Here is a 71709-nt window from a genome sequence, read left to right as displayed (position 1 = left end):
ACCCTAAAGACAAAGGTATCATCCAGAACTCGTCATCAAGTCATCGAAAAGAAAAATCACCTGGAATTCAAGGAAATGGCCCTGGACGAAGCGCAAGACGAGGCTTGACTTCCCAGCGCCCATATCTCCGAGAAAAACCTGCGATCGGAACCGGAAAATTACAAAATTGTGACAAAAAAAATCAGAAATTTGAACAGATGAAACCAAATTGATGCTCACCATCAAGAACATAAAGAAGAGAGAGAGATCTTCGAATTTAAGAGAACGAGGTATTCATCTAGGGTTTCCAAGAAATGAAGAAAAATAGCTTGCGAAGAGAGGGAAAATCTACAGAAATCGTTCCCTACCCAGTACCTAGCGCTCCAGATGAAAGCTTTGCTTAAACTTTCGCAGGGTTTGCTTCTTGATTTTGACCTTGAAATGGCTTGTGGAGCAGACGGTAGGGGGTTCCAAGGACGGTCGGTGGTGGGGGAGAGCAGTGGGGGTGGGAGTGGAGGTTGCGCAGCAGGGCTGTAGTGCCTGAAAATGAGGTGGGGGCCAAAGTTGAGGTGGAGGATGAGCTAGAGAGGGTATAATAGGAAAATTATTTGATTTAGTGAAGAAAAATAGTTCACAAAGATACATTAAACAATGGGCCCCTCAGGTGTAATTTATCCTTTCTGTTTTAGTGTAGAGGATATTTTAATCATTTGCATATCACATAGTTAATCCCGTTAGTTTTTTATCAGATTTGACATTATGATAGTTAATAGGCGTGTTTTAAAATATAGGCAAACATCAAGGGGTGGCATTGATAATTTTCCTATTTTAAATATGAGAAAAGGTTCTTTGAATCAATCGTAGATTAAACTAGCACCATCTCTCTCCTTCTCACATGAAATTACTTCTTTGCCCCTTTATGTATGAAATCATTTTGTCGTCCGCATTGATATGCTCTCCTATGCTGCTTGCTTAAAGAATCGTCTCTCTTTATATATTGTGGGAGGGTACCAGCCACTATTTTTGGTGTATATTATTGTAATTTTTTAAGTAAGAAAAGGGTGCAAAGCAGTAGGGAAGGTGTTAAGATCATAATCCAATTTTGACTTAGATTTGCCAAGTGGGGGAAAGGAGTTGACTATGTGATCTGAGAGAGGTTTCTTACAAGGGCAGTATAAGAAAGATTTCTGTACAGTACACCAATGAAGGATTGACAATGGTATCATTCATATGGGGTCTACATAGAGCCCACAAGATCAAAAAAGATGTGGAAAATTGGTTTTCCTATAGTTTAAGTAACTATAAGATAAATATTGGGGAGTGATAGTAATTTTCCCTTGTTTAAATCATCAAGATTAAGAGGATTTGACCTAGCACATTGACCCGCTGCCATACGAGTGGACTCCTTACATAATCAAATTACCAAGTAATTGGATCAAGGTTTAAAAACTTGGAATCAAACACAGGATGGCCTCAAGCCCTCCATCAATTTCGATTCAAAGCAAATCAAAATCAGAATCAATCTCGATAAGTCAAAAACCCTTTAAGTTGGAATTGAGAAGAAAAAAACAAGTTTTTAGAGTTTTTTTATTCAAAAGTCTTGTAGATCTGGCTACAAGAGGTAAGTTTTATTGATTTTGTCCTAGTTTATTGACTAAAAGAATATAAAACAAGTTAAAAAAAATGAAGATCAAAGTGCATTCATGATCGATTCCAAATAGTTGTAGGAATCAATAATAATCATAGTTCGAGTCAGCCAATTCTACCAATCCCAATTTGATTCTTGATACAATGAATTGGATGGCCTTTAGTTTCGGAATTTTCCTTCAGGTAAAATTGAAGTTGCTGATCTTAGTCATAGGCCTAATGGTTGTTCTGTTAGTTTTCTTTGCATGCCTTTTAAATCAGTTGAAGAGGACATGAACATCATATATCAAGTAGGGTTTTCTTCACTATCACTGTGTCTAGTGAAGTATAAGCTTCACTATTTGCCACATGACAAACATGCATTAGTCCATGTGATAGAGGACTAGGAAAGCATCTCACTAGTATAATTTCAGCTTCGAATGAGTAGAGGAAATAGATAAATTACAAAAGATGTCATTTTGTATTTTATATTCATCTCCATTTGATGACATTTTTTTTTTCTTTTGTAATTTTACTAAAACTTTGAATCAGAGTTTGAGCAACTTTCCTTATTATTGCATTAAATGAGTTTTAAAAGTCTTTTTAGCTTGTTTTTGAAATTTTGGTTTTCCCTCCCACAAGCTTGCATTTTGCTTTTGGATAATGCATCCTAGTGTGGAATGTCAAGTCCCACATTGGAAGTGAAAGAGACAGGATAGAGGTACATATATAGGATATAGTTCTATAGGGGTGTAAGCCCTTAAAGGAGAGATTCTCCCTTCACCCATGTGTCGGGGGGTCCAAGTGCTTTTTGTGAGGCGTGGTGGCCCAACCCATATAATATATTTTTGATTCACTGTTGTGGTTGGTTACATAATATTTTTTGGACTTCAATGGGCTTGGATTCGAGCCCATGTGGCAAGAAATTATTACTAGAACCATGCTTTACCGTTTGCATTGCATCTAGTGTGGCTTGAGCACAACTCTAAAGTACTCAAAAGGCAAACCACAACTCTAAAGTACTCAAAGGGGTGCATAAGACGAGTGTACGTTTGCTGCCGAAAGCCAAAGGTTGTTCTGTCGTAGAGCTAGTTCTTCTTGACTTTATGAGAGTCTCAACCTACTTCAACATCTTGAAATGTTAATTACAATTCAATACACTCTCTTACCTCATCAACACAATCGATAAGTCGTCTCATATAAAGTTTCTACCCTTTTATTACAAAACTTTGACTAAAATTTGTCTGGGGGTCTCTATCACGTGGATTAACCCATGTACTATCAAGTGAATAATAGCAAAGTGTTATACTTCACTAGGCATAGTGACACCGAGAAAGATCTATATATACGTACTTTTGTAATATCTCCCACATTACACTCACATTGGCAGCACTAAGGAGCCAAACGAGATGGGCTTGGCTCTGTTTAAGGACTAATCCTTTTTAGGCTCAAGTTTGGCCCAGGTTCTCAATGCTTATTCATGGGTTCGGACTCTCTCTAATAGCCCAATTATAAGTTGTCCTATGGCAGTGGCCCACTGTTTCACAATCTTCTAACAATAAAAGATTTTGAGACTATAACATTTTTAAAGTATAATTAAAATGTCAAAATTTATTTTGAGAAAATTATATAAAGGCATGTATATCTCCACGTATATGATATAAATCCCACGATCTCTACCCTCTCTAATATCAGAAAAAGTCACGGGTACCACGAGCAGTACTTCCGTGTGCCCCACATACAAGGCGGAAGTAGAGGAGTCGGATCCCCTCTAGTATAGCCTAACTTTAATGTCTGAAGCATAGTTAGTTAAAACGTGTTTTAAACACCATTTTTTTTTTATCGACCTATTTTTGCCCCTTTTTGTCATTTTCTATATTGAATTCAAAGATACGGCAGTAAGTTTTAAACGCGTTTAAAACATGTCTTACATTTAAAATAAATAAAAAAACCAAAATCTTGATTCCCCAAAAATTAAGTTAATATTTTATTAACTAATAAAATCTGAGTTGGTCCCATAATTTATATATGTTTATTGTCGTTTTTTCATATTTTTCAAAAATTTTTCCTATTTAATTTTACTGTTCTCAAAAATTTTGATTGTATTTTTAACTATTTCATTCAAATTCTAAGCCATTTTAAACATGTCGTACCAAAAAATACAAGTGTCATTTGACATTGATTTCTCTGCCAATAATGTGGAATTCTAGTGGATGTTGAATCATGCTGATCATATATTAGCAGCAATAATATGCAATAAAATTATTGGTTGCAATGGTGGCAATTCAGTAACATTCTTTAGTAAATTTCATAGCTTGGAACAAACTTTTGAATTATAAAATATGCTCATTTTGGGGGATCCGGATCCTCTCCAACTACTTGGACGTCCAAGTCCTCTCCAACCACCCATCTAACGGCTGAGAGGACTTGGACACACATCCCAACACCTGAGGATGTAGGGTTGCAACAGACTCGAGTTGGGTCAGGCTTTTTAAAACCCCAACCCAACTCGGAGTCTCCTTAGCTGGGCCCAGGCCTGACTTGGCCCTGTCCCAGGGTCAGAAAAATCCAACCCTGACCCGCCCTCAGGGACGGGCCTGGCCGACCCTAATTGGCCCTGATAATGGGTGGACGAAGATATGCAAGGGCTGGCCTAGCTAGGAAAGGGAGATGCATGGGCTGGGCAAGCTGGGAAAGGGAGATACATGGGTTAGCCAAGCTGGGAAGAAGAAAAAGAAGAGAAAGAAGAAAGAAGAAGAAGACAGGGTTGGGTTGGGCCGGGCCAAGCTTAGCTCGAGGCCTCAACCCTGACCTGACCCGACCCGACCTTAACGCAGGGTCAGAAATTCTCAACCCTAACCCGCCCTCAGGGCCAAGGTATCTCAACCCAGGCCCTGTTCAATCTCAAGGTGAGCCAGGGCGAATTCGGACCATCAGGACCAAACTTACACCCCTATAAGGATGCATGTCCAAGTCCTCTCAGTCGTTAAATGGGTGGTTGGAGAGGATCTGTTTTCCATTATAGATATAGAATCCACAATATATCAGATGAACTCAATAATGTCAGTAATTTGGCATTGATGGCAATTCAATAACAATGTAACATTTATAAGCAAGAACCCCTTTTTTACTTAAAAGGCAAAATTTCATTTAAATGAAGTAAATGAGTTTATTTTGATTGTGCAGATTTTGTTTTTTTGGGTAAAAGATTGTGCAGTTCATAATTAAGTAGAACTAACAACTCTTATTATGCACATTTAGGGTTCTTTGTACTCCTTTAACAATCAAATTTTATAATGATATATGAAGACAAAAGCTTGCCCTAGATAGGAAGTTGGAAGGTTAATTAATAAGAAGCATGTCGGTCTGATCTTCACAAAATTGAAATGCCTTGATGGAACCAGGGTTTATATATGACACACGTGAAGGATATGTAAAAGGATATGTGACTTATGTGAAAGTGATGGGTGATCAGGATCGATGGGACAGATCCAACTAAACATAGACCTGCTTTTTGAGTTCTATAGGGTACTAGACAGTCTAGAGAGAGAGAGAGAGAGAGAGAGAGCTAGAGGGAATAAGTCATTAGGGCAACAGGGTTGAACCCTGAACAGTATTTGAACGTAATCATGCATCGGTATGGGGACGGTGGTGATGATGATGATGATGATAATAATAGCAAATAATAATTTAGGGGTGTCAAAAGTAGACCGAACTGATGAAATTGATTCGAATTAAACCAATATGGTCTGAATCGAATCAAATCGATTCTTATTGGATCGGCTTTGGGTTAGGGTATTACACATCTAAAATCAATTGAATTAAACCAAAACTGATTTAATTTGAAATCGGGTGAAAAATCGGATCGAAACTAAAATAAATCGAAAATGATACGAGCCCAAAACTCATTAAAAAACATATGTTTTTTCTTAAGTTTTCAAAAATATATATGTCAAATCCAAACCAAATAGGACCAAAATTGAAACCAACCCAATAACAAACCAATAAGAACTTGTACTTAAACCAAAACAATGGTTTTAGTGCATGGTATCGGAATGGATATTGGCAACATGCAAAATCGATACGATATTGGTTGTATCAGACAAAATTACCCTTGAATTTTTTTAAAAATGAGTTTTCTAACCATTTTACCTCTTGTTCATACCGTGCTATTGATATGATATTGGTATTGACAACTACCAAAACCGATACATATCAGGCAAAACGATACCGATACTTAGAACCATGATCGAAACTGACTGAAATCTTCATCACATCAAAATCAGTTCAACCCGATAAAAATTGGCCCGAACCGACTGATTGACACCCTGTTGACAACTATGATGACCAGGGGGTGCTTGGGGAATCGGGGAAGTGTTAGAGGAGATAAGAGAGAGAGAGACAGAGAGGGAGGGGGGGGGGCAGGGGGTGCACAGACGCACAGTGTACTGTGGGCACTGAGGGAGGAGGGGCACGGAATAGAGAATCTGAGAAGGAGACTCAAATCCAAACACCAAGGCGTTGCCTCTCTGACATAAGGATTCCCACACTTGTTCCCTTCCAACCCAAAAAACGATAAGAACTTACCATTTTAAATCTTACAAGTTTTACTTTCCTTTTTACCATATTAGTCACCTATGTAAAAGGAAAGAACCAGTTGCAGCTTTTTCAAAACACACAAGATCGATCGATCGGCTCCCATCACTGATTAGTGATTACTGAGCTCTTTTAGGTGTTTGACTATCCTCCAACCCTCGATCCCTTGTTCCTTCACTCTCTCCCTGTCTCTCTCTCTCTCTCTCTGTCTTGGTGTGGGGGAGGACGCCTGTGGTGATCACGTGTAACACACAAATGAAGGGTGGGGAACCCATTACCCATGCCTCTATTCACCCCATTCAGGAACAATATCTTTTATTTTTGGTTTAGATCGATTTGATCGGATGGTACTGGTAAGGAAACCTTGAACCTGTCCGGGTTTACGATTTACGTCCATGGAAAAACCCCAGTTACACGAAGCCTCTCTCCACCTCGTGTAATGTTTCATTCGTAGGGACTCGAACCTGGGACCCCTAAACCAATTGAGCAAACCCACGAGGGATATGAACTTTGGTCCTAATTACTTGTAATTGTACTACAAAAAAAGTCTATGACAGCATTTTAAGTGCCGATGTAGATTAAAAAATATCACTATCTGTGCCCAAAGTACCGCCGTTGCACCATTTTCTTGTAGTGTTGAAAATGTTATATAATATTTGATTACACCTTTTAAAGTCGGAGTAGGTTTATATGTTGACTGATGTGACCCACATCGCCACATCAACATAAACTTTGGGTTATTGTTTCTAACCCTTGTTTTTTTTTTTTTTTGGGTGAAATTATTGTTTCTAACCCACAGTAACTGTCTTTGATGGTAACTAGAGAAGTTACAAAGTGGGTTACTTAGAATGATGGGGTTCTAGCTTGGGGTGATAGTCATTGTTAATCAATCTAAACCTTGTGATTTGGGGAGAGTATGGACAAGTTTGACACCAACCCCTTTTGGCCATTGATGAATCATGGAGAATTTCGTCGAAGCACACAATTGTCAGAGTAGGAAAACAACGTTTGGAGGCAACGATTTGGACAGAGGTATCTAGATCCTCCTCTGGTTAATTTCGATTGTATGATTAATTATTGCTTTCATTATACATATAAAATCTGAGCTAATATGGAACTTCTAAATGTTCTTAATCTATAAAATATGTTTTTTCTTTAATGATATTCTAAACCTTACTTATAAACACTATGATGATAAGATGAAAATTAAGGTAGCATTTAGTATGCATTCTTGGAATGCATTCTAAGATGATTTTGCATTCTAAGATAATAAAAATAGTTATTTTTATTGTTCGAAGAATGTGAAATCAACCTAAAATGCATTCGAAGAACGCATACCAAACACTGCTTAAAAATTTATATAAACAAAATCAGCAAAATCAGCAAATTTGTGTTGCTTGACTGGACAGTCATGAGGCAGAGATATGCAAGATGAATGAACTTTATGACAGGGAACACACTATATATATTTAGGGCTTGAAGCCACCAAACCCTAAATAATAAAATATAGGAAAGAAAGTAAGGAGAGAGAGAGGGAGAGAGATAATATTATTTTTGAAGAGGAATCCAAATCTTCCAAGCACTTCCAGACAAATTGGTTTCAGAGGAAAACAGCAACCTTTGCTTTTTACCACTCAGAAAAGGAGATTTCAAGAACCATAAGAGATCAAAGTCTCTTAGGAAATTGTGTGGTTAATAACCCAAACCAATCCCAACCCATCATCGATCACTCTTTCTTTTTCTTTTTTTTTTCCCCTTTCTTCTCAAATATTTTAAATATAGCAGCTTGAGCTTGAGATCATCAAACCCCACAAACACACTAACCCCACTAGATAGTAGAAGGTGATCTTCTCTAAGTTTAGTTATGGTTTCCCCCCCACAGAAAAGCAAAGAAGAAGAAGAAGAAAAAAAAAAAGAGTTAATGGTGGTTGAGGTGGGAGTAGTTTCTTGATTCATCAGCTGTGTTTGTTTTATGCCAACTCAAAAGGTGTTTGATTGGTTTCTCAAAGAAAGAAAAGGAGAAGAGTTTGTGGGTCATAGCTAGATGGAATACACATAGGACTTAAATTTTGATCTTTTTAGAGTAAGAGAAGAGTGAGAGAGAGAGACCGACCTTTGAGCTTTTCACAGAATAAATACTAAGTACTGCACTGTCCTTCTTCCCCCACCTTCCACGCCTTTCTCCTTTCTCCTTTCTCTTCAGTACTAATTGTTAAGTGGGGCTATTCTCTTTACTATCTCTTTTCTCCTCACCTTGTGCAAGCTAGACAAAGGGCGATCATGGGTAAATTAAGCCCGGTATATGCCTGGCTCCCTGTATGCCATTTGCAGAGTCCATCGGCACATCGGTGGCTTTCGTGAATGGCGTGCGAGGAGCCATGCATATTGCATGTCACATATGTTGTGCCATGGAATTTAGTCTCACATCGGTTTAGTTCAAACAGTATCTATCATTGATCTATGAGCTGTGCAACTGCTGTGCTAGGTTAGTTTCTCTCTCTCTCTCTATATATATATATGGAAATTATATTTGAAAGAGCAACACTAAATGCAGGTTCTGACATGTCTGAACCAGATGAGTATGTTCCTGATCATCATTTGCAGGAATTAGGGTTTTCATTTTATGTTGCAAAACACTGATTTCTAGGGTTTCCTTCATCATGTCTGAACCAGGTAAGCTTGTTTCTCATCACTTTCAGGATTTAGGGTTTTCATTTTTCCTTTTCAGAACATGAATTTTGAGGGTTCCTTCATCATGTGATGGTATATATTTCCAGATAGCTAGACATGATTGTATGTTTCATCAGAACGATTTTGTTTAATTTATAACCATCTAATTAGTTTATTTATTGCTCTTAAGTATGGATTTTAATTGCTGTAAGCTCCCCAAGCTTCCAAATCTGCACTCATCAGTCTTTTCTCTCTCTCTCTCTCTCTCTCTCTCACAGAGGAGGGTTCAGAGAAGAAAGTACCATAGGGAAATCCTTGTAAGTTTGGTTACCATCTTGAACTACCAAGGCTTATGGTCTATGTGTTCAGAGAGGGAGGGGGGGTCTCTTTATCATCAATTCATGACAGTTTCAGGTGAAACCACCATAGTCAAACATAGGTGCATGGATATACATATATATATATATATACATTTGAGGTGCTACTTAACCATTGTAATTGGCTGATCTTACCCACTTCCTTCCTTACTTCTTATTCAAGAATTCTTTCAGATGTTCATGAAGAAAGAAAAGAAGGTCCTTTTTATTTACTTAGGTGGTGACCCTACTGCCTGGATGTGAGATAGTGATTGGACTGATCTGTGTGGAGTACAAAACTGTATTTTATAATCTATTTTTGAGATCTTAATTTATTAAGGGTTCATACATATGGTCTCCTTCCTTTATTTATATATATATAAATGGAGTTACTTTCAAGAAAAGCTTGAACAGCAAACCTTTATAAGCTGGCAACTCAGTTTCAGAGAAGACTCCATTAATAAACAAATCGTACGTAAGATTCTGTTCTTTCTCTCTTATTCAATTTTTCCTCTTCCTCTACTTTCTCTCTTATTCATTGTTTCCTCTCTCTCTCTCTCTCTCACACACACACACACACACACACACACAGACTCACACTACCTCTTTCTCACCCACACAACCTGAGGATCGATGTGAAAGAACCTTGGGAGTTAGAGGTGGAGGTGGTGGTGTCAGATGTGTGTGAATTGAGTTCAGTGACAAACCCTAATATTGTGAAATGTGAGCTTTTCTTAGATATCTGATTTCAGTTTCATCTTTCACACATCATCTGTGCAGACAACCAAGCTCAGGACTGCTTCTCAGCCAACTCTACACTTCCTTGTAAAGTTCTACACTTCTCTACTGTCTGCATTGCTAGCTTTTGTGCATCTTCCCCTTGCAAACTTGTCCACAACAATACCAAGAATGTGAGAGATTGGTTGGGAACTGTTGAGGTATGATGCCTTGTATTCCGTCGTTTGCATAAGTGGGTTGATTCCTAAAAGACAATTAAGAGGCCGTTTATGGTTATATGGGTATTTTGATAAATTATCTGTATAGGGTTTCATTATAAATTTGTAACGTAACCCTATTCTCCATTGATAGTGAAGTAGATCTATCTCACCTTGGATGTAAGAAATCTTGCTGAACCTTGGTATGATGTCTTGTATCCTCTCATTTGCATAAGTGGGTTGATTCCGGAAGGGCAATTAAAAGGCCGTTTATGGTTATATGGGTATTTTGGTAAAATTATCTATATAGGATTTCATTATAAATTATTCTTCATTGAATCTCACCGTGAACATAGGAAATCTTGTTGAACCATGTAAATCTTTGTGCGTATTATATGATTGTTGTTTGTGATTTTCATTCATTTCTGCATCGCTTTAGGTTCTCATTTTTTCTTGCACCACTGGTAGGTGGGTGACCTTATGAATCCGAGGATTAAGAAATTCAATCATTGGCCACCAATCTAACATGTGTGTTAATGTAGAAACACAAATTGGTCCAAGTGTGATGTGTATAGCTAGCTAGTATAGGAATAACTTGTAATTAATATGAAACACCAGGTTAATTGGTGTGTAATGGTTAACAGATATGCATTGAGAGGTTCCAACTCCCAACCCACCTGGCCTGACACAAGTTATTAGCCTCTTCACATTGATTGAAAGTGGGAGAGAGACTGAAAATTATGCCCATTTAACTAAATTCAGATTAGTCTGAGAAGCACAACAGTAAATAGAAATATTATGCTCTCCATCAATCTCTCCTGGTTCCTAGAAGGTTAGAAGAGAATAAATTTAGAGAAGGATTAATGGAGGTTGTTGAGCAAAGGAGGCAAGATCTGCTTGACAAGTACTTACAATACTAATATATATACGATTCCAAGATTAGTTAACTCTCTCTTTTTCTTTGGGGTACTCAAGCTTCGTTAACTGGAGTCTATAGTTATTTTTAGAAAAAATTAAAGTGACTTCATGCAAAATTTTTGCCTACTTCGCCGATTTTTTGTTCTGCAAAGGGAGTGTGAAGTTATTTTCCACTGGAATGTTTGGTTGCATCTAATTGTTCTCACATCTCTCTTAAATAGCCTTGGCATTGATGTGGACAAACGGACAAAGTTCAAGTGCAAACCAAGCTCCCAAATGGCAAATTTAGTCCATCATGGAAGACTGGCTTCTATTTTTTATATTTTTTTATTTCCACAGCAGTGAATTAACCAAAGGTTATGATTGGACTTTGTCATCATTAACTTCCACCCCCTTATTGTAAATGGTTGAAAATACCCTTCTCCATGTTAGTCAAAGGGTTTAGATCTCTCTTCATCATGTAGAGTGTTAGAGGGTCCAACCCAAAACCTTAAGGTATTGGGTAGAAAGAGCACCTAAGTATATGAAGGCACTAAAGACTTAGACAAACCCATGTGAGATTATAGCTCTACTAGTCACTACAAGAAAAGTGTGCAACACCTGCGCTTAAACACATTTAGTGGCGGTAATTTTTTAATGGCAGACCACTAAATATTAACTTTTAGATGTGGTTTTTCAATTATCATCACTAAATCTTTACATTTAACAATGGTTTTATATAATTGCCACTCAACACCCTAATTATAACTAGGGCAAGGGAACGCTAACCGGTCACGTAGCCCCTGCACCAGCGCGATAGCCAATGGAAGTGCGCACAGAGGCATAGGTTTGGATGAGATTTTCGATTTCATTGGGGCTGAATGGTCTTTTTGCGCACAAAAGCATTGATTTGTGTCTGGGCTCAAGAATCACACTAACCATGCGACCTGTAAGCATTGTTTTTCCCTTATAATTAAATAACAATTTTTGGTGAAAACCTTTAGTGGTAGTGAGAACTACGACCATTATATGTATACTTTTGAAGTGGAAATATTTCACCACCTCTAATAAAAAAAATTTATTATTAAAAATCCTTAACATTTCACGATTGTAGAGATTAATGCCACGAATAATCATATATACTGATGGTTTATTGTTTTTGCTACTAAAAGCCTTGAATTTAGCAAAGGTTTAAATTATTGCCACCAAAAATATATTTTCATGGAGGTAAAATTACCGCCACTAATCTCTATCTCAACTTTAAAAACCTCGCTCTTCATTTTACCTTCTTGCTCAATCTCTATCTTTATTTCATTCTTCTCCTGCTCATTGAATACTGCCTTCACCAACAACTGGGGGATCAAGCTTGCCAAGTTGCTCATTTCTTTCGTGGGCTTATCCCGCAAAAGAAATGAGTGGTTGCACAATGGGTTTCTCCTTCTCATTGAATATTGTGTTCACCACCAAAAGGAGGACGAAGCTTATTGGGTATGTGTAGTGGTTGCATAGGGGTTGCAGAGTGGGGGAGGGTATGTTGAGGATTTGATGTCTTATATTCTATGGTTTGGGTTGTGGGCCACCTTTGAATGACCATTAAAAGCCCTTAGGGCTTGGGGATCGAAAATTGTATCTTTCTGTTTTCCCTTTAAATTTGTTGTGGTGAGGGTTATTAGGGTTAAGAAGGAATTCTTTGTAAACAGAGGGGTGAGAGAAAGACAACTTGTAACCCTATTCTCCATTACTAGTGAAGCCGCACTCATCTCACTGTGGACGTAGGCACCTTTTCAAACCACGTATATCCTTGCATTGTGGTTGTAGGTGGGAATTATAGTATCATGCAGGGTAGGGAGGGGAGGGGATGGTTCGGGGTGGTGTAGTGTGGAGAGATGGTGGGGGATTTAGGGAAGAGGGGGTGGGGAGTGGCGGAGGGTGGGATGGAAGTGGGGTAACAAAAGGGGCTAGGGTTAGGGGAGGATTGTAGTAGTAGGGTGGAACGATAGGGGGACGCAAGAGGGGGTTGGGGATGGGAGGGTCGCAGAAGGGGGTTGAAGGCAAGAGAGGGTTACAATGGAAGGGGGTTACAGAAAAGGATTATAGCTTGTGAAGGGGGGTTAGGGGAAGGGCGGAAGGGGGCCAAGGGAGCTAAGGATAGGGGAGGGTGGTAGCAGTAGCGAGGAAGGGAGGTTGCAGTGGCCGAGGGTGAGGTCAGGGGAGGGGTAGAGGGGTGGACAAGGGAGGGGAGTTGCAATGAGGGCGATGGAAGGGGAGATAAAGAGTGGGTTGGGGCGAGTTGGTAAGTAGGGGTGGGGGATGGGGGTGGGCACTTTAGGGAGAAGGGTTGGCCAGGTGGAGGCATTTCAAAGAGCAATCGTAATGAGGTTGTGAGTTTCAGGGAGTAGCGGTGGGGGCAGGGCGGGGTAGGGGGAGTTGTAGGGGACATGGGTGCAAGAGCATCATTTTTTAATAAAAATAAATACATTTAGTGATACTTTATTTATTGTTGCTGATTATATTACCTTTCTTGGTGATAAATATACCGCCACTAATAGCTCTAACTCTGTTGGATTTATTAATAAAATAAATACATTTAGTGGCAGTAGTTTCCACTATTAAATTCATACTTCTTAGTGGTGATAAAATTATCGCATTTAAATCTACAAATACACAAAACACTACAATTAATTAGCTGCAACAAACTTTACGGTGGATTTTCGATGAGGAAGAAGTCGTTAGTAATGATATATAAATGGTATTTCGGCATTTACCACCTCTAAATCTAAGTTTTATTTTAGTTACTCCCAACTCCTCAACATTTCTCCTCATGTGTAGTTTCGACATACCTAACTCTACACGTGGACAAACAACTTAACGAGGATAATAAAGGGATGTAAGCTCTGACACCATGTTAGATTCTATATCAAAAGTCTAGATTAGTATGAGGGACTAATGGGTAAACAAAGAAACCAAAGTCTCACTCCATAACCGAGGATGCGCAAAAGCATATTGAAACATGCTCTGATACCATATTGGAGGGTCCAACCCAAATCCTTAAGGCATCAAGTGGAGAGAGCTCCTCAAGTATATAAAGGCACTAAGGACCACGTTGAAGGGTCCAACCCAAAACCTTGACATTAGGTGGAGAGAGCTCCTCATATAATAGCATCATGGACCATGTTGGAGGTTCCAACCCAAAACATTCAAGCATTAGGTGGAGAGGGCTCCTCATTTATATAAATGCACAAAATACCTAAACAAACCAATGTAAGACTATAGCTCTATAACTCCCAACACCTCAATAAAAAAAAACTGGGTCCTTTTGCTTTTATTTCTCTTTCCAACATTTTTTCCAAGCCACCAAAAAAAAAAAAAAGAAAGGAAATGATCAAGAAGAATTGTTAGTAAGCTGTCAAATGATACAATTCTTAACTAAGACATTTCATATGGAATTCATCTAATCAAAATTGATAAAAAGACAAAGGTAGATGACAAAGCTATTCCAAATTGTAATCCAACAGACATAATTATGAACAAGACCTAAAGAGCTGGAGGCAATAAAATCCAAACGGCCAAGGAAAGCTATTAGTCTTAGTGTATTACAATTTACAAGTATGGGGCTTCATTTCTTAAATAAGGTATTATTAGCATATACGCAAACTGGCTTGCAATCTGGGTAAATCTTTTAAAGTTTACAGACAAAAAAAAAAAAAAACAAAACAAAACAAAAGTTTTCTTTGGTGTGTGGTCCAAAAATCCATTAGGAGTTCCTTTATTGGAAGTTTATGGAATATGCATATCATTCTTTCATAATAAGCGTTGCTCATTAGCTGGTCAGAGTAACAATTAAGTCTCTAACAATTTTGATGTTTAAAAGGAAAACTCAAAAACCCTATTGTGGGAAGGGGTTGCTGGTCAGCATTATTCTATTGTCAAAGGGAGATAATGGCTAGAAAGGGAATACGAGGAGAGGGCAAGATCCGGTTTTTCTTTGGTGAAAGCCATTGCAGCTGGAAATGAAAGATCAAAACCGGGCACCTAATCAGGTTTCGCTCACTCTAAGGTACTTAGTGGTAGTAGTTACCGCTACAAAGTTTTTCTTTTTTAGTGGTGGTAAAACTACCACCTCTAAATCTATATACATGTTCGACAGTTAATACTTTCATTAAGGGTATAAATCGATAAAGTTTCAGTGCAGTTTACATTTTGACAAGCAGAAATCAAACCCAAAATCAGAATCACTTTTTGCATTCAATCCGGTTTTACCAGTTTCTATTCGATTTTCGTTTTTAGTTCACAACTATTTTACATGTGGTTTATAACACCATTTTTGGGAGATGATAATAAAAACAACATAAGCTTTTCAAACCCTTTATATTTTCATGTTTCCCCATTCTCACTTGGTCTCCTCCACTCATCGTATTTCTCATGCCTATGTGATATAAGAAACCATCCCATCTTCAACCATCCTTCTTTTCCTTTCATGTTCCTTGTTTTTCCATTTTTTCTCCACTCTCACGTGATAAACAAACTATTTCTTCCATTTGCAGGTAGAGTTTTGTTAATTCATTTTAACATGACCCATCATTTTCATGTACGTATGATGCAACAATTGTTTCTTATTAAATTAATCAGTAGTTCATTGAAAATTGATGTGTGGGTTAGCATCAAGTGAGATGTACTGATCTGTATTAGGTTTTTTTTGTTCCTATCCGGTTTAGAACCGTCGATTTTGCGGTGCAAATCAAAACCAAACTGGGAAGAAAACCTGTGAAATCAAAATCAGATCTTTTTTTTTTATGGTGCAATTCGGTCCTGTCGTAAACGGTTGGTTTCAATTTTAGTATTCTGTTCTTGTTCCATTTTGACACGCTTAATTGCCATAATTCATTAGTTGTGGCAAAATTCACAATGGATTGTCGATGGGAAAAACTGTCAGCAAGGATTAGCCCTTTTTTTTTCTTTTTTTTTTACCACCAATAAATTCATGTTCTCTTATAATCACTCCCAACGTCTCAACATTTATCCTCACGTGTAGTTTCGGCATTATACCTACATATAGATAGACAACTTAGTGAGGATAATAAAGGGGCATGGACTCTGATACTAAGTTAAATTTCATTCATAAATTCTAAATTAGTATGAAAAGTAACTAACAGATAAACGAATAAACTTAAGTCTCACTCCCTAACTACGAATGTGCGAAAACAATTTTTCTGATACCACGAGGGTTCAAAACAAAACCTTATGGAATTAGGTAGAAAGGTTCCACAAGTTTATAAAGGCACAAATGACCATTTTGTAGGGTAGGTGGAGAAAGTTCCTCAAGTATATAAAGGCACCAAGAATCTAAATAAACCAATGTGAGACTATAGCTCTATAAGTCTGAACACCTCAAAAAATAGAAACTGGGTACTTTTACTTTTATTTAAATTTATGACATTTTTGAGCCACAAAAAAACACACACACACTAGCTGATTGGGAAGAATTGTTAGTAATATGTAAGATGTTACAATTCTTAATTAGGACCTTTCATATGGAACCTATTTTGTCAAAAAAAATTATATTAAAAAAAGATAGGTGACAAAGCAATTTCAAATTGTAATGTAATGATCACAGTAATGACGAATACCTAAAGAGATAGAAACAATAAAATCCAAACAGTCAAGACAAACTATTAGAATTAGTATACTGTAATTTGCAAGTTGTGGGCTTTCATTTCTTGAAAAGAGTCTTGCTATCACATATCATTCTTTCATAATCAGACTTATTAGCTAGTTAGAGTAACCAATAAGCCTCTAAGGATGCTGATGTTTAAAAGGAAAACCCAAAACCTATTGTGGGAACGGATTGTCATGTGGCATTAAGTTTGTAAAAAATGAGAACCTAAAATGATTCAGAAAATGAATGGAAATCACAAACAAACAATCACACAATGCACACAAGGATTTACGTGGATCAACAAGATCGCCTACGCCCAAGGTGAGATGAGATCCACTTCACTATCAATGGAGAATAGGGTTATAGCTGCTCGTCCCCACACCTCTCTCAGATTGCTTACAAAGAAAGAACACTCGCTACAAATTCATAACAAAATCCTATATAAGCAATTTACCGAAATACACATATACCCCTAAAAAATTTCCGTGGTTCCACAAATGACTTGATATACAAGAAGTTTATCATCTTCCCCTACAACCTCTTAACGAACCTATGGAATCAACCCACTACTACAAGCGACAAAATACAAGACATTGTACCCCCAACAATGTCAATGTCAGAGGGAGATAGTGGCCAATAATGGAGAGGTTTCTCACAGCAACCGACATAGGGGAGTGCACCAATTAGAAGCAACAAAATAATTTTATACATAGAGGTCGAGTGTTCATTTCATGTGAGAAGGAGACAAACAGAGAGAAAGGGTGCTAGTGTATCCTCTATGATTGACTCAGAGAACCTTTTTTTTTTTCTTCATATAATTATTCTCCACTAAGATCTAGATTGAGTTTACTCTACCTGATCTGCTCGTCAAACTCAACTCTTCTTTTGGGCCAATCGTTTGTTACATTTTAGGGAGTTTGGATGGCCCATCATGACCTGCACATCAACTGCCACATCTCCAAGAAAGAGTAACGGCTCATGAAAGAAACCCTCAAAACCGTATAGTTTTGTATATTATGAATTATCCATTGTTACCCTATTCCAGGTAGGTCCTGACTCTTCTAACTGGGCAAGTCACACTCTATGCTATAGTTGATCTTCTAGCTCAAAAATAACTCATGTGGGTGTGAGGGATACATAGCCCAACTGAGCTTACATTTTTCATCTAGTTATGAGTTCCTCAAAATTAAGGTTGGCAATGGGTAGGGTAAGGTAGGGTCGGATAGTGGCCTTACTTTACTAGGGATAGATTGGATCTTTACTCTTAGCTTACCCTACAGGGTATGGTAAAATTTCAAGGGAAAAAGAAGCTGACGATGTCGGAGTGCAGTCAGAGTGCAGATTCCAACATGTGCCCTCTCACATAATGAGATGTGGGGCTCACACTGATACACTCTCTCTTGTTCTAACCAATATATATCCCACGTCAATGAAATCATTCTCTGTACTGCCATTGGTATGGCGTGCAAATTCCTCTCTCCACACTAGCATTGTAAGGAACCCTCACCCAAATTTAATACGTGATATGTAAATAACTAGTAAGGTGGGTAAAGAAACATCAATGTACTTTAACCTACAAATATTAATGGTAAAGAATCAACAATAGTATTTGAGTTGGGGAAATAGGCCTTGGGTATGGTCGATGGGCTATGTGTGGATTCATTCGGATGCATGTTGGCTCGGCTTTTTTATTAATAAATGTGCATAGGTGAAAATTTTCCTTCACCCATAGAAAAAGAAGAATTCCTTCACCATTGGTGAACTGACCTTATGATTGGATTCTTGGGTCATTATTACACTACCACCCCTATTGACAAAGTTAAAACTACCTTGCCCAGTGGCCATATGAAAGTACTAATTGATAAACCCAAATTCACACCAACCAATTGGAGGTCGCCACGTGTCCCGGCCCAAGGAGGTGGACCATAACAGGACCAACCACGGGCGTGGACTACCACCCTTGGGCACTGACCGCATGGTCATCCACAGGCACGGACTACATGACCACCCTCGGGCGCCGATCCGCAGGACTACCCTCGGGCGCCGATCTGCATGACCACCCTCGGGCGCAGATCTGCATGACCACCCTCGGGCGCGGACCGCATGACTATCCTCGAGCGCGGACCACCCTTGGGCACGGATGGCCTACAGGCGTGACCTTGGACAAGCACGGGCGAAGACCAACCTGGGGTACAGATCAGACCCCGGGCGTAGACCCTGTTCTAAGATTACGTCACCATCGCCGCCATCAACAAGACATGCACTATCTCTAGGACTCTAGACCACCGCCTATCAGTTGAACAGTCCCAGACGGACACAGGCACCAGGCACCTTATCTGTCAACGTATCAGTGTCTATCCGCTAAATATATCAGCCCTACAGGGACTCTACCTCCTGTAGGGGACAACCAATCAAGGAAGAACCCTGCTACCCAGGGACTCTATGAAGTACAAGAACTACTCGCCATCGACTGAGACTCTCCACACCGCCACATTCCACTATAAAAGGAGAGGTATTCCACCCCATCAACCCATCTTGAATTCTATTCATTCGTCTGTTTGCTCAGAGAGATCTAACTTAGGCATCGGAGAGTCCTAGGCCGGAACCACATCGGTTCTCCTTTGTCACCCAGGTCATTTTGCAGGTTACGACACTCGAAGGGACCACCGGACGATTTCCTGACGCAACACTAATTCTTGCGGTGAAGGAATTCACCATGGGTGAAGTGAAACTCGGTCTATGTGTATGTCTGTATACAAAGTACATTCATAAACACACCTAATTGCCTCTCCCTATATTGGTAAATGGGTAAATTGAGAGGATAAGACTATCTTACCTTATCCTCTCCCTCCCTCTTAGCTAGGCAGTTAAGCCCCATTTACTCTTACCCTCCCCTTACATTTTGAATTTGATAATGAAATTGACACATGGTCAATCTAGATCATTCCCTGTGGACTAGGGTTTTAGTAATCAGTATTGGTATCGGTGTTGGTCTTTGTCGATATTGATTCGACACCGATCTGAATCGGTCAGGCTTATCATTGTTTTCTTCAAAAAATTAAAATTTTTATATTTTTACCCTTATCCGTATTGGTCCACCAATCTCCACCGATTCTGATATGAATCGACCGATTCGATTCCAATTCCTCAAACCATGCTATGGATTGGCACAACCAGGTGGCCACCCAAAGATATTCTATGGGACTGGCCCATTCATAAGAACTTTTTTCCTTCTTATTTTTTTTAAAAGCAAAAGGGAGTCTAATAACATTGACAAAGTATCAAGGGGACATGAAATTCTTCCCTCACTCATCTAAAATCTAAAGGTTTAGCTGTGTTTGGAAGGTAAGAAAAGAAAAGAAAAAAAATCCAAAAAAAAAACTGAAAATGAGGGGAAAAAATATAACAACTAATCATTATTCATCATGATTTTATCTTATTATTTTTCTCCTCTTCTTACCATCCGAACATAGCTTATTGTCCAGATTAAAAATTTATAAGAGAGCACTCAATAAAAGAAAAATCTAATAAGTTCAACTTTTGGTGGGTATTTTATTTTATTTTTTGGGTGTGTTAAAAAACTTCATTAAGATTAGGAATTACATTGAGGGATGCTCATTGATTTACAAAAAGAGTGCTTAGAAACCCTAGCTGCAGCCTCTATTTCAATTGTTGAACCTTTTTTTTTCCTTAAGGGGGGGAAGGTAACAACCAGGAGATTTGAACTTGAGACCTCCTGGTAAGCATGGGCATGAAGCGTACCACAGCTCACAAACTACACTAGGCAGCTGTTGTTAAATGCTATCAATGAGGCTTTACTTCAATTGTTGAACCTAAAGATCCATAATGACAACTGATGTTGATCACCATTGAGAAATAGACAACAAGCCCAACCCGGCTCTTTGGTAGACTAAAGGAAACTGACATCAGTGATAAGAAGAGTAAGACCCACCATCGCAATTAATTGGATTAGGGATGTTGGTGGAGAATCAGGACAAGTGTTATCATGATTGAAGGTATTAGTACGAGCAAACCACCGAGAAATTACAAATAACAAATGATGAGAATTTTGCTTCTTTTTATTGAAAATAAGCGAATTCCTTTTAGAACAAATGAAAAACATCACTATAGAACCAAGGGTTAAGAAAGGCTTAAAGTCTGATTTTGACAACTTAAGGTGGTAAAAAAGCATCAGAATTAGATCCTGAAAGGATGCACCGATCAAGAATTTCATCAAACTTTAGGCTAAATTAATCCATTTGGATTATTTATCTTAAAACTCTCAAGGTTCACAAGGTTGGGATATTCCAATCAAATATGTTTTAATATCTAAACAAAGGTTTTGTTAAAATCAAATCATCTTGAGACTTGCCCCCTCTTCAACTTTTAAATGAAAGGAAACATCAAAATGGCGTGTAGGTACAGGAAGTATCCCAATTGGGTAAGGCAGGTGAGGTTAATATGCTATCATTTTATTAGGTGAGTACCTTTTAATTATAATATGGTTTAGGTGCTACCACACTTGCCAAAATAAATAGTAGATAAATAAAGGGTGATAGAGAAGTTATATGAGAATGATTATTAAGGGATTGAATGATATAGTTGTTAGAAGAATAAAGCAAAAAAGATATAACAAGATAGAGATTGCCACACAAAGCATCATCTTCATTTGCAGTCTAAGAATCTACCATAATGAGGAACACCTTTGCTTTTTTTCTGGTTCACAAATGGTGTCTTTTACAAGAATTGGGCGGTGGAGAATGGTAGATTTGTATTGTTTTGGGTTTTAATGGCTTAGGCTCAGTTTGGTTGCAAGGAAAAATACAATTATTTTCTTATAAAATTCAAATATATTTTATACAAAAAGTCCTTTGTGATTTTTGGTTACAAGAAAAATGCAAATATTTCTTTAAGATGTGAAATATATATCTTTTTGAGGGAAAAGACTCTTTAAACCGAAGGTGTACACTGCACCTCCTCATTTTCCTTACAAACAAACAGAACCTAAGATTTTTTTGTAAATTCGAAGTAATTGAACAATTCCAAGTTTCAAACAAGAATGGTCGGTGCAATAGAAGATCCCAAAGTAGTTTGATCACTAGCCATATTTTGTAGATAGTTAAACCTAAATGTGTCTTGCTCACATGTCAAGTTTCAATCAAAATGAAATTCAAAAAATCGAAAAGATCTAAACTATCCTCGAACATTTCTCATGTGGGGAAAGAAGGTACATGAACTTAAATGGAAGGGTATGCCTAAACATGAAAGATATATACTCTCATTAGCTGATGCACTGGTGCAAGGGTTACACGACCAAGCATCAATCTCTTGCCCGTATTACAATTACTTGTATCCATATTTTACCTTTCAAATGGCAAAAATTTGGGTCGGATGTCTCACTATAGAGAAACTTTTGACCTATGGTACGTAGGTACCTCACGGTGACTCTTTAGGTTCCTTTGATTGCAAGGGAAATGCAAATGTTTGTTTAAAAAGGGTAGGGAAAGGAATGCTTGCTCGGCAGATTATATGCATCGATTCATCCAATAGAAATGAATAGGGGTTTTATGGTCATTTGGGATGGGTATTAGACAATAGTGAATGTTCGTTGTGTACCTTGCAGAAACTGTCAAAAGTGAAATATAGTTTTGGTAAAAGGTTTTGTGTATGACCGTGTATGATGCACAAACATGTAGAGAACCGTCAGATTAGGTGAGAGAGGGTGTACCGTGCACCGCCATTCCTCATCCAACGATTTTGTGCATGCTCATGCATCATGAATGGCTATACACAAAAACCTCTCCCTATATTTTTCAAGAAAAAAAAATATCTTTTTTAGGAGAAATTTTTTTGTGTGGGAGAATCAGGGGTGTCAATACCCAACCCGAACCGAACGAGCCCAGACCACATCAGACCGATCTCTTATTAATTTGGATTCGGTTTGTGGACCCAGGGAGTAGACGGTTTCGGTTCGGTTTGGGCTAGCCCAACGGTGCACCGGTGACCCGAACCCAAACCGAACCGACCCAACCCGCTAAATGAGTAAATCAGTAAATGCCTAATGCCCCATTGCCCCCTAAATGCCCTAATCACTTTCACTTTCACTCTCTCGTCTCGAGTTCTCGACTCTCACTCTCTCAGCGGCTCAGCGGCGGCAGTGGCCTCACTCCTTAGCCACTCAACGACACTTCAAGAGTTCAACTAGTTGTATCCATAGGCCATAGGACATAGGATGGAAAGATGCATTGTATTTGAAATATTTTATGTAGTTAAAAGAGAAAGAGAAGAAAAATAAGCACTAACCGGACCTTACTAGTTATATAAAATCGGTACCGAACCGAATCCAAACCGATATCAATCCGTTATCATAAACCGAAATCGACACGAAACCAAATCGCACCGAAATCGAAACCGAACATTTCTTAATGGTTCGGTTTCGATTTCTATAAAAGTCACATCGAAACCAAAAAGCCCGAACTGAAACCGGACCAACCCGACCCATTGACACCCTTAGGGAGAATGTATAGTCCACATCCAGACACAATGGGGACGAAATAACCGTCCCACCCCCTATGATAAGCGAAAATCCTGCCCCCTCATTGGCCTTGCACATGTAGGGGCCATGCTCCCCACAGAGAACGGTCTCTTTTTTTTGTATTTCATTATAAAATACAAGATATTTCACTACGAAATAAATATATTTTACAGAAAATTTAGATATTTTTGTTCATTATCTTTCCCTACTTTCTTTACAATCAAACGGAGCCTAACTTAAAAGTAGTGGGAAAGGACAAGTGGTCTTTGTGGCTTTTTGCCTAGTGCTTGTGGGCCCACCCCATTGTTTCTACCCAAAAAAAAAAAAACGTATAGTAATTGTAAACTACTGGTATTAGTTTGTGATTGTGGGCCCATCCCATGGAACAGGGCCACCACGCACGGTCCACTCTACTTGCAGGTAAATGGGCTTGTTGGTTTCCAACCAAAAAGACAAAGAGAAAAGCTGAAACTTTACAGGTTCACAGCCCATTAAGGCAATGGGTGTTTTCGTAATTTCAAATCATGTAGTATTATAGTCATAAGTATCTGTGTTGGCCTATACTGATATGAATCGGTTGGAATTGGATCATAGCAGACCGATTTGGTTCATATTTGGTTTTGGATTGGGTTTTATGAAACCAATAGAAACCAAATCGAATTGGCCGAATGCACAGACCAAAATCAGAAAACCAGAACGAAAACTTCTTTAATAGTTTGGTTTTCGTGTTGGTCCAATCACCAAAACCAAATCGAACCGACAAATTGTCACCCTTACGGTACATATCGGCGGATACTACTACGATACAATGCCAAAGTGCCAGACCCACTAGTGTAGGGACTTGTTTGATAATAATGCAATACTGAGTTGATGTATTTGCTTTTCACGGGCAAATAGTAACGAAACGGCTCGCTCTGTCTTTCTTTCTTTATGGCGATGGCGTAACGTCTCTCTTTCCTCTTTCACTGGTTCTGGGTGGATTCGGTGAAAGCTTTACGTGATCCCACTATGCCAGACCTTCGTAATGGATTCCCTTTCTCTCTCGTGATAAGCTCTTCGCGTCAGTCTTGTTTTCTATCTGCTTCACCTTCATGTGTGATTGGTTTCGATTTCTTTTTCAGAGCCACATAAAAAGAGTTCAATCTCTCCCAAGTTTCGGATTTGAAGTATTTTGCTAAAGGAGGAAGAGTAGAAAGATCAAAATGGGGAATAGAGGAAGCAGCAGCAACGGAGGTAACAGTAGCAGGCGGAGACATGGAAATCATCATCATAATCATCAAAACGGCCACCCACCAACGCCGCCTCCGCAACCTCCTCAACCTGAAACCAACGGAAATCGCTACGTCTTCGCTGCTGCTACCCCATATCCTCCTCAATACCCTAACCCTAACCCACCTCAGTACTACCAGTACTCTGGTTATTACCCACCACCACCGCCTCAAGTCCCGCTGCCAGCCCCTTTCGATCACGTCCTCCGCCATGCTGCTGCCGATCCTGCGGTCCAGGTGAACTGGGTTGGGGGTGGCCGCTACCCTTGTGGTCCTGTTCCCCTTCCGCAACCTTACGTCGAGCACCAGAAGGCCGTTACCATACGTAACGACGTTAATCTTAAAAAGGAGTCTTTGAGGGTCGAGCCTGACGAGGAGAACCCCGGCCAGTTCCTAGTCGCCTTCACCTTTGATGCCACTGTTGCTGGAAGGTATGGGTTTCGTTCAGTTCGAATTTTACGTTGTAATAACAAATTTAAAGAAAAAAAAAAAAACTATTCTGCTTGCATTGGCTTTTGATGTTGCTCTGGAATGTCTCTGAAGCGCGTGAGTCGCAATTTTTTATGTTCTCTAATGAGCCATTACCCATGAATGGTCTCTGACTCGTTCTTTTATTTTTATTAAATTTATTGACTGCTTAAATTGTGTCTTCTTTATTTATTTTCATTAGTTTGTTTGCTGTTTCAATTGATTATTTATTTGACGATTTAAGCAACTAGATTCTTAATTAAAGAAGCCTACTGGTTATGGACGCCGTTGTATATTTGTTTTTGTTTCATGCTTCATTGAGGATCTTGTTGTTTCTTGCAAGTGTTTGGATGACATTGAAGTCCATCTTCATCTTTGGAAAATTTGGTTTAAGGGACACACTCACTGAATAATATTTGCAACCTGAGTGCTTTATTGAAAGAATTAGTTCATTATTGGGTAATTTACACATACCACCCCTGAGGTTTGACGAAAGGATAATTTTACTCCCCCGTTTTGAAAAATTCTGCGTACACCCCTGAGGTTTGCAAACAGTAACAAATAAACCCATTCCGTCAGTTCATGACTAATAGTGTTAAAAATAAGAGGTGAACTGACAAAATTACCCTTGCAAAAAAAAAAAAAAAAAAAAACAAAAACCTGCAACTCATCTTCCCCAAATCGATTGGGGAAGATGAGTTGCAAGTTTCAAAACCCTTTCAACCCTTAAGGAATTTAGGGTTTCAAATTGGGAAAAAATCCCAAATTAAAACCCTTTTGCGCACCTGAGATACTCCAGGCGAGAGAAATATTACATTTTAATCAAAGATCAGCCAACGACAGAGAGTGGAAAGCGGTCAATTTGGTGTTTGTGAGTCCACCATGTTTATTCCATCCATAGTCCTCGTTCCTCAAGAAGAAGAAGTCCATTCATTGTCCATTATTACGGTTAATACAGGCCTTAGCAAAGCAAGCCAATTCCTTCAAAACCCGAATTAACTCAGAAATCCGAAACAACTCCTCTAATGCCCTGTAATTAACTCCTCTGTTTTCAGGTGTTCCTTCCATAGTAAATGTCTTCCCAGTTCCTGTCTGCCCATAAGCAAAAATGCAGACATTGAACCCATCCAGAACTGAAGTCACCACAGGTGATGTCTGTGCAAAAATTGCCTCTGCACATTTATGAAAAACAAGGCTTAAATACAGGTACATACATCAATAAAGGCAAGGTTTCAAGAATTGGATTGGATCGGCCTATTTTGACTGGCCGCCGGGACCAAACCCAGTTCCAAAATGGCCGATTCCCATCTAAATCGGTAGGGTTAGGGATCTACAGGTCGATTTAAAGGTTTTCCAGTTGTATTTGAAACCTTGATAAAGAGTTCTCAAACTTTTTTGTTAAAGTAGAGCTTCAATAAATGGAACATATGGATAGCAAATTCACTGGATTGGTATTTCTTTCCCAGGTAGACTATATTTACCAATAAAAATGGAAACCTAAGGTTACCTTGGTTTTCACAAGGACCAAAGACATGGTCGAACTTGAATTATTTTCTGGATGAATCAGAGCAATTAATCTGTAGCTCAAAATCTTGACATGGTTTAAAATCTACCATGGAAGACTAACCACTTTTAATCTCATCTTGATTTAGACTGCATCTACAGAAGACTCTTATGCTTCCTTTAAGCTCAATTACTTCATTGTAGAGCTGCTTGCGCTCAGAGTACTCCTCAAGATATTTCTTCTTCAGAGTTTCATGTTCAGTACCTGGCAGACCAATAACAGTAATTCACCTTAAGCAATGGTGAGTTGTAGCTGCGGAGAACAAAACGGAAGGACAATTATGGATCCAAGAAAACATACCTAGAGACTGAAGAGCATACAAAACCTCGGAGCCAGGAAAGGATTCTGTCACAATGCCCTTTACTGAAGAGCAGACAAAATTACCCTTGCAAAAGGGTTTTGATTTGGGATTTTTTCCCAATTTGAAACCCTAAATACCTTAACGGTTGAAAGGGTTTTGAAACCTACAACTCATCTTCCCGAATCGATTTGGGGAAGATGAGTTGTAGGTTTTTTTTTTTTTTTTTTCATTTTTTGCAAGGGTAATTTTGTCAGTTCACCTCTTATTTTTAACACTGTTAGTCATGAACTGACGGAATGGGCTTATTTGTTACTGTTTGCAAACCTCAAGGGGGTACGTAGAATTTGTCAAAACTGGGGGGTAAAATTATCCTTTCGTCAAACCTCAGGGGTGGTATGTGTAAATTACCCTTCATTATTTTACCCTGGAGTCATTGCATCAGGTGCTGTTATCAAGACTCCTTAACACGAAGGAAATTTACTGGTGAAGCTCTATTCATAGGTCTTACTATATGTTTTATTTTGATCTGGTTTTATTATATATATGATGCTTCAGTATCTTATTCTTTAAATTTTTTAATTATCTTGTATGATTTGTATAATTATCTCTTTATGTAGTTGTATGACAGTATATTCATTTTGGATTTTTTATGTTGAGTGCCAGACATCCAACTTGTTTATGCATGGTGGGGGGGGGGGGGGGTGGGGGGAGTAGAAGAAGCAGATAGGATGAGAACAAAATGAAAAGTAGCAGAATTTGAAAGAGCTCTTTGACCTGGGTATGCACCGCTAATCATTTCCGCTGTGTATCTCCATGACTTAAATAGCAGGACTCCTCATCTTAATTGTTAGATCTTTGCTGCTACCAACAATGATAAACCTCAGCATCCATGGTTATACTGAACATCAGAAAAGTTACAAACTGCATTTTATGTGAGCATTGGTATGCTGTACTGCTGTAGTAAGAGATTGAAGCATCAATTTTAATTGGGACCCCTTCTTTGGGTGCTATGACTTACCATGTCATTGCATTCCTGTCGTACAGTATATACTGAGCTCTTATTTTCTGTATTAACTCACTTACCTATCCACTTGGTGTAACTTGGTGATCATCAAGGTTTGGTTCCATTTATTTATTTATTTTTATGGAGAGAGAATGAGAGAACCAGTAATTGCACCAAAATCTTGCTCCTTGTTTGTTCTAATATCCTTTTGCTCTCATAATCTCATACTACCTTTTTCATCCTTCATACCTATATCTATTTTATATGTTGACAAGGTCCCAAGATACTGTTTGATTTATACGTTTATCATATATAATGATGCTCTGATATTAGGATATTGTTTTGTACAGAAGCTTGTATGATCCAGCTTTCCTTTGTTTTACTAGATGTTTATAGATGTCTTAAAATATGTTGCTATATCCACATTATCTGATTGATGAAATTTTGGCTTTAGTTTTATGAATCTATTATGATGCCTCTCGTTCTCAGGGCAATTGATATCGAAACCTCTTGGATTCATTTGCTGCCATGTATTATCAATTTTTTATATGGATGCTGGTGTTCTAAATTCACAAGTTATTCAGAAGTCTGGTTTGTCTATGCACATCCTCTCTTTGATATACAATAACAAGGAGAGTGAAAGAAGTAAATCAAGGAGTATAGAAAAGAAAATTAAAATTAATGAAATATCTTTGAACCGCCATTCCCCTCTAAGTTGAACTATACCATTTTTCTATTTAATATAATCATTTTTCATGAAAAGAAAAAGTTTGAAAAGAAATGATGGGGTGACTGAGTCACACTGCCTGGATAAGAGGTTGTGAAAGTCTCCCCTTAATCGGTCATACATAGAACATGTCAGGCAAGTTTGCATGGAGGAAGTCTGTACTGCTTTGTGTTTCTGCTAGAATATGTTTTTCAAAGTTTAATTTTCTTTCTGAAGGAGAATTTACTTCGAGTATTTATTGGTGTTGTTAAAGCATTGTCTTGATAATGATTAGTCCATAATCTCCCGAAAAATTAGTGACTACACTTGAGTAAAAAGTTAGTTGATGTCCACTGGGAGGTAGCTTGTTCCCGTATTGACTCATTGCTCGTCAGCAAGCAGATCTCTTGTGTTTTTTTTCTTAATTTATTTTTTAGGGATGAGGTAAATAATCGCCTAAGTAGTTGTACTTTCATAGAAGTCTGGAAACTATTTGGAGCAATACAGTGATGGGGTTACCTAGTCGTTGAAAAAAATATTACGGTCAAGTATTTTGGAGAAACTCGAGATGGTTTTTCAAAAATTTTAGAGGCAAAACGATCAGAATAGTGGGGTAAAGAAATCAAGTGGTGTTTAATGATACTTAAGTTTTAACTTAGAATAATTTAAAGGAATAATGAAAGAAAGGTTAGATTTCCATCAGAGGTCTTTCTCTTCAAATTGTGGAATTCTTTTTTCTCAACTCCCCCCCCCCCCCTCAAGGTGGGGATTGATTATGTATTTGTAAGGGTAAGGAGATAGACTGTCTTATGTTTTTTCTCTTTTAATCCTTGATCGATTGAAAGAGATTAGGGATGAACTTTTTTAATATCATGTGGAGTTCTTTCCCTTCCCCCCCCCCCCCCTGGAATGTTTTAGACTAGTGTTTCCAGCAGCTGCACTTGTTACATGTTGAGCTCTCTTTTACAAAATTCTAGTCAACTAGTCTATCTGTTCACAACTTCACATGGATAGTGGTTAGGATTTCATATGACACACTAAGAATAACTCAACTCAACTAACTCAGCCTTATCCCAACTAAATGGGGTTGGTTACTTGGATACTCTTTTTCCAGTTAACTGTATTTTAAGCCATAGTTGTTACCAGTCCTAAGTTATGCATGTCTTTCCTCGCAACTTCTCCTAGTCATTTTAGGCCTATCCCTGGCTCTTTTAGTTCCTCCACTCTGAATCATATCACTACTCCTTACCAGAGCATTCAAAGGTCCCTGTTGTGCATGTGCATACCACTTCAAATGAATTTCTCTCAACTTATATGTATTGCAGCTGCCCCTAAATTAGCTCTAATTTGTTTATTCCTTAAATTTATATTTTATAATTACCCCTCATACATCTCAGCATCGTCATTTCAGCTACAATGGGTTTGTTTATATGTTATTTCTTCACTGCCCAACATTTAGAGAAAAAATTGAACCTACCTAATTAGTAATTAGCCACAAATTTTTTTATTTGGTTCAATTACTTAGTGGCAAACTGGGTTCCGAAGGTAAAAGAAATTAATATAGTTGGAAAATACTGATGGTCGAAAAATTTTGGATGGTGAGGATCTGATATTCTCCTCCCCGTTATGTTCTAGTGTGTAGGATGAATGGATGTTTTTCCTTGGTCTCTGAAGGAATCTAAGTAAATTATGTAAATATTTAGATTTTGCTGTGTTATGAAATTTGGAAATCATCTGATTTCACTTTGTCAGTTGTGGATTAGTTTGAATTTGATTTAAACAGCAAGGCTTGTGGTTCTATACATATTTAGTTTGCTGTTGGTGGGGAGATAAATAGTCAAGTCTTCAGGAGGTATGGCGTTGGCTCAAATTAATGGCCCCACTCTTTGTCATTTTTTTAAGGTTTGGGTCTATCTTGGGATTATTACATCTGATGTCTGGTGGGTCTGATTTGAAGGAGAAGCGAGTAATCCTCACCAAGGAAACCCACACAAATATATGGAGTAAGAAATCGTAATGACCTAGGAGCAGCTTGTAATCTAGGATTTCATAGAAGCAATGAATGCAGCTGGAGGAGTGGGACAGATGGTTTTAGTTGCCCAATGAAATTTAGATGGGGTGATTGCAACAGAAGGAAGAACGGTTCCTTTGGAGGAATTTTATGTGAGGAAGATTGTCTTGATCACTGTTCAGTCTGACTACTAGATTGAACATTGTGAATGCTCCTCTAAATAATTCATAATAAAACTTAGCCTAGTGCTACAACCAAATTTCGATTAGTTAAAAGGTGAAAAGATTAGAATTGATGGTGACACAAACCTTCCTCATAAGAAAATGGCCTAACCTGTACGGTTTATTGATTAATCCTATTCGATGTTTTGGACTAACACATTGTAAGAACCTGCCCTTATCATTGGTGTTTCTTGTGGAGATGAAACATTGTGGTCCACATGTCTATTGGTTTCAATTGGTTAGGAAACTTAGCTGTTTAATTAATTTTATGGGTTGTGTTTTGGATGCGATCTAAAGAATAACATGAGTTGTTTTGAGGGACAAATTAAACTTTCTATTTAGGAGGTATAATAAATGAAAAGGGAGCCACTCTTAGTTCTCTGTTTTAAGGTGCATGAGTTGTGATTTTTCTCTTATCAAAAAAAAAAAAAAAAGTTGTGATTTTGCTTTAGTTTGTAACTAGTATGGAGAGAACTCATTAAAGTCCTTCTTATGAAGATTTTAATGAGGTGCAGTTGCTTCAAAATGAATGGTACATGGAGGCTAAGAGTATAAATGAGGATCTTTTTATTTTTCTTGTTTTGGTTAATCACTAATAGTTGGTTGGTTCTTCAAGTCACCACAATTTTGGGGTATGTGAGAGAACTGAGACAAATTGTAGAAAAGTTTCCCAGATTTTTTTCGATCTAAATCGAGATGTTTGTGTAGTACTTTCATTTCATTTAACTCTTCGTAGTTGTGTCCATCACAATCTAAAGTATTCTTGGGAAATGTAAGTACCGTGGTCCTCGGGACAAGGGTTCCTCAGCCTTATGGCGACAAAGATTGGCTTCGATGAATAACGGCATATTGTTCTGACATATCATCATGGGGATTGGGATCATATTTCATAGAGAAATGGAGTCGCCACCTAGGATTAGGGCCTAGGACCCAATGGGTATAGCCCCGGCCGGGATTAGTGGAAAAGGCTACGTGATTCCATATGGTCTGGTCAAAGATTCAGGGTAAGTAGTCAGATTACGGGAGTGGGAAGGTGTTAGACACCCATCTCGCCCGGATAAACCGGTCTTTCTACTAGATGCTTGTTTTCGAATATTCTTCGTTAATAATATATCCTATACTAACATGCAAAGCTAAATTATGATGCACTAATTATGACAAAGAAAGAAAAATCATTTACTGTGTACACTAAAGCAAGTTACTTTAATTGTCTATATTATACAAAAAATAATAAGAAAGAAGGAGACAAATACCTGTCAAGAAATACAAGAAATAAATGAAAATGTACCAAATATGAAATATGTGATGTCCCACGGCTCAGGTGGACACCGACGATCGACTTGCCTCTCTCTTGTCGGACAAAGTAAGGACTATATGAGATGGATTTCGTTACTCAGACTTCAGGCAGAGCAATGGCTGTATAAGGGATTCTCGTTATCTGTATACAGACAAAATAACGGCTATAAAAGGAGGCTTTTGTTATTCGTATGCGAACGGAATAACGTCTTGACTAGGAGGTGAGCGCTCTTCACTCAAGCGGGTAATCGATGGATCTACCCACAACTCGGAATAATACTCAAAACTCACTCACAAAGGCTTGAAAGAGGGCAAAAATCGGACTGGGAGGGTCTCCCTAGGCCTGGAATCCCTGAAATGAGGGGAGGGGGATCCTCCTATTTATAGGGCTGGATAGGTCCTCCACGGCGCCGTGGGGGACTTTTCCACAGCATCGTGGATGACATCATCCTGCTGACGTCAAAAACCTCCACGGTGGCATGGCTCCGTACAACATTGCCGTGGGGGACCTCCACGGTGCCGTGGGATACTGTCCACCGTGCCGTGGACAGTGTGGTCCCCCTCATTTCACCTTTTGGGCCCAAATGGGCCATTTTTGGGGTTCAAAGTGTATCTGGGCCCATGGGCTTGGTCTTTTTGGGTTTTTTTTCTCCCTTTTGACTCTTCAGAAAATGCCGTGGTTGGAGAAGGTGAGCAGTTCCTCCTTCAGCATTTGGTAAAAGAGTTTTATAAGTCATTTTAGGGATGTTAGGGTGATAGGGACAAGAGTCCTTCTTGAGAGAGATACCGATGTCTGTCCATGTCCTGTTGTCATCATCGCCGGGGGGGTGACAAAATTCAGTGTCTACAGAAGCGGACAAGTTAGAGCAAGTATCTACGGTCTCCCTCTATCTTGGGTTAATGTGGGGACAAATTAAGCTTCCTCTTCAAAGAGTGCCCATGCCCAGAAACCCTCGTGATACTTCATTGATTCAGAGGGATGGACAGAGTTCTATTGAAGCTACCTTCAATTAGAAAATAACAGATCACAACTCATAGCTGGAAATACTCAAAGAAAGTGTTATAGCTTTGCCATACAACATTTAATTTATTATTAAATGTGAAAAAGGTAGCATAATGACAGTGTTGCCTGGCTTGGCACCACGGCCCACCTGATTTGTGTGTTTTGCCACATGATTTAGAAAGTTCCAACCATATGGACAGGTAGGGTCCACTTTGGATTAGCCATTTATCAAATTTGTTGGTCTAATTCCATGATTCCATCATATGGCTCATTTGTATTGTATTGTATTGTATTGTTCTTTGGGTATTTGCAACAGCCAACCTATTTTGTTCACATCTTTGACTGTTTGGTTAAAATTGACCCTCTTTTTCTCCATGTGTAAAATTTGGATTGGGCTGAAATTTATCGCCAATTGGGGAATGCCATGACCTATATGTGTACCAAATCTGAGCATTAGATGTTCTGAGCCATGTGGGAGATACAAGTGGGTCGTGCTGCCAGGCTTGGCAACAAGGCTGTTCTGCTATCGCTCACCCTTATCAAATAACCTTATGGATTATATGACCATTTTCTATCATAGTCAATCTTTTTTAAGCATATTTTGACTTTATAAGTGGAGGATTCTCTTACTTAAAGTCATTCAAATTGTTGCATCTAATTGCCAGCAGCATCATCCTTGTATCACGGTAACTCTGTATCCAGATGTTTTACAATTTGTTAGAGTAAGACAAATATTCTTTCGCTTGAGTAATATATATATTTTTTAAGGGCAATCATCATAAGATGAAATTGTCATCTGCATTTTGAATTTTTTTTGTGTAATCCATGCAACTTATTGTTAATCGGATACAGTGAATGGTTATCTTTTTCACTTGATTTTGCTTAATGAATTGCTGCTTGCCTTTGATTGCAACAGGTCCCATATTTGGTTTGAGGTGAGGGGCCGAGTTCCACTTTGTTCAAGAACCTGCCTTAATAGCAAAACTGCTTTGATTTGGATTATTATAGAGAGCTTAATGGCTACCTGATGCATACCTCTTCTAGAAATTTTCTTCCCCTAAACCCTAGGGGGTTGAAACTATTCCAGGGAGGAAGTCTCAGTATACTCTTGAATCAAAGTGCTGGTTACATGTGAAACTAATTGAATAAACTGTCCACTTGCCTTTGAAACCTTTTCTGCAATATTTAGGATTCTTTTGGAACTCTAACAGAGGACATGTTGCCTTATGTTTTGGTTTTTGCCCCTAGCTGTTTCCTGCACTGATTCCTGAAAAATAGAAGACAAAGCATAGTTAACTTTGTTGCAGCCTAATATTAGTTAGGAATGCATACATGTATTCTGTTGGGCTCTAGCTGATGAGCTTGGGTAGATATGCTGCATTTGCTTTCCCTCTAGCCTGACCAGTCCTAACTTTACTGATTTTCTATACTTCAGGTCTTAGAACATTCTCTCAGTAACTATGTATACTTTGACTTTGTTTGGGTTAGAATGGATACGTTATTTGTGGGGATAGCTGGCTCATTAGCATGGGAAGGAGCCTTGTGTTCCACCTTTTTTTTTTTTGCTGGGGTGGGATAGGGTTGAGGGTTGTGCGGGTTACCTCATCTTCAGCCTGAACAATCCTAATTTTAGCCATGTCCATAACTTTCAGATTCTCAGTCATCCTTTCAGTTTCTCTGTTCTTTTCCTTTTTGTTTTTCCCTTTTTTCCCCCTTCAGGAGCAGTTTAAAATTTAACGTCTTCTTGCCTGTGACCTTGTTTTCATTCATGATGTTTTCTTTGAAGTTTCATTTAGTTTAAAGGTTTTGATTCTCTTTTTCTGCAACAGCATCACTGTCATCTTCTTTGCAAAGGAAGGTACAGACTGTAACCTTACACCACTGAAGGAAAACCTACAACCAGTCACAATATCCTTCCAAAAAGGTCTGGGTCAGAAGTTCAGGCAGCCATCAGGAACTGGAATTGACTTCTCAATGTTTGAGGAGACTGAATTAACAAAAGAGGGTGATGTGGAAGTTTATCCCCTTGCTGTGAAGGCGGAGGCAATGCATCATGATGACCATAATGAATCCGAGGCAGAAAACCAAAAGCCAGAAAATTCACAGATCACCCAAGCCATCTTTGAGAAGGAGAAGGGTGAGCTCCATGTGAGGGTGGTGAAGCAAATTCTGTGGGTGAATGCAATGAGGTACGAGCTACAAGAAATTTATGGGATAGGAAATTCAGTTGAAAGTGACTTCGATGGGAATGACCCTGGGAAGGAATGTGTCATCTGCCTGTCGGAACCTCGGGACACAACTGTTCTACCTTGCAGACATATGGTAAATTGAATTCTCTGCTTTTGTTTTTAATAAAGCTACATTGCAGAGTCATATGTGTAGCAGCAATTATAGCTGCATTGCAGAGCTCTTTGGCTAGATCCAAAACCAATGTGCTTTCGACAGTTAAATTTTGATCCCTTTTTTTATTTTAATAGAAATCATTTTCCTTATCCTGAAGAATACTTTGGTTGGGTTTGCTTTGCTGCAGTGTATGTGCAGTGGCTGTGCCAAGGTTTTGAGGTACCAAACAGACCGATGCCCAATCTGCCGGCAACCGGTTGCACGGCTTCTGGAGATAAAGGTCAATAGCAAAGCTGATGACTGAAAAGAGCAGAAGTTAAACAATGTTGTAAAGCTCTTTATGTTAGTGACACCTTCCATACAACTCCCCTTTTACATACCCCACCGGGCTTGCAAAATAATGAGACTGAAATCATGATATGGTATGCAGTTTTTGGGCTCTACCTTGGAAGTAAATGTTCTTCTTCCTCATGCGGGTATGTTCTTTCCTGAAAGACTATTATATTTTGTCTCAACACAGGTGAACAAGAATCCATCATCATATGTAGTGTTAATGTTACTTGAAGAAATTCCAGAGAAATGGATTCACCAAAATTGATGTAAACCCATATGAGCTGAATGCATAGCCGTTCTGGAGGACAATGTGGGTCGATTGGGTTTAAAAAAAATTTGACAGAGGGGCCTCTTTACTGCTTGCTTTCTGTTGTTGCCTCACAGTTTACCTTTTTTCTCTGAGACTCCTGGTTGGAGGGAAGGAAAATCAAATCAAAACAAAATCAAAATGAAAAATTTTCTAATCATCAAAAGTGATTCTGTAACTAATTCATATTTGGTAATTAAATTTTACTTTATTTCTCAACTTAATTTTCTGGATCTCAATAAGAAATTTTGATAGGGCAGAGAAATCTAGGTCTCAATCAGAAATTGTGATTTGGCAGAGAAATCTATATGAAAAAGTTTTATTATCTTATTTAATAGGATTTTAACTTGTGCAATAATAATTACAAAAGTTTTTTTTTTTTTTTTTTCAAATTAATTTCATTGCCCTTTATATGTTGCCAGATGAAGCTGTTGTAGTGGATATATAAGTGTGAAGGATATTGCAATATGTGTTGGGGCCTGGGGGGAGGAGGGGAAGAGATTGATATTCAAAGTGATCCTTTGGGGAAATTGTTTTTTTCTGTTCTCTTGTATGAAATGAATATTATCCATAAATGAACTCATGAGCTTCTTTTCCATGGACGAGGAAAGTGATTCTTCAACATGGTTTTAGGAATTGGTATCGGATGCCTGATCTGTGTTAGCCGTGACCAATACTGATAACTGACCGATACAGATCAGTAGTGTCAGTACGGTCAGATGAGTAAAAATATAATATTGGTATTGAGGGCAAAACCATCAGATCCAATTCGATATGGCCAATATGTATCAGTATCGGTATCGGTGGACTGATACAAACACCTATGCGTGAACTAAATCCATGTTCTTCAAGGGAAGGAGCTGCTGTTGTCAATTGCCAGTTAGGCCTGTTTAGCACTTCCTTCAGGTGTGAAGGGAACCAATCATTGTCCCCCCACCCCCCCCCCCCTCCCGTCCCCCCCAAAAAAAAAAAAAAATCTTTTAAGGCTTCAGTTGTTTCAACCTTTGGCTTTTATTTATAAAAGTTCATTTGTATTTCTTTCGTTTATTTATTTATTATTCTATTTTTCACTCTACTTGACAAGGAGACACATTTAGACACTGTTGGAATGAGGATGAGAATTCAACCATATGATAGGGTTGGTAACTTCTTGTCCTTCATAGTGGTAATTGTGTCTTGGTCCAAAATTTCATATTATGTTTTCAGAAAATGTATTTTTTTTTTCTTTTCTTTTCTTAGTTCAGAAAGATTGTGTGCTTAAATTCTGTTATGGAGGTCAATGGGACCAAATCTTGCACATTAGAGATTTGAATTCTGAGAAAGCCAAACTGTTATGATTAATCCTACAACCTGTATTTTAGATATTAGCTAAACATAAAAAATGAGACTCTAGTTTCATTTTCGGTGATGTCTCCTGAGGTTGTGTGGTCAAGAGAAAGGGGAGTGTGAGGGAAAAATAAAAATTATGCATTTTTTTTTTCATATTTTCCAAGTGATTTCTTATGAGAAAACTTGCCTCAATTGTTGTGCCTTTCGCATGGATTTTCTGTGTAGTGAGAAGTTGTAACTTTCTTTTGATTGTCCCTTATATGTTTTATCAAAATTTATTCGAGGTATAGATGAAAAGGAGTTTTCAAAATAATTTTAAAATTACTTATTATTATGTTATTATCACATGTTGTCATTTTTTAACATATCTTTTCGAGTACACATGGGGAAATGATAAGATTTATCATTGTTAGAAAGGATGAAGTTTTCTATACGGGAGCATGGCCTATGCTAGCATTCCTTAGGTCTATTGCTCTCCTCTGCCAATAAGGTGTGGAGATGTTATTTCATAAGGGGGAAGATAGAGATAGACACAAGAGAGTGCTATCGTAGGCCACACTCTCAGACAAAAAAACCTCCTTTAAAAAATGAAGTTTATTAAGAGGACAAAAATGTAGGGTAATAATTTATTTTTCTCCAACCTTGGTTACAACAAGATTATTCATTTTTTGTTTGCCCAATGAAAGTTAGTAAGTAATGGATTCTCTAAATGACACCTCTATGGTTGTATTTAGAACTTTACACAATTTTAATTGTCCATTGTCTTATTCTCAAGTTTTCTTTAAGTCAGGTTTCAAAAATTATTTGAAACTAATAATATATCCTTATGTCATTATCAAAGTTGTCATTGTTTTGCATATTTTTCAAGTACACTTGAAATGACAGAATTTGCCTTAATTGGAAAAGTTTGAGCCATATTAAGTTTCAGTGTAACCTAACTTGACTCTATTAGACTAAATTGGAGTTCCAATATAGCAATAGCAACAAACTCAGCCTTATCCCTACTTAATGGGATCGGTTACATAGATCCAACTTCTAACCCAAAGGGAAAATAAAAGAGAAATGAAAAATATAAAATGCCTATGAAAGATAGAAATAAATAAATAAAATTAAAGAGGAAAGAGGCACAACTCAGCACGACAGAAGAATCTTAGCTAAATGGGGTCTGTTACATGGTTCTTGCCCTCCAATAGTCTCTATTCGAAGTCATATTTGATACAAAACCTAGACTGCATTTCTTTCCTCATTTCTTCTATGATCATTTTAGGTCTGCCTTTAGGTATTTTAGCTCTCCTTCAATCAGAATCATATCACTCCTCGTTACTAGGGCATCCCTAGGCCTCCGTCGAATATGACTATATCACCTTAAACGACTCTCTTGGAGCTTGTCATTAATCAGGGTAAATCCCAAGTCCGTTCAAATACAGCCCCTAATTACATATTTCATTTATGGAAGAATGAACTCTGTTTGGGAGTGACTCCCAAGTCCGATCGAATACGGCCCTTAATTACATATTTCATTTATGAAAAAATGAACTCTATTTGAGAGTATGACCCCTGTACCAGCATCTTAGCCAATGAGAGGCATCTACTAGGAAAGGCATGATGGTATTTTACTAAGATCAGATGATGAGTTGTTTTTTTTTTTTTTTTTGGGGTAAAGATGATGAGTTTAATAAACAAGAACATAGGAATCGAACAAATAGACATTTGGACTGACTGGGAATATCTTGTTTATTGGATACAACATGATTCCTGTGAATGACCTTGTGTTCATGGCCCTGTAATGTAGGGAGTAGTTAGAAAATAATAAATTTACAGGGGCATCAAACTGAGGAATCGTAAAGTTTTGATGCACGCCGCCGCCTGGGCAAAACTGAGAGATTAGCGATAAGAAACTGGGGAGACCTAACCCTAGCTCGTCTATAATCTATATATAAAACAGAAGCTATTCCTCTCCTGACTCGACCCATCAGCCCTTTCTTTACGTCTTGTTATCGGTCGCCAAATGTCTTTAACCCTTGCACAAACCCAAAGTTCTTGTTCCTCTTCTTCATTTCCGAAACCCTAACGAGCACAATTGACGTGATCCAATGTCCCAATCTCTGCGTCTCTGAGTCTCTGTGTAGAAGAAAGGTAAGTGAAGGATTGCGGAGGCTTTGATTCTTGTCAGCCCCACATTGAGGCTTAAGCTATATGTAAGTATCGTCGTCCCTGTTTAGGCTGGGAAATCGAGAGATCTATTCTATTTCTATGGATTATTCATGCGGCAAAATCCCTTTTTTCTATTCTTTTTCTTTTAGTTTTTCATTTCCATCCAGACATTAGTCAGGTATCCGCCTTAAATCTAGTGGTTGATACAGTTACGCGTCTGGGAAATCAATTGTGTTCATCGTTGCAGGTGTGTTAATGCTCCTTACGCTCACACCTGCTCCATTTGAGCCCCACATCTTCTTCCTCAATCTCCATGGTTGAAATGTTGAGAACTTGAGATCGATGCGAGTTGTCGTTGATACATTATTTCCAAGTTCTTATCCATTTTCTCTTGCATTTCATTCGTCTTAGGGTTTAGATGGCGTTTCTTGGTTCTTGTTTGCTTTTTAGGACTTTTATTCCATTCTATTAGTTTTTCAATCAATGTATCTTTTCGGTCGAATCAATTTATCTATTCAATCGATCCTTTAGAGGGATAAAGAAAAGATAGGTAATAGATAAAAGATCGCGGTGATGACTCAGAAAATTCAAGCTCAACAGACCGGAATGCAGGTTTCCTCTCTTTTGAGGAATTTGCGTGTCGACTATCCCGCTGAACTGAGCGATCTTATCTGTTGATTCTTCATTTTCTGCTCTTTTCCTTTCGTTTGAAGTTTTTCAGTTACTTCAATTTAACCAGTTAGGGGTTTTTTTTTGTTCTTTTTTTCTTTTAAATTTTTTTTTTCCGGATTGGTTTTGAATCCTAATAGGGGAAAATTGAAGGTTACAATGAGGATAACAAGCTCCCTCTTCTGATTTGAAGTTGAGGACGAATGCTGGCAGAATCGAACCTAATTCTCAAAATTGCCACCACTGAGTAAATCTGATTTTCCCCCTTCATATAAGTGGTTTTATTTTTAGCGTCATATGTGATTTCGATGGTCTATGATAGATGAGGATGAGGCAATTTTAGCATTATATCCAACACTTGATCTGAGGAATTTGTTTCCAAGTGATTGCAACTTTTTGCTTCTGAATCTATATTTAGTTTTCTTTCTTTGTTTTTGTTTTTAATTCCTCCCTTATCATTTGGGGTTGGTTGTGAGGTTTTTAACGATACTGGAAGAGAAGATGTGTTCATCAGGTGATGAAATCAGAAAATAAATCTTAGGACACCTTCCTACACGACTCTCCACTGAGTTGTGGATGAGAAAGACATTTCTATTCTGATGATGAATGTACTCTTCTATGAGATTTTCATGGGCAAAGAAATTACAGTACTTCAAAATTTACATTCTCAATGAGCTATGGAAAATTTCATCATCTAAACCCTAAGGGTACGGTTGTGGTGGTGGTAGTATTGGGTATTTACATTGTAAAAATGATGATTTGGAGAAGATGAGGGTATGGCTGGACCTATCAGAATTTTAGGAGGGGGCAGGAGGAATATTGGATGCATTTGAGGGGTATGTGTATTTAACATTATTTAAATGATTGGTTCGGTTTAAATCCTTTAAACCAAAGGTATTTTTTGTTAATTTCTTGGATTTTGGCCATGGATTTGGCCTGGACCGAACCAGGTTGATCAAAATATTATAGAACCTCTTGTCAATTTGATTTGATTTTTTTTTTTTTTTTTGGGTTTTAAAAGCACCTTCATTACTTTCTTCAAATATTTATTAGTGTAGCATTTGAAGACAACCCAATTTCTTATACTTATCAGATCAGATGGGGGACACTAAGAAATCATATCTAGAATGTCATTCTTGAGAAGAATTCCATTGCTGGTCTGAGTGATCAGGTTTGTTGAGTAACAACTACAAATTTGATGAAACTTGCACCTTTAAATGCCCATGCAAATAAAATTAATTTTAAATAGAGATTTATATGTAACAGGGGATTCAGGCCAATGGCAGGATCTGCTAAACTCACCAAAATCTATTTCTGAAACTGTACACACAACAGGTGAGCAGCGTGTTTTAAATCAGAAAATAATAAAGATTCTAATAATAGGGTTTGAATATCAATAACAGGAATAGAATCAGAGATATTAAGCTAACTAAAATTAGAGATTAAATAGTCAACAACAACAAAGAAATTTCAGGTTTCCCATCTTTCTATGCAAATCAGCATTTTTTTTTGCCTTGGATCTGGATCCTCTACTTCTGAGTTGCCCTTACTTTGGTGCGCCCTATACATAGTAGGGGTGTCAATGGGTCGGGTTGGGCTGGGTCTGCCTAAACTGTGACCCTGACCCTAGAGGCCTTAACCTTAACCTTGACCCTGACCCAACCCTAGCAGGACCAAGAAACCCTCAACCCTCACCCGATCCTGCCAGGGTTTTCCCTAACCCGACCCGACCCTAATTGACCCTGATAGGGTCGGGCAGGGTTGGGTTGGCCTTGATTGACCCTGATTTCCAGATCTTCCTTTTAGGCACAAACGTAGCATTCTAAGATAAGTTGCTTCAGTTACAATTGCTTTGATCTATTTTGAGGAACCCACAACTATATTAAAATTCTCCCTAATAATAGTTAATGGCTTCAAGCCAAATCTTTACATACTGAAGCATCCATTTTAGACCGGTAGCAAGCATGTAAAATATGCATATGAACAAGTCGCATTGTCGCACTAACACATCGATTCTCATATGCAGACACACCATACCAGACAATGGAAGTAAAGTGTATTAAAAAAAAAACAAAAGCTTAGTAGGGGTTCCTCGATTTGTAGTCTTTTACAACATAAAATTATCATCTCCAAAAGCTCAATTCTCAGCAAATGAAACCGGTAATGGAGAAAATTATGGGTCATAAAAAAATCAATGAGCAGGCAATTGAGCAGGAATGGATTTGCCAATAGGGTTATACCTTGAATTGGGGTATGGAATAAGCCAAGTTCCCCAAGTAAGATATTTTAGCATACATCTTGGCTTCTGACAAGGAAACCCGATAGAGCAACTTGGAGAAAGAATTCCAATTGAATTTGATCTCCTGCTGCTCAGCCTGCTCTTCCTCCTTCTCCTCCTCATCTTCATCAACACTACAAACTCCAAAGTCACCGTCATGGCAACAAGAACATTCACCGCATCGTCGTCAGTATTCTCTTGAATCTACAGCACGATTCAAGAGATAACCCTTGGGAGAAGCGCGAGATGCAGGGGAAGGGGCACAACAGAGGAAGATGGAAAGGGAGGCAGCAGAGGAAGATGAACATGCCTTGATGCCTTGGTCGTCAAGTGAATCGCCGCCGAGAAGGAGGAACAGAGGAAGAGGAAGGCAGCAGGCTAGCGTTGAGCGGCGATTGATGAAGAGTGAAGAACTGAAGATTGAAAAATGAAAAGGGAAATAGAGAATATGGGGTTAGCTGATTAGGGTTTACTAGGTTATCTCTTATGGGCATTTTTGTATTTTCATTTATAATATTATATATTATTATAAATATATATGTTTATAACTAATACAGGGTCGGGTCCGGGCCGGGCTCAGGGCGGGTTCGGGTGGGTTCGGGCCAGCCGGGTATTATTGACACCCCTAATACATAGTAAGATAGAAAAGATTTTCCTACTCCCATTCGGGCAAGGTGTTTGGGCAGAGGTAAGGTGGTTTTTTTGTCATCTTACTGTGTTTCGGTTGCACATGATAGTAGAGGACTCTGACGTCCCTTGGACTGTAAGGATTGTTTCACGTTGGGTTGTGTCTTGGCGTAGGTACACGTCGAGAGAGTACCAGCGTTTATTTTCCCAATAATGAATGAACACTTGGACTTAATTTAGGATTACTCTACTTTTTTATTTTATTTTTTTTTGGGTGGAAAAAACCTATTCATTAGGCTGAATCAAAGAAAAGGTGTTACAATGTCCATGAGGCCCTAAAAAAAGGGGATTCCCAAAAGCAGTTCAATGGGTTAGGTGGGAGTGAACTAATAGCCCATTAAGGGAAAGGGTTGTCAACTGGTTGGGCCTATTATAAAAAATTAAAAAAAAAAAGACAACCTGGTTGGGCCTAATTGGTTTCGGTTGGGTTTAATTAGTCCACACCAATTTAAGCATCTCCTTCTTTAATGGTATATGCAATGCCTCCTACAATAGTCGGCTGCATTTTTAAGGATATATGAGCCAATATAAGGTTTTGAGCAGCAATGTAGAAACTTACAAAGCCCATATTGAGCAAGATCTGTGAGCTTTGAATACCAAATGTCCTATTTTAAAAGGTTAAAGAAGAATTACATCTGTATGTGGACATGAAATTTGGTTCTTGTCTTCATAGACATTTTTAAGCCATTTCAATTACCTGAGGAATACAAAAGCTTGCAATGGTGATTCCAGCAATGAGAAACTCTCTAATTTAGTTAAATTGTAGTCTTCTGCCCATTGTAAAATTGGGAAAACAGATTGGATGCCAAATATGATCTTTCTTAATCGAGGTTGGTCCATGAAATCATGTAGAGGGTCATTTCCTTCATCATATCTATGAATTCCTCAAAGAATTTCTGCCTTGGGGCCATTTCCACCCTCAGAACATATGGCGAGTTATCTGGATGAATGTGTGATGATGGCAGACTTCCAATCACAACCCATTTAACCATTTAAACTGGTATGAATGTGTGATGAAAAATCAATATACTCTTTCCACATAAGTTGAGGGTAGAGGATGCTACTGATCTTCTATTCTTTTTCTTGGTTGGAGGGTTTTATTGATTACCTTCCTTCTCCAAAAGCATTCTAGAACTTGGCTAATTGGGGGACTGGAAAGGAGAAAAGAGAAGTTAGGAAGGAAATAAGAATTGAAGGGGAAATGGGAAAACCGTGAGAAGAAGAAGAGGGGGGATCATAGTTGCAGGGGGAAAAGAGGAGGGTGCACACGCACACAGCTAGAAACACTCAATTCATTCTTTGGTTATTCAATTCTGTTTTTTATTCTTTCTCAAAATACAGTCTTTTAAAAACTCAAAATCTAAAAAATTACAGAAAATAACTCCCTAACAACTACTTCTATAGCAATAATTGTTCTCTAATAACTACTTCTCTAGCAATAACTGAAATAAAAACTAAATGCAGGGCTGGTAAGGCTTGGGCTTGGGCCTGAGATGGTATCCCTTGGAGAGTTGGGCGTATCTCATGTGCAAGAGCTAAATCATTCTGACTTAGCAATGTTTTCTTTCAATCCCTTTTTTTTTTTAAGTAATCCATTTCTACCATATAAGTGAGCTATATTTTTTCCCCAACAAAAATAATTTGGGAATGCGTTCTCTGACCAGGAGCGCGCCTCTGTTCCCAGACATAGGGGCATGTGAAATGACCACCATGACCCTCCTGATTGATGCCTGAGTATTTTCATTGGCCAGAGCGCTCACACAGAGGCTATGCTCCCAGACAGAGTTCAAATTTTCCAAATAATATTTTACTGAAGAAAATTTATCCATAATAAACTCACCACCCAATAAGAGGTTTACATAGAAACAGTAACTACAACTATCAGAGAAGTCCAAAGAATTCCTTGATCACCAACAAAAAAATCCAATAAGACAGTCAAAAAGTACAGATATTTAAAATTGGAAGTATAGATTAGAATATCTGTACTTTATCCCCCCATTAACGTATGGCCCCTACAATGGCTAGATAGAAGTGTATCAAAATTCCCCAAAACCGGATATAGATGCTTGAAAAATAGATACACACAAAGAATCTGCTGCTCTCACATAAGTTTTATGTTGAGTTAGAGATTCAAACACTAATAATTTAGAATTTTTTTGCAGATAGTCTGTATTCGATTAAAGAAAATAGAAAAACCACCATGTAAAAACCAATAAAATAAATAGATACACACATGAACAAGCGAACAATGAGAGCAAAAACATGTCCTAAAGTTACTAACAGAAATGAAAGAGGTCAAAATTAACATTGCAGTATTAGCACACAAGAACAAATAGCAATGCCCACAATGGTCAATGTGGATGAAACCTCCGCCATCATACCTAAAGTTGTCTAGATTAAAATAAAAAAACTTAATCAACATCATCATTATTAATGAAGGAAATCTGGACCCAAATAACTGCAATAGCATACCAGTATTATAGATGTGCAAAAAGGTGTTTTTAACACATTATAGAGGGAAGCAGCAAAATCTACCAAGAAATTCAAGTAGATAGTATGAACAATTTCATTACATGAAGAAAACCCATCTATCAGACAGTAGCTATAGAAGACATGATTAGTCATCAAATCCAGTATTTTTCTAGTTCAAATCTCCTAGTTGACCACTGTTAATGGTGACTCCCCCACACCTTGCATGTTTGCCAATAAACACCAGTTTTCTGTCGCTATAAACCTCCACCTCAGCATATGCATAATGGGGTTTTCCAAACAAATCTGAGTGGATATGCTACAAATGATTTGAAATTCACCTCAATGATCTACACAGAACCACAGAACTTAATGTCCTTCGAGGATGTGCCAAGAGGCAACCTTGTCAGCTTGCAAGATTTCTAAACCAGGCAAGACTTCCTTTGTACATTGGAATGTGGACATGGATCAATTTGACAAAACAATTTCCTTGTAACAACTCTCCATAAGATAGGTTTCCCAGAGTATCAAGGTCTGTAAAATATCCAAATAAATAAAGAAGCTGGGTAGGGATTCTAATTTTATTGATAATGCTGCTCAGATTTTCTATTTTCCAGTAAATCTGAGCAATGAGAGAGAGAGAGAGAGAGAGAGAGAGAGAGAGACTCCAATGTTACTTGGAACAAATCACCAAGAAAATAAATAATAAAAACAACTATCAATTTATCAATAGGTGGTTCTGGAAACTGAAAGACATGAGCAAAATATTTTCCCAATGATGTGATTTTATTGAAAACAGAGCATCTCATCGTTCTAGTTCCTACTGCCTTTTTTACTTATCATCTACATTCTAGTTTGAATGAACCTTGACCTCCTCTTAGTTCTTATCAATGATTGAAGGAATGAAAGAAATTCAAATTCCCCGTCTTAAATGAAAACTGCGGACTAAAATCAATAGTCTATGAGATCCGATAGTAAGGTAAACCAGCAAACAAAGTTGTTCTGGTGAACAAAATAAAAACGAAAGCATTCATTAACTAAGCACAGATTAATATTATCAAGAACAATATATGTATGTAAATTTTGAAGAGCCTACTACTGCTGGGTTAGAAGCACGAAGAGGAACATGGACAAAGGGAAGGAAGAAGATGGTACAGAAGCTTTAATATTATTCTCCTGATAAACAAAAGGAAAGATCACATTTAGTCAATGCTCCCATGAGCTCCAAACATTTCACTGAAAATTAACTTGTAAAATCAAAGAGTTTGCATCCATCCAAAGGAACATTGCTTCATATAATTTACTAAATTTCATGCTTAAAATCATATCTATGACTGAGCAATCTTTCCATATAAAGAGTTGCTTCAGTTAAGGGCTTCCGTTAAGCACACCATGAGTTAAGGGTTCCAATTTTCCTCCACAAAACAGGGGCATTCTAATTCAACAATAATAATAAACACCGCAATTTCTTTGCAGATATTGTTGCTTAGGCACACTTCACATATGCCAGCCCAAATGCATCACCAACAAGTTAATGGTAAAAGTTGACAGATATCCATAAGACATGATATCTGGTTCACAATTTGAGACATCATGTTCATGCAACTTTGAGGGGTCTCCTCCATTGCCAACTCTATTTCTTAATTCTCTGAGACATGTCTGTTCAAAATCATATCACTGAATATAAGTCACAAACTTATAACAAATTATTTGGAAAAAAAGTAAAAAGAAACGAAAGGACATGGGCACAAATAAAACAATGAATCTAAATCACGGTAGAGAAGATCTTTACGAAGTAGTACAAAAATCTCAATTTAATCAACATATCACGGAAATAGTTATATAACGTTCTTACAAACCCCAAATGTGCTTTTGGTATAATTCATTCTAGTAGGAATATGCCAGAATAACAAACCAAGCTGAGGATGTATTACCCTGACACGTCTAGTGGCACCAATATTTTCCACCTTGTGTATTGACTGCTCAAAGGAGTAGAGGGAATTAAATGATTGTGCCACCGACCATATAACCCATTAAATTGTTAAGACAAACCCACAATCTAATTATAGTTAGAAGGCTAAGACTTCTAACTATAATTAAGGCAGAGAAGAGTGAGAAAAGAGATAAAGATTTGGGAAGAGAAGTGAGATGTCTAGGAGAGAGACGTGGAATGGAAGGAGCAAATCTAGAGTTTCCTAATATTAATATTATAAATTTTAGTGTAAGGGTACCATTAATTTGTGAAAAATAAAAAACAGCAAGCAAAGAGATAGAGAGAGAATGAATATCTACCTTATTTAATTAAGCATTTTTTTTAATTGCCTTAAATTTATGAGAGGGAATTGGAGAGATTTTCTCTTCATAATTGTTAATCGATTTACTTTTGGTAAATCTAATTTTGTGGAGAGATTTGCTTTAAATAATAATAAATATTATTAATATTAATTATTACTAAGGGTACCTAAGATTATGAAATTATAACAAAGAATGACATAAAGATTAAGAATTGAAGAATGGAACTTTGGATAAGAATGAAGGGTAGAATAGGTAACTGAAAGATTTGTCACAACGTGCTTTTATATAATAGTATGATATGATATGATATGATATATATATATATATATAGAAAAAATATTGTTTTTTTTTTTTATTGCCTCTGCCTATTCTTATTGGTTTCACTGTGGGTTTTTTCATACGAGAACCATTCTTGTACAGCCTAAGCTGCACAGATGGAATCCAAGATTGAATGGATTCTATCTGTGCGGTTCAGAGAACTTGAGCTACCCTTAGTGAAAGGGTGCTGCCTGTTGGCACCTCCACAAGGCCCCAACCTGAAACCCATAAATAAATAGTAAGAGGACATACATGAGATAGGATGACATTCACATGCGTGAATGGCTCACAGTCTTTCAGATGGAATCCACTCCATGTGGATCATGTTCACATTCATGAACGGTTCACAGTCTTTCAGATGGAATCCACTCTATGGGACCCACATGGAGTGGATTCCATCTGAATGGCTGTGAACTGTTCTCGTACGCTCACTTATGTGAACGTGAACCCAACTCGACATGCATATCATATCGTAAAGGCTAAAAGGTGGGAGTACATATGCATAAATAAGCTTGATTATACGTTTTTTCAACTAATAACCGTTGATTTAATTCAATCCAATCTTAGCCGTTAAGCTATTTACCTGAGACCGGTTGCGACCATAATCTCTCTCTCTCTCTCTCTCCCCTCCCGCCTCTCCATCCCTACCCCATCCCGCTCTCTCCCTTCTGCCACCCCCATAACCCCTTTCCTGATGGTTTCGATAGAGAAGACAGACATTGCAGGATTTGGAGTAAGCATCCGAAGCGCACTAGAATCCTCATACTTGTTCTCCTCTTCTTCGTTTATACTTTCTTCTGTACTATCGTTTCTTCCTATCTCCTCATTAAATTGTTTTCCTTACGATTGGTTGCACTTGGATTACTGTGTGATTCCTGGTAGAAGGAGGAGAAAAAGGATTGTTCATTGTATTGTGGAAGGGGACAGGGACAAAAGATGAATATAAAGGTGTTCACTCTAGGATTAAGTGATTAGTTCCGGAATCAGTTCCAGTACCAACCATTTCCAAATAAGGTCGGCCCTCAAGTATCCTGCGAGTAAGTTGATTCCGATCAGCAATCAATTTTTAACTATTCTCACAACATATTCGTTGGTAATTCTATATTTGGCTTTGAGCGATCCCAATAAGGCAGTAAGTAATGTAGATTGGATTTACCTTTGGAAACCATTTAATTGTAAGTATAGAACAAATCTACCACTAAAGTCCCTATATTGGTTTCAATTAATCCATAGTCCTAGAGGAAATTTTTTGGAACAGATGAATCTCTAAAGCTACTACTCCTGTCCTGCCATCTCGACAATCCATTCTCAGCGGCAATACTTCTTCTTCTAGTTCTCTGTTCTTGTCTCTTCTTATCTCGTCATTAAATTAAACACAGAAACCCATCAATCGCACCGTCTCATAACATTCCCTTGCAAAGAGATCTCCTGCCGAATTTCAGTCATGATTCCCCGGATTTCCAACCAAAACCACTACAGTTTGCATATTCCAATAAGACTGAAGGAAAAATTTTCGCTCATCTTCTCTCTCTCTCCACTCTTCTGCGTAATCCCATCTATTTTTTGGTTTTTCATTCCTCGCGACCACCATGACACTGGTTTTGCAAGTAATTTATTGAGAATAAGTTGAGCGAAAGTTTCTCATTTCATTCAACTATCTCTACAGCAAGAAACGTTATATTCGATGGTAGTCATCTTTGCAGAGTCATCGTCCCCTTCTTCTCAGGTAACGTCACTCTGTTCTACTCTACTCATACTCTCACTAATTTCAGGGGGTGGCGTGAGTTGAAAAGTGAGGCAACATGTTGTTATTGTGACAGTCGGAAACCAATTTCTATGAAAATTTAATCGACAATGGTAGAGTAACCTTTTGCAAAATCTTCGGCTATACTCGAAGACCGTGAGAATTACGTGGAAATTTGAACGTGCTGTTACCACCCACCCTATGGTAAAATAGCACAATTTATTTTCCATCGTCACGTGACTATTGTCACGCAATGGACACGATTACTACGGCCCACGTGAATCACGTCATTCAAACCCTAATCATAGTTTCGTTTTAACATTCCCTGATTTTAGAAAAAAAATTCCTCAGACGTTTTTTTCTGTAATTTGCCACGTGGGAGTGAACTAATAGCCCATTAAGGGGAAGGGTTGTCAACTGGTTGGGCCTATTATTAAAAAATAAAAATAAAAAAAGACAACCTGGTTGGGCCTAATTGGTTTCGCTTGGGTTTAATTAGTCCACACCAATTTAAGGTATTTTTTAACCGTTTAAATAATTTAACTTTGTAGATTAGGGAATGGGCACATTTCTGTTCAGTCGGTTGGTTTCCGATCCATAATTAGGTTAATCGGAATATAAACAGGTTAATTAACTAATTCAACTACAATCGGGCTAAATAGACTTAAATGGGCTAATTGAGTTATAAATGGTCAAGTATTGGTTGGTCATGGTATCTGATCGGTAAAAAAAAAAAATATCAATCCCTATTGGGTGACCTTCGGGCCACTACTTTGCATTGGGATCACCTGATTATTAATCGATTAGTGCTTGAACCATCAATGTAGTAAACGATTGGGATGATTGAATCAAATCAGACCTATCGAAACGAGCAAACTTTTGAGGCAATCAATTTCCTTAGATGGTATTATGATTAAAGGGTATTAATTTCAAACTAATTTCAAATCGAAACTGGTAAATTGATTATTGTTTGATCAAATGTTGTCTGCTTTAGAGTCTTTAAAAACCGTTAAATAGAATATTGACCAAATAAACGTAATAATCGAACTAGGGGTGCAAGTTTGACCCTGTCGACCCAAACCCGCCCTGAGCCTGACCAGGGCTTGGGCTGAAATATTTGACCCTGAGAGCGGGTCAGGGCTGGGCCGGGTCAAGGTTGAGGCATTGGACTAATCTTGACCTGGTCCACCCCAACCCTGTTTTAAGTTATACTGTAAACAATATATTAATATAATATATATATTATAAACTTTAAACGTCCCACATTTTGTTATATAACATATTATATATGAAGATAATAAGTGATATAATATATTTTAGGGAGAAAGTTATCTGTCTAGGAGTGTGGCCTTTGCCAGCACTCCCATGAGTCTATCTCTCTCTTCTCCATTTGAAAAGACACCTCAGTCCCCTTGTTTTGAGGAGAGAGATAGACACAGGGGAGTGCTTGCGTATGCCACACTCCCCGACAGAAAACTACTCCCCTATATTTTATTATAGTGTTATTTTACGTAAAATTGATCATTTTCTCTCCGACCCATTCCAACCCCCATGCATTTCCTTCCCCCTCCCCATGATCAAGGTCAATCAGGGTCAGCCCGGCCCGACCCTGAGGGGGGTCAGAGTTGGATTTTTCAGACCCTAAATCAAGGTTGGGTCGGACCCAGACCCAACTAAGGAGACTCAAGGTTGGGCTAAAGTATCATAAAGCCCGACCCTATTGCAACCCTAAATCGAACCAAAAAGTCGGTTACAAAACGTATTAATAAAAAAAAAACAGAAAAAGCAACTGAAACCTAACCGACAATAAATTGTATAACAGAACTGATTAACCAATATGGATTAGGGAATTTGAAAATGACTAATAATAGGTTCGGTTTTAATTTTGTTAATTACAATATGAACCTAATGACCTAATCGAACCGTTTAAGTTAGAACCAAATCGATTAACACCTTTAATTACGATGAGTGCCATGAACAGTGGATGAAGAAGGACAAGGACTAAAAGGTCAAAACCGTCAATACAGTACAACAGGATTCCGGAAGGAAGAGCGGAAGCTGAGCGGTGGTGGTTGTTGGAGAGTAGAAAAGAGACTCCGTCAGGAAAAGCATTGGACATTTTGGTGAAACAAATAAGAGAGAGAGAGAGCGAAAGCAATTAGCAATGTGGGTAGGTGAGAGTGAGACACTCTGTCCGTCTTCTCATCTCTCATTCGCATCTCCTCTCCTCCATATTAATATGAAAAATTGCGAAATACCATACCGTCTATAAAACCAACTACTACCGGAAACTCTCTTCTCATATACATATCGATACCACCAACCCCCCATCCTCTCTCTCTCTCTCTGTCTGCGTTTCTCCGAGGAATCGATCGACGGCAATGGCGTCGTCTCTATCTTCCAAATCATTCTTGAGAGCGAGGACCGACGGTGGATCTAGTTTAGGATTCCAGGTTTCCGATCTATCGAAATTGGCTTCCCCAACGCTCCACATCCCCTCCAGACGCAGCGCTCCTAAGAAGCTCGGTATGCTTTCAAGTCTTTCTGCTTCTCTTCTTCCCTCCGACATCCTGCTATTTCTGTGTTTAGTCCATCTCTGTTGATCTGGAACTGGCTTATATCATTTTTTTATTCCTATATAAAATTTGTTGGATTTGGTCACGCTTTTCGTCCTGTGGATTCTTCTTGTCAATGTTTCCATGGACTTCAGGTCTATGTTTTGCTTGTAACGACTGGTTCTGATCCTGAGCCAGTTAAATTTTCCCCATTATTGTAGAGCCAACTTTTCTGATTTATGTCTGGTCTTGCTTTAACTTGTATACTTCTGAATCCACTCTTTTTCCAAGTTTATCTCAAAATACTGGAGAATTTGTATATTGCTTGCCTAAGTGTTTTAATATTATAATCCAAATATTTTATATGTTGCTTGAAACTGGAATGAATTTTTCTCGAAATTTAAATAATCTTGCTGCTCTGTTATCTGCGATATATTTATGACCTTGAAATTTCTGGAAATTCTCTTAACAAAGCGGAATTTTTGGTGCTGCCTTGGTATCTATGAGGTGGTTTCTTCAATGTTCGCAAGGAGATAAGTGTTAATTTTTTGTGTACAAGGGGCATGAACTGATCTAGTGGTACTGGATATGTGACCTCTTGGATGGCTCTCATGCCCCCGTTAACTGGAAGTGGGGCGGTTTGGCTACTGTTGTGAAGCTGGAGAGAAAGGTGTTAGAAAAGGAGAGGGCTCACTGCAGGACAGAAGAGGGGGACAGATAGGGATGGAAAGACCTCAGCTTGAATCTTCAGGAAAAGCTTCGTGTAGTTCCACTCATTATCCCTAAGGAGGTCTATCAATCCCTTAGACGAGAATGTTGACTTGTCAATAAGGAAGGCCAAGTAATTGGTAGCAACCCCGGTGCCAAAATTGTGTGGAACCCATTACAGCTTCACCTGCCAGGGGTGTAGGAAACACTATCGGCAGGCTAATGGAGATTGCCTGCTTTCCTCCAACCCACTGCTGGTTGGTCCTAAGGCTTGTTTTTCCAGAATCACTGTCTTCTGCACTGCCCATCTAGAAGCTGTCTTGCTTCCCTCAGATTAGATTACAGCCATCTTGCTTTGCTAACCATGTCATGCAACCTACAGTGTCTGGAATGATTAGTTTAGTAGAACATGAGGGGTACAAGCACTTCCTTCCACCTTTCTTTTTTCGCATCCTCTTGTGGAATTGCACCGTGGAAGGGATTGCATGTTTTCCTAGCAGTATAGTTGCATATTTGAACCATGCCATGAGAGGCTTATACCTTCCTATGGAGCTTTTAAGGTTACTTACAATGCCATTGCCTTGTGACGTGTAGCTATTTTGTAATGGTGTTGAGGTTGCGTACTTGCCTAACTGAAGATGTTATGGCTGTGTCCCATGGATGGTGATGTCAAGTGATCATTTATAGTCTGTCACTGCTTCAGCTTCCCTGTTGGGTTTGGGGAGGGAAGGTTAACTCTATTGTGGGTGCATTTTTTTCTTGTTCAATGTTCTTTACCTCCTTAGTTGCCCACTATGTTTGCTTCGTTGTCAATAGAACATTTGATATGAGTTGATTTTTTGCCTCATTTTTCTGTTTGAGTCCTCTGGCCCTAGGTAGAGTAGAAGAACAAGATTGTGTAGATCAACCAATTAACTAGGATAAGGATTAGTAAAATTGAGTAGTTTTTTGCTTGGATATTCAGATTTACATGATGTTCAGCTTCCTGAAATCTTGAGTTTATGTTAAGTCCTGTTTCCTGTTAGTCAAATGTATTGCTTTTTTTAAAAGACTCAACAGGTGATCTGTTCACTACCTTTGTATTCCCCCCAAAATGGTAGCAACCAGCCGACCAGTGTATCTCATTTGGGTGTTCATACAATATGTTTATTAGGGAAAGTCTAGGAGGAAAGGCTGTAAATTAAAGGATTGCAAACTTGCAGTTGTCCGGTTGACTTAACATACTCTAGTTTTCTGCTTTCCATGTGGCACCCATTAAGCAGTAGGTACTTTCTGAATTTGGTAACCTACCAGCTAGGCCATGTTCTGATTTTCAATGGATTTATTGGACTTTTACCCCCTGTCAATTTGTTCACTTTTTTTTTTCCTTTCTTTTCTATTTTCATATTATAGTTTTGAAAGAGAACATTTCTGTGTTGGAATGCTTTATATTCTAAAATATTTTTCTGCCTAGTAACAGAGGTTCAGGCTGTTGGCAGTACATATGGAACACAATTTCGTGTTACGACATTTGGAGAATCTCATGGAGGTGGTGTTGGTTGTGTCATTGATGGATGTCCTCCTCGGCTTCCCCTTTCTGAAGCTGATATGCAAGAAGACCTTGACAGAAGGTAATTGAGTTAGTATTCAGAGACTCTTAGATTCCCCCACATTTCACCTTAAGCTGTCCCATGCAGATGTTTACCTTTGTGATAGTTCTGCATATATGGTTGCTACTTGCTGCTGCCAAGGAACCTGGAAATCAGGATTACATGCAATGTAGCTTATCATATATCACTGAGTACCTAGTGCTTCTTTGGTAACCATGTAGATATGTAAGTATACAGAAAATGATTGGCAGTCCAAGTTGTCACGTGCAATTTTCTTTTTTATATCCAGGAGACCCGGTCAGAGCCGAATAACTACTCCAAGGAAAGAGACTGATACATGCAAAATATATTCTGGAGTTGCTGACGGTTAGATCTTTCTTTTCATTTCCTACTAGATGTGATGGCTTGTATGGGGCACATGATTGATGAAAAATATGCTTGATGCAGGATTGACTAATGGGTGCCCAATACTGGTCAAGGTGCCAAATACTGATCAAAGAGGACATGTGAGTGGTATACGGCATGGACATATGTAATATAGGGCATGGAAATCAATATAAAGCGGAACATAAAGTGGATGCTTGAGTGAGAAATGGTGCTTCCTTTTTTCCCCAGTACATGTACCATAGGCATGGGGCATGTGCTCATCAATCAAAACAATTGCCATCCCACCTCTAGATGATTGCCTCTTAAATAGAAAATATTGCATTTGGGTGGACAAACCTTGATATTTTATTCATAGCTAAGGTCACTTAGATCAAAGTAAATTGGTCAAAAATCATTTTTACATTGAATAGGAGGTCTTGCTTTTTTCAGTTTACAACTGAGCATCAAAATTTTCTGCTACATTCGGATGTTTAGATTGGCCAGCACATCTGTCACATATACAAACACATAGGGACATGCAAAATTTAGGCTGAGCCATATTCCACTCAATTATCTGTGGCTTCATCGGGCCTTAATGGCCAACTTTTTGAAAATTTTATAGGACTCATACGACTGGTTATGATGTATGGTGCGGAATGTTGGGCAGTTAAGAAACACCATAGAGATAAACTAAGTGTAGCGGAGATGAGGATGTTGAGATGGATGTGTGGCAAAACTAGGAAGGACAAAGGAATGACCACATTAGAGCTGAGTTGGGAGTAGCTCCGATTCATGATAAGCTATGAGAAATTCATTTGAGGTGGCATGGCCATGTTCAATGGAGACCTTGGGATGCTCCAGTTCGGAGGAGTGATTTGATTCAGAACCAAGGTCGTGAAAGACATGCATAGCTCAGGCCTTGTACCATGTATGACTTTGGCTAGATTTGTTTGGAGAGCAAGGATCCATGTAGCCGATCCCATTTAGTTGGGATAAGGCTATGTTGTGGTTTATATTTAGTGTTTGAATATTTCTCCTTTTTTTCTTTTTGATAATTGTCAAATAGTTTCTCTTTTGGTTCATATTCTCAGGACTACAGTGAGATGTCTATGGCTTATAGACCTTCTCATGCGGATGCTACCTATGACTTCAAGTATGGTGTGAGATCAGTGCAGGTAACTAAACTCTATTCGATCAGACAACAGCAATGCATAAAAAATTCTTGAAAGTTTTGTTTTATTTAAAAACCTCTATTTTCTTTGGTACATTTATGATTGTGAAATGATTACCCAGGGTGGTGGGAGATCTTCAGCAAGAGAAACCATTGGAAGAGTTGCAGCAGGAGCTGTAGCAAAGAAAATTCTCAAGAAGTTTTCAGGAACTGAGGTTAGTTGTTTTGTTAAGCTTTTACCTTTTCCCTATAATATGTCTTATCTTCATGCATGGTGTTCCTAGTATTGATTTTAAGTTTTGAACGAAAAATTCTTTTGAGTAAAACTAGTTGATATTTGCATTTCTATTTTCTCTTTTGCTTGTGTATATATGTTTAGAATGTGCAGCAATTTTCTTACTGCGTAATGGTGGAGGGCTGGTTAGGAGAAGAGGGGAACTAGGGAGAACTCAGAGTTGCAGGGGATAAAGAGAGAAGAGGGAACACACTTGCACAATCACTTCTTGCACAAACCAGCTAGTACAACTTCAATATTCAATTCTCAAATCTTCAAATCTGTTGCTCTCCTATGATTACAGTGAATAAATAGAAAATAGCCTTGCATTGGAATAGAAACCTAACTAAAAATAGAAATAACCCAAAAAGGAAACTACCTAAGAAGCTCCTACATAATCTACCCATGAAATAAAATAAACTAAACTAAATATTGCAGCCTAAGTGAACTACCAGCCCTTGCCAGACTAGAAAATAGGTTTAGGACCTGTCTTTGGTTTGGGTTTCCAAAGTGGGTCATGTCGGTCAAGCCAGGCTAAGGCAACTGCATCACGTAAATAGTAGATATTTTGTATACTTCATAGATATTGGTGCATATAAGCTTCTTTTGCTTGTAATAACAAACAATATGTACACCCACACACACTATGAGGGCGGACCTTGGTGCAACGGTAAAGGTTGCTCCATTGTGACCTAGTGATCACGGGTGCGAGTTTGGAAACAGTCTCTCTGCGCAAGCAGGGGTAAGGCTGCGTACATTATGACCCTCCCCAGACCCCGCAATGGCGGGAGCCTTGTGCACTGGGTACGCCCTTTTATGTACACCCACACACACGGCATTGAAGACTTGTGCTAACACCTGTGCATAGATTTTCTGTCATGATCCCTTGTTATTTGTTTTAATGCCTGTAATTTCTTTTCAGATTTTTGCTTATGTTTCTCAAGCACACAAAGTTGTACTTCCAGAAGGTTTGGTTGACCATGAGACCTTGACACTTGATCAGGTATGGTAAATGGTGTGTGTTTTAGGGTTTCTACAGTAAATTCTTTCCAAAAGATTCTTATTAAGCCAAGCTAGTTCCTTTGTCTATCAGCGCTTGCTTCAGTTGATGTCACATAAACCCTCAAGTAACCGTAGGTGAATGTTGAGTAAATATGGTCAGAAAATGCTATTTTCTGGTATTACCATTCCTGTTACTGTTGACTAATCTTCAACAGGAGATGCACCCACATCATTAGATTATACCAAATAAGCTTTGAAACAGGGAGAGTCTATTTCCTGTAAAAGATTTGAAGAAAAGAATCCAATTTGTGCACTTATCTTCAAGCCATTAAGGCAAAGCCTTAGCATGTAATTTCTGTCTTTTGTAGTATTCATGTACCAAAGAATGACGTTAAGTGTTCTACATGTTCTACATTTGGCGACATAGTTGTCACGGCGATCCAAGTCGGTGGAAGGGTGTCACGTCGATATATCGACATGTCGCCCGCCATGGCCACTCGACCATGTTTAATTTTTTATTTTCTGTATTTTTAATGTCATTTAGTATGCTATAATATATGTCCTATAACACCAAAAATCAACATGAAAGTGTACTACACTACTACTAATATACTATGCCACTATGGTTTAATTCATGAAAGTGTAACTAATATCCATTAGAGTATATGAAAGTATGAAAAATTGAAAATATAGATTAACCTGTCAAATAATTGAAAGCAATAGTAAAAATCAAATGATAGGCTAACCTGTTTACTGAAGCTTGATAGCAATAGTCTTTCTTCAGTGTGTGTGATTTGGAGCAAAGCATCTGAGCTATTAAATGGTTTAAAAAAAAATAAAATTTAATCTAACTTTTATATGTACAAATATCGACCGATATGCCAACATATTGTGGTATGGCGTCCATGCCGACGCCATGGCGTCGCCATGGAAGCCATATCGAACGATATATTTACATCCACCATGGCGTAGCTCAATATGCCACCTCTCCCAGCGCGAGGACGCCATGGCGGCGCCATGACAACTATGTTTGGCGATGAGGATAATCCTAACATGCATGGTTCTTTGAAATTAAACAAATACATGCAGATGAGAAAAATGCAAAGTTGTAAAAGAAATATAAAACAAAGATGAAAATAGTAATTAAGGAAAATACATGATAACTGAAGCATTTGATCTTCAACATCTTGTGGTCCAAGGCATTTGCATTTGGGGTGCAACTCAGGCCAGCCCATAAAAAATTTGGGTTCAAATTTGAATTACATCTGGGCCAGCTTCAGGCTTGGACCTATGAAAAAATTCTTTAACTGTCTAAAAGATCGTGCCTTAAGTTGCACCCCAGATTTGTATATTGTGTATCACATTTGAGGATTGGCCCCTAAACCTTGGGAATTATCCTTAATGCTCGCCTAAAAGTAGACGTAGGAATTAGCCTCACATTAGGGGTGTCAAATTCCAGACTGAAACGGACCTGTTCACCCCGAACCAAATCGAATGCTTACCGTTTCAGTTTCGGTTTGGGTTTTTTAAGAAGAAGCTGAAACCAACCGGACTGATTGAAAACTGAACCAAAAAGAAAATAAATAAAAAACTGGAAAAACCAAGAAAAGCTATTAGAATCATACATATATATATATATATATATATATATATATATATATCTGTGTGTTGAAGTGGGCCCTTCCACCCATATAGAGCAGAGTCTCCACAGTAAATGGAGCTAGCACACTCATGGCCATCTTTTTCTATAAGGATTTTTTTAATTCGCAGGTTTCTTGGGGTCACCATGTATGACAAATTGTCCACCCCCGAAAATGACCATCTAATGTTACATACAAGAAAAGAGAGAGGGACGACTACATGTGACATACGACATACACATTTATGGCCTACATACAAAAGCCTCTTAGTTCTACGTTTGTTGTCGGCATTTCACTTTTGCCAGTTACTAACCATCCGTTTTATGTGAACATTACCAGATAGAAAGTAATATTGTTAGGTGTCCGGATCCAGAATATGCTGAGAAGATGATTGCTGCCATCGATGCTGTTCGAGTGAGAGGTGACTCTGTTGGTGGGGTTGTGACATGCATTGCAAGGAACGTCCCACGAGTAAGAATCAACTTGATTCAATTCCCCTTCTTGCCTCTCCCTTTTCAAATTAACCTCAAGTATTTTAACTAAATTACTAAGCCAGCAGCTTCTGTGATGCCTTTGTGATGGTATGCCAATTATTGTTTGATTTAGGAAAACTATAAACCAACAAATTGAGAGAGTTTTTCATTGTTTCCTTCCATTCTCTCTCTCTCTTGCTCTCGCTCTGTGTCTGTGAGATCAGTTATTATTTTAATTTATTCTATACATGTATTTGAAGTTTTTCCGGAATTTACTTGTGGATAGATTTGGTTGTATGTGGTATTTCTTCACAATCCCGCCTTTCCATTTTATCTGAACTACTTTCCTAAATTTGTCATAATATTACTGAGTTGTGGCACCATAACAAGGCCATTGCAATTGTAGTACCACTACTTTTTCTTTCATGAAATTTTAAGTCGCACACACACACAAAAACAAAAAAGGACTTTTGAGGTATTGCTCAAGTTCTTTGTGCTGCATGATTTTATAATGACACAGCTCTTACTATTTACTAATGAAGATAATCTCCTTATCTCTATTTTCCTAGTTGATGAAGATAATCTCCTTTTCTTGTGTCAGGGTCTGGGTTCGCCTGTCTTTGATAAGCTTGAAGCTGAGTTGGCTAAAGCTGCCTTGTCATTACCTGCAACAAAGGGGTTCGAATTCGGGAGCGGATTTGCAGGTACAGAAATATATAGTTCTTCTTCTTAGTGGATCCTCTTGTTTTTAAAGAATTACTTATTTCATCAAGTTCAATATTTGAAAATAACTTATCAAGGGTTGGTCATTTGAACCGTAAAATCAAATAAGTTCTATTTAATGGGAGCATATGTGTTACTGAAGTTTTCCGATGCGTATTCTGCAGGTACATTTTTGACTGGCAGTGAACATAATGATGAATTCTATACAGACGAGCTTGGAAGAATCAGGACAAGAACAAACCGGTCTGGAGGGATACAGGTTCTCTCTATCTGTGTGTGTGTTGGGGGGTGGCTGTGTGCATCAGGGGTGTTTCCATCTGTTGTCTTCTTGTTCTTTAACCTCTTTTTCTCTTCCTTTCCTGCCATCCCCATCATTCTTTTATTTCTGAGAATATATCCTAAAAACCTGTCAATAAAAGAAAAGTATCTAGAACTACAATCTCTAATTTTTTCTGTATGAAGCCTATAGATGATCAAAATTTTCCTCATAAATCACAATCCCTTCTGAAAACATTTTAAATGGAAAAATTGTAGAAGGACAAAATCACCCCAAAAAATAAAAATCTAAGTAAATACACTTGAAGTGTAGAAAACGAAACCTAACACAATGCAGCAAATAATGGAAATCACAAACAACCATCACACACTGAACACAAGATTTACGTGGTTCGGCAAGATTGCCTACGTCCACGATGAGATGAGATCTGTTTCACTATCAATGGAGAATAGGGTTATAGCCATAGTTCTAAACTCGCGAGAGCTCGACCGAGATCTTGGTTTTCCAAGGGGTCAAGACGAGATCTCATACGAGTTCTAAAAGTGCAATTTCTCGGTCGAGATCTCGAAATCTCGACCCAAACTCCTTTATATGAGTGCCAGATCTCAAGATCTGGCCGAGATCATGGTATACTGGGAAATCTTGGTATACAGACACTTATTTATGCCAGAAATCAAGACAGATACTTATTTATGCCTAATATCATTTCATTTACTTAAGATATTATTCATAAATAAGCAAAAACCCCCCTATTTGAATCCAATAAAAATAGTAAAAAAATAAAATTCCAAAGGGAAAAAAAAGTCAACCCCCCCAGTTCAGGAACAAAAATTGGATTTTCGGCTGTAGATGCAATTTTCAACTTCTAATGCTGGGGTTTTTCTCAAATTTAAAAATTCCATATATCTTAATATGTTAAAACATTGCTAAAAACAAAAAATGCGGTAAAATATTCATTTGTTTTAATGTTCAAAAAAATATTTTTATTCAGAGCGATTTTGACAGCATTCGCTCACACCAAATTAAGTTTGACAGGTACATAACTCCTTCAATATAAATCAGATTTAAGCAATCTTGGACTTGTTGGAAAGTTTTCTAATGCTTATTTAAGTTGTTTTACATTAATTGAATGTTTTGCTTGCTTTCTATTACTAAATTATGTGTAGAGTAGGGTATTTTAATACGTCGTCGCCTACCAACCTAGGGTCCGAAGTGAAACTCCTATTTGGACTTTGTTTTTGCAAAATATGATAATGCCATTGTGTTTAAATGGCCTAAAACAAGCTGAGTATCAAATTTTTGACCCAAACTAGGTCTAAACCCCACCGAAATCAGGTTTCGAGTTGGAAAAAAAAAAGATGCACCAACTCGACCTAGATCTCGGTTTTTCCCAGGGTCGAGTTTCGAGTTTTAGTACCTTGGTTACAGCCACTAGTCCTCACACATCTCTCAGATTGCGTTATAGAGAAAGAACCCTCGCTACATATTTATAGCAAAACCCTATATAGGAATTTTACCAAAATACCCATATAGTCTTTAAATATTTTTCCTCAGGGGCTGCCACCCCCGAACCCCTGCATGGACCCATTGGTTCGCCCTAGTCCTGCCAGAACAGTAGATTAACACGCAAGTGGGCCAATTCCTCCGGGTCTTGAAGCCTTTAGCTTCTTAACGGCCCTTCGGAATCAACCCACAAACCAAGCGACGGAATGCAAGACATCGTACTCCCAACATGAAGAACTTCAAACACCTTATTATAATCGATTGGTTGTTATAGCTGACAAAAAAAAAAAAAAGCACTCATTTTCAGAGGTATTCTTGTGGGTACTCTGGATATTACAAGCAATAAGAGTTAGGATTTTATCTTTTATTGGGTCTGGCATACAGAGAAATCTAATAGCAGATGTTTTTGATTGGGTTATTTTCATGACAGGTTTTCTACATATTTTCTGTCCCCCTCCCCTCTTTAATGCTCCATAATGTTCCAACAGGAAATTTTTCCTTGAAATCATTTTTGTAGTTGTAAAATATAGTTTCCATTTCTTTTGGCCTGTCCTTTTTTTTTTTTTGCTGTAAATCATTTTTCCTTGAAAATCATTTTTCCTTTAAATGTACCATATTTAAGCATATTTACAACGGTTCGTCGCTTGGTGCAATGGTAAAATCTCGGGCTAGGATGAAGATGTAGGTTTGAGTCTATGGACAGGCCACTTCGTGCAAAAGTGCCTGAAGCCTAGGACAAGCTCAACCTACCCTTCCCAGGGACCCTGCAAAAGCAGGATTTCCACTGGGTTACGGCTCTTTCTTATGGCCCTTTGTTGATTGAGAAAAAGAATCCTGCTTTACTGATGGGGTGGCAATTGTATTAATGCAGTGTAATCTTGAACTAGTGAGAGATCAGCTTGCAAAGGATCACAGGGAAGGAACACAACCAGATTAGGAGAAAACAAATAATAGAATAATGAAAAGTTTGATTTGACTAAAATCTGGGTCGAGTGGACTGTTCCAAGGGTAGGACAGTTCTGCAGGATATGGAGAGATCTGATGGTCAGATTCTCAACAGTGAAACAATGCTACTGAATGTAGGAATGTTGGAAAACTGCAGATTTGAAGGGTAGGCTTACAGATATCAGAACTGAGTTTTAATGACAGATTTCAGAATGGATTTAGCCCGTAATTAAACCAATAACAGAATTCAGAACCACTTGTTCAAATCAGAATCGAAACTGGGTTTTTTAGAAAGCTTACTTGAAATAGGATCTCTGAAATCGTTGGCATGAACTTAGTGATTCAGAACAGAAATTATGGGAACTACTCTGTAATAGAACAGAACAGTATTCTGAATTCAGATTTAAGATACCAGATCAGAAAATAGAGTTTTTGAAGAAGTTTACTTCAAGTGTAAAACTTGAAATAAGATAGAAGAAATCTGACCTTTGGAAAACATCTGAGAAATTAAATTTGAACCTCTTCCCACTTTCCACTTTTATGTATTGCCTTTCAGTAAAACAATTTTTGTTCTTTGGTACCTATTCAATTCGAACTTGTTTCCAGAGTTCCTTTAAGATATTTTGCCATCAAAACAATTGGGGTCTAAGGGTGTTAGGGAGTAATTGTTTAGGATATAGTTGACTCATTTATATTTTCCTGTTGTGATATGCAGGGAGGGATATCTAATGGTGAGATCATAACCATGAGAATAGCTTTCAAGCCGACATCTACAATTGGGGTAAGATTAATTTCCATGTGAACTGTTTTGTTTCCCTTGAACTTTAACTGTTATTTAAGTGGGTGTCAGACACTTTGTGGTTCCAACATGGCACTGTTTAGTTGGTACATGTGTTGCCCCAGTTTTGCAAGCTGGTGTACTTTGATCATTTGCATGGGGGTGCATGCATGGGCTTTCTCGTCATATTTGGTCCAATGACTTCAATCCTTGGAGGCCCATGTACACTGTCTATTTTCTGCCACTCTGTTCATCCATAAAGAACATAGTATTGGGTTTTTTTTTTTTCCCTTTGCCTAATTGGTGAAGTATTGGGTTTAAGAGACCTCGCAGGTGTTGGACCATATGTGGGTCATGCCATTGGACACTCTGTCTAGCCTCACATGCATGAATGTCAAGGAGAGAGCATAGATTAAAGGAATTTCAGGCCTGTTTTGGGTTTCTTATACCTCTGAAAATTGTTCAGATTCGCCTTTTATTTGGTTGATTATATGACTGTTAGGCAATGTAATGGTTTTGCAGAAGAAACAGCACACAGTGACCAGAGATAAACACGAAACAGAACTCATAGCACGAGGACGTCATGATCCTTGTGTTGTTCCAAGAGGTAACTTTTTAGTTTGTTCTTCGTAGATAAAAGTTCCTCTTTTCAGTGATTACTTCTTCCTCTGAGTAAACAAAAAGTTGTATTAATTGTATTTTAGTTGATTCTCCGGTTGGTGGTTATGGTGGGTCTTGAACCCTTCTAGGATATGAGCTCCTGGGCTTTACAAACCCACAAGCTGGTGTCCTCATCCTCTGATCCCTGTTTGATTCCTGTTTTATACAACTCAATTCTGTATTGATAATTTTCTGTTCTTCAATTTTTTTTGGTATTCCAAACGAATATATTTCTTTTATCCTTAATTGTTCATGTTGGTTGGTGTGGTGACTGGTACAGCGGTGCCGATGGTAGAAGCCATGGTAGCACTGGTGCTTGTGGATCAACTAATGGCACAATATGCGCAATGCGAGATGTTTCCCATCAACCCTGCCCTACAAGAGCCCTTGGAATTGCCAAGGCTTGAGGTAGCTGGACTGTCCGTTTGAAAGTTGCAAAATTGTAGCAATCTGCCTCCTTATTCTCCGGTTCAGCTTTCCAAGAACTGTCATTTCATAGCTAAATTATAGTAGCGGTTTGTAACATGGTTTTGAGATTCAACAATGTAGTTCTCTTTTTCCTTCACCCACCCCCAACTCTGAAGAAGAGATATTGAATGTTTTGCTTTTGTATTCCCACTGCTTTGTTAAATACAATTGTATTTGAATTATAAAACTGAAGCTTATAATGTATTAGGTTTGCTTTCATGCTGTAATTCATGTCTCAGACTCAGAAAATTAGATTGATAAAATTGGAGTCCTATTGAGGAGTAAGTTTTCCAATTAGATTGATAAAATTGGAGTTCTGTTGGGAGAAAGTTTTCCTATTAGATTGATAAAATGGGAGTTTTGTTAAGAAGAAAGTTTGATTTGCCCACGAATCTAAGACAATCATTAACTCATTAACCCCTTTATTAGTTGAAGGTTTGACTTAGCCTTAACCCATAATATCATCCATCCCATCCCCATTAATGGCATGAGTAAGCGAATTTTTTTTTCTTTTTTATCATGGTTTGAGAAAATCTCTCCTATAGCATGCTGTTTGTTGACGACATAGATTTGATGAACTGATCAAAAGTACTGATAGAAACCATGGGTAAATGCTTTGGAATCATTAGGTTTTGAAATGAAAATGACAAACGTAATATATGAAGCACAATATCATTAAAGATAGGACTAAAATTGTGGTTGAGTAAGCAATAATTTTAGGGGATGATATTCTCTGTTCAAGAGCGTATCATATGATAGCACCTACCAGTATCTATTTCTCTCCTCCCCTATGAAATGACATAATGGCCCCTATTGTGGAAGGAGAGAGATAGACACAAGGAGTACTAATATGCACAACGCTCCAAGACAGAGAACTCAATCCCTAATTTAACATACCTAGATTCAATTAAAAATTAAAAATTAAAAAAAAATATATCAATTGGGTGGATGAAAGGGAGAGGTTATTCTAGACTCGTGTAATTGACATAGTCTACTAAAACCCAAAGAAAATTTGTTTAGAACAATTATAAGACCAATAATGATGTGCGGTACTAAAATATTAGATGGTGAAGAAACAACAAATAAGTAAAAATTAGTATCACAAGATATTGCAATGGTATAATGGTAAACTAGAAAAGATAAACAATGGGAAAAGGCTGGGTATGCTAGCGGTATACCATAAGCTAGCAACACCCTCTCTCTCTCTCTCTCTCTTTGAGGTGTAAGGGAGTCATTTCAAAAGAGAGATGAGAGAGAGAAAGAGAGAGACATATTAGACTGCTAGCTTATGGTATACCACTAACATACCCATCCCCCCTCTCCTATAAAGAATGTACACATTAAAAGTATTTTAGGAGTAACTCTAAAAAAAAGTTTTTTTATTTTTAAAAAAAATGTAAAAAAAGTAGTTTGAGGAGGCACTGAACCTGCACAACTTTTAAGATTTCTGAATGCACCAGTAAGGAGGACTGGAATTAGGGGAGCTAAAAATGCAAGGGCTACCTAGTATAATTTGGGTTACTGGTAGTAGAAGTGAGAAAAAAAAAACATACATGGAACTTATTTTACACCATGAAAACACCACCTTTCAAATTAGTGATGTGGATAACATATCCTCCAAATTTACAATACATCTATACTCTCATGTGGCAACAATCATGAGCATAATTTAAAGATAAACAAACAAATGTGGATGTGAGAGGACAGAGCTTGGTGCAACAGTAAGGTTGCTCCATTGTGACCATTGTGACCAAGTGGTCACGGGTTCGAGTATGAAAACAGCCTCTCTGCCAAAGCAGGGGTAAGACTGCGTACATCATGACCCTTCCCATACCCCACAATGGCAGGAGCCTCCTGCACTGGGTACATCCTTATTTTTAAAACGGATGCGGATGTGATGAAAATCCCCACATACATTATAGAAAAGTGAAGGGAGTGTGAGGTAACATATCAGCACCTCTAATTCATTAAGATGTATCCAACTGTGAGGCATTTTCCAAATAAAAAGACAGCATCAAATCCAACTTATAAGATTGGGATGAGTGTGACTCCACTCAGAATGGCTGTTTAAGCCTTCTTTTTGGATTTTGAACAGAAGCATAACAATTCCAAAACCTGTTTCAAAATCTTGCTGAGAAGTGAAAATACACACCTAGAGGTAACAAAGAAGTAACTCAGATTTTGTAAAATCAAGTTGCGACAGACACAATATGAACAGCAAGTTGATCTCTATTTAGCTGTTTCTAACTAGGCTAGGAATCTAGGATCATTTTCTATACATCATACTTGTTAGAATAAAATTTTGAAACTCTTCTTCAACTTCAGAATTAGAGAATGAGTGCTACTAGCACTCTTTTCCATGAAAGCTTCTTCTTGGTAAATCACAAATCACTTGCACAAGATCATAACTAGTGGTAGCTAACATTTCGCAGAAAATACCATGTGAAAACTCTCTGCAATGGATGCCATGTCCCAATTCTACTGACCCCCTTCTTAAAGGCCTCACTAACTTTACCAGACATCTTGAATAATACACAACTATGGCCCAAACTGCAGAGACTCAGCCAGAAAGATAAATTATTTGATATTATTATACTAATCCTAGATTTGAACATCTACTTCTTCCACCATCAGATCTCCTCGTTTCTGGAGTACTATAAATAATTGTGTTTGCTGTTCTCCAATCATTGACCAGAAGTTTAAGAAACTTTGTGACCTATCCTATCATTTGCTAACCCTAATCTCGGATTTGAAAACCAACCTCCTACATCGGAGAAAACTTGGTTTCTTCTTTGGAAAATGAAAATTTATCCTCCACGATATATAATACCTCATTTTCACTAGAAAGCCTTGCTTTGAAAATGATAAGAAGGCCAATAATATCCTACAAAGATCTCCAAAATAAGGAACTTCAAACCCCGTCTTCAAGATCCAAACTCCAATAAGGCGAATCTTCATTGTCCATCAACAGAGGTCAAGGATTCAAAAATACAAAGATGAGGTATTAGGGAGAAATGAAGTGCAGGTGTTCAATACAAAAACAATGACTAAAAAGCTCAAATGGCAGTTATAAGTAGGAGATTATGACATTAGAAGATGACCACCACCGAAGCAACTAATCTATGCTCAACAGCACCTGTAGGGCAGACTCCCTACATCTCTCTCCCCATCAATTCTTGCATTAGTTTTAGAAGGATGAAGTTCATAAAACTAAGAAAATAGAATAGCATTATGGATATGTTAACAGTTGAAACAACATAATTCATTCAGGGTTGGATCCGCTGTATAGGAGAGGACTACACAACAAGAAGCAAAAGGGAATAACAAAGAGAAGAAAAAAGAAACAAACGAGATATATAAAGGATTATTAAACCATTAAATAGTTGCATGATAACAAATCAGAGTACAGTAGATAATCCCTGTGCCGCCCAAAGAAGGAACTTCAACAGGACTTAAACAAAGATTATTGAAACTGAAACAAGTTTAAAGGAAATTAAACAGAAGAATGTCTGATAATGATTCATACTGTAAAATTCAGAAAACTTCTCATGGAAGTTCAACACAACTACCATTGATGGACAAAGACACCACTACTTCGGAGAGCCCTGATGAGATCCATACAGTCTCCATGTGTGTCAGCTTGGTCACGTATGATGTCTGAGCAATGAAGAAAGAGCTCATCAACAAGGCATATGGCTCCGTCTTTCAACAGTTCAAAAAGCAGCTTCAATTCTACACCTTTTGCATTCATCTTCAGCACCACAAAATCTCCAGCTGATACTGTTTCTTTAAACCAAACAAGAAAATCAAACTCTTCATCCAAGAATGAACTTAACTGTCCAATAGGATTGGGAGTAACCATGTTCCCAGCTAGACCTGGGTGATAAACAAAAGTGATACGAGGCTTTTTAACATAGCTAGCCAGCAAAGACGTGTCATGATGAACAATATAAACATCAAAGGCTCGGGACTGTGCAGGGTAGAAGGGGAGGGAACAATTCTTCGTGCTGCAATTTTTGTAATCCTCTGCACCTACATCTATGTAAATCAACCGCTTCCTAGAAGAGATATCCATGAATTGGGATAAAAATGAAAAATTTCCTTGAATTCCAGTTCCAACTGGTTTTACATCTGAAAGAGGCTCTAAGTACTCCATGAAATGTTTGTTGTTTGTTATGGATGGGCATTCATCCGGGAGCTCAAAGAAATTGACACCCTCAAATCTTTTCTTGAAAACAACCAATGTAAAGAAGTTGAAACCACGTACATCAATGACACTGGAACTTTTCAGGAATGATGAAACAGGAGCAGCAGACTTTATCAAGCTACCAGGGTTAGAACTACTGACACGAACAAGCATAGCTCCAATACCGCCCGGTCTCAAGACACGTTCAATCTCAAGCACAAGAAGAGCAGGGACAGACACCCTATCAAGAGCTCTGGAGAAAACAAAATCGAAAGAGTGGTCCTGGAATTTAAGTCCATAAATGAGCCTTTTCCTCATAAGAGAGAAAAACGGGTGTCGGTCGGCTGCAAGAGCATCAGAGAAGCCCAAGTGTTGCAATGCCGAGACGGCGGAGGCCGAACCTTCTCCCACACACAGAGCTTTAGCACCAGAATGCAACAATTGGCGATCCATTAGCTCCTTAAACAAATTGAAGGTGAAGTTGGCATCTTCCTTACAGGATACCACCGAAAGGGGTGAGGGTATAAAAGGAACCACATAAGTAGACACTGGTTTCAGAAAGTGACCGCCCGGAAGAAAATGTGGATTGGAAGAAGCAACAACATCATCATCATTTGGGACGCAGTCATCAGAGATCACCGCAAGGAGTTTGGCGGGCTCGTCATTGCGGAGTTGGAGGAGAGGGATAATCGTTATAGCTGAAACGAACAGAAAAGCACGAAAGAGCACCCACCTAGCCAAGGTTCCATGAAGAACTTGCAGTCTAAAAGCATAAGTAGCCATTTTGAATTATATTCTGCGTCTTAGCGTTTTGAGTGTTGATTTGAGTTTGAGTTACTGAAAATCGCATAAGAAAACAGATATTTCCCAAACCCTGGTTCCCAATCCCCGATCCGATCGACCGAGATAGGGTCTGTGAAAGAGATTTCTGGGTTTTCCCTTGCAAATGAGGGGAAAATCAAAAGTTTGTTCAAAAGAGGAGACTTTAATGAACAGAGAGAGAGAGAGAGATGAACAACAAAGGGAAAGAGTTGCGACTTAGCGAGTGCAAAACCTGGAGGATGTGTGATTTCCACCCACGAGGAGACCTTGAGATTTTCGGAAGCTTAGCCAAACCCTCCTTGGAACCCTTCTGGCCATTGGCTCGTACCAGTCTTCAATCATCTTCGTCACCATCATCTTCGTCTCCCTCCTTACATCTTACAAAGAGTTCATCAGAAGAGATTTCAGAAGAACCCACCTTCCAGGCTTCTTCGTCCACGTGGGAGGGAAAGTGAACAGTGGAGATGGATCTCAAATTCTCATCAAGCCGACACCTTTATTAGGAAAGTACGAGACTTGAGATGAATATACAAATATAATATAGTCCTTATGTTGTAATTAGTATTAATTATATAGACACGTGGCATGAAGTGAAAGGATGAATTGGTACAAATTAAGTGCCAACACCTGTTCCACTTGCCACCATTTAAAGAGTGAAAAAAGGTATTTATTATAGAAAGTAATGGAAACTCAAACTGACCTATAACCTGTACACGCAGGTGAAAATATGTGAAAGGTGAATAATTATCACTTCCAAGTCGCAGGTACCTCCAATTCTTCTAATTCCTCTAATAGGGGGAAGTCCCCCACACCACCCCACCCCACCCTACTCTTGGCCCCTTGGTTAGTGTTTTCAGGTAAGGGGTAGGATGGTCATTTTCACCTTACATGTGAGGAATTAGAGGAATTGGAAGGGATAGCAAATTAAAGAAGATAACGATTTGTGAAAGAAACTTACATGTCTCTCTCTTCAAGTTGAATAGTGAAGGGAAGTGCAGATTCCTTGGCGTGATGGTGCAGTTGTAGACTTGTTTGTTTGACTCTTCCTCATGTTAGGAGTTTGTTTGTTTGGCAAAAAAAAGTGAGTGAGAGAAAAGGTAAATTTTCCATGAAACACATGTTTGTTTGATTGTCAGAGCGAGAGAACTTGGTTATTTCATTAATGTGAGGTTCACAAAAGTCATTTTTCTCATCCGTCACTTCTTTTTCCTTTCCTATTCTCTCACCCCATTAAAGACGTGCCTCACTCGTTTTATTATCCCACTCCCTTTTTTTTTTTGGCAAACAAACAGGCCTTAGATACTTGACTAACGTTACTCCCCCTCCTCCTCCCTCCCCCCACCCTACCCTGGTTGCTATGTCTAATGTAGTGTAACATTTTACAATTTTCCACTTGGTAGTATATAGGTTAGTTCATGCGATAGAGGATCACATATATATCTCAATGGTAAAATTTTAGCCTAAAGTAAGTATTAAAAAAAATGGCTCAAACTCTAATTTGAATTTGAAGTAAAATGACTAAAATGTGCTTTATGAAAATGAATATAAAAAT

The 71709-nt window shown here is 38.2% G+C and overlaps 3 protein-coding genes, 2 long non-coding RNA genes and 4 other non-coding genes across 9 annotated transcripts; 7 read left to right on the top strand and 2 right to left on the bottom strand.

Moving 5' to 3' along the window:
- Positions 1-24195: 24195 nt before the first annotated feature.
- Positions 24196-35946, top strand: LOC122649768 (probable E3 ubiquitin-protein ligase LOG2). Its single transcript, XM_043843009.1, has 3 exons — positions 24196-24949; positions 34921-35413; positions 35622-35946. Exons 1-3 carry the CDS (start codon positions 24453-24455, stop codon positions 35736-35738), a joined length of 1107 nt encoding a protein of 368 aa, XP_043698944.1. The 5' UTR covers positions 24196-24452; the 3' UTR covers positions 35739-35946.
- LOC122649770 lies at positions 31353-33369 on the top strand. Its single transcript, XR_006331329.1, has 3 exons — positions 31353-31568; positions 32778-32784; positions 32956-33369. It is a non-coding gene; the product is annotated as an uncharacterized LOC122649770 (long non-coding RNA).
- Positions 35947-40120: 4174 nt separating the features above from the next.
- LOC122653319 lies at positions 40121-40224 on the top strand. The gene has a single exon (XR_006331754.1). It is a non-coding gene; the product is annotated as a small nucleolar RNA Z107/R87 (small nucleolar RNA).
- Positions 40225-40364: 140 nt separating this feature from the next.
- Positions 40365-49286, bottom strand: LOC122649769. Its single transcript, XR_006331328.1, has 3 exons — positions 49274-49286; positions 46757-46758; positions 40365-40491 (listed from the first exon to the last, which is right to left on the bottom strand). It is a non-coding gene; the product is annotated as an uncharacterized LOC122649769 (long non-coding RNA).
- On the top strand, positions 40376-40477 carry LOC122653341. Its single transcript, XR_006331773.1, has one exon. It is a non-coding gene; the product is annotated as a small nucleolar RNA R30/Z108 (small nucleolar RNA).
- LOC122653333 lies at positions 40546-40638 on the top strand. The gene has a single exon (XR_006331766.1). It is a non-coding gene; the product is annotated as a small nucleolar RNA snoR31 (small nucleolar RNA).
- On the top strand, positions 40733-40833 carry LOC122653315. The gene has a single exon (XR_006331750.1). It is a non-coding gene; the product is annotated as a small nucleolar RNA snoR31/Z110/Z27 (small nucleolar RNA).
- LOC122649766 (chorismate synthase 1, chloroplastic) lies at positions 48878-65413 on the top strand. The gene is made up of 14 exons (XM_043843008.1): positions 48878-48895; positions 52350-52543; positions 54740-54890; positions 55159-55235; positions 55317-55375; positions 56327-56410; positions 56529-56621; positions 57603-57683; positions 59662-59793; positions 60397-60499; positions 60683-60777; positions 63959-64024; positions 64544-64628; positions 64962-65413. The coding sequence occupies exons 2-14, from the start codon at positions 52399-52401 to the stop codon at positions 65108-65110; spliced, it is 1320 nt and encodes a 439-aa protein (XP_043698943.1). The 5' UTR covers positions 48878-48895; positions 52350-52398; the 3' UTR covers positions 65111-65413.
- Positions 65414-68490: 3077 nt separating this feature from the next.
- Positions 68491-70515, bottom strand: LOC122652527. The gene has a single exon (XM_043846293.1). The coding sequence runs from the start codon at positions 70116-70118 to the stop codon at positions 68715-68717; it is 1404 nt and encodes a 467-aa protein (XP_043702228.1). The 5' UTR covers positions 70119-70515; the 3' UTR covers positions 68491-68714.
- Between the last annotated feature and the right edge of the window lie 1194 nt (positions 70516-71709).

The sequence above is a fragment of the Telopea speciosissima genome, chromosome 2 (assembly GCF_018873765.1).
Source record: "Telopea speciosissima isolate NSW1024214 ecotype Mountain lineage chromosome 2, Tspe_v1, whole genome shotgun sequence".
Lineage (NCBI taxonomy): Eukaryota > Viridiplantae > Streptophyta > Magnoliopsida > Proteales > Proteaceae > Telopea > Telopea speciosissima.
The sequence above is the reverse complement of the archived record's forward strand: the minus strand, read 5'-3'. Positions and strand labels throughout refer to the sequence as shown.

Coding starts and splice junctions, on each gene's coding strand:
- LOC122649768 (XM_043843009.1), top strand. CDS start 24,453: ATGGGGAATAGAGGAAGCAGCAGCAACGGAGGTAACAGTAGCAGGCGG. Junction 24,950..34,920: donor GATGCCACTGTTGCTGGAAG/GTATGGGTTTCG, acceptor TTTCTGCAACAG/CATCACTGTCATCTTCTTTG. Junction 35,414..35,621: donor TTCTACCTTGCAGACATATG/GTAAATTGAATT, acceptor GCTTTGCTGCAG/TGTATGTGCAGTGGCTGTGC.
- LOC122649766 (XM_043843008.1), top strand. CDS start 52,399: ATGGCGTCGTCTCTATCTTCCAAATCATTCTTGAGAGCGAGGACCGAC. Junction 56,622..57,602: donor AGAAGTTTTCAGGAACTGAG/GTTAGTTGTTTT, acceptor ATTTCTTTTCAG/ATTTTTGCTTATGTTTCTCA. Junction 57,684..59,661: donor AGACCTTGACACTTGATCAG/GTATGGTAAATG, acceptor GAACATTACCAG/ATAGAAAGTAATATTGTTAG.
- LOC122652527 (XM_043846293.1), bottom strand. CDS start 70,118: ATGGCTACTTATGCTTTTAGACTGCAAGTTCTTCATGGAACCTTGGCT.